At 35.3% G+C, this 59,288-nt stretch overlaps 5 protein-coding genes, 1 long non-coding RNA gene and 1 other non-coding gene across 27 annotated transcripts; 3 read left to right on the top strand and 4 right to left on the bottom strand.

The window, feature by feature from the left end:
* Window positions 1-4,149: 4,149 nt before the first annotated feature.
* On the bottom strand, window positions 4,150-20,567 carry LOC122532205 (paired amphipathic helix protein Sin3a). Of its 5 annotated transcripts, none has more exons than XM_043660765.1 (19): window positions 20,351-20,567; window positions 18,021-18,304; window positions 17,227-17,400; window positions 16,874-17,026; window positions 16,447-16,784; window positions 16,155-16,350; window positions 15,791-16,045; window positions 15,306-15,704; window positions 14,764-15,215; window positions 14,208-14,682; window positions 13,884-14,130; window positions 13,431-13,802; window positions 13,177-13,346; window positions 12,885-13,079; window positions 12,340-12,618; window positions 11,295-11,304; window positions 6,870-7,011; window positions 6,581-6,791; window positions 4,150-6,494 (listed from the first exon to the last, which is right to left on the bottom strand). In XM_043660765.1, the coding sequence occupies exons 2-19, from the start codon at window positions 18,282-18,284 to the stop codon at window positions 6,243-6,245; spliced, it is 4,584 nt and encodes a 1,527-aa protein (XP_043516700.1). In that variant the 5' UTR covers window positions 18,285-18,304; window positions 20,351-20,567; the 3' UTR covers window positions 4,150-6,242. The 5 variants fall into 5 exon arrangements, with proteins under 5 accessions (XP_043516700.1, XP_043516701.1, XP_043516698.1 ...); XM_043660766.1 differs by having other exon boundaries at window positions 12,409-12,618; window positions 16,113-16,350; XM_043660763.1 differs by having other exon boundaries at window positions 16,113-16,350.
* A 1,213-nt stretch (window positions 20,568-21,780) lies between these two features.
* On the top strand, window positions 21,781-25,268 carry LOC122532210 (mitochondrial tRNA-specific 2-thiouridylase 1). 6 transcript variants are annotated; one of them, XM_043660786.1, is made up of 9 exons: window positions 22,976-23,116; window positions 23,374-23,440; window positions 23,508-23,624; window positions 23,705-23,870; window positions 23,935-24,119; window positions 24,196-24,422; window positions 24,488-24,655; window positions 24,755-24,979; window positions 25,070-25,268. In XM_043660786.1, exons 3-9 carry the CDS (start codon window positions 23,549-23,551, stop codon window positions 25,211-25,213), a joined length of 1,191 nt encoding a protein of 396 aa, XP_043516721.1. In that variant the 5' UTR covers window positions 22,976-23,116; window positions 23,374-23,440; window positions 23,508-23,548; the 3' UTR covers window positions 25,214-25,268. The 6 variants fall into 6 exon arrangements, with proteins under 6 accessions (XP_043516719.1, XP_043516720.1, XP_043516721.1 ...); XM_043660784.1 differs by lacking the exon at window positions 22,976-23,116 and adding an exon at window positions 21,781-21,860 and having other exon boundaries at window positions 23,374-23,624; XM_043660785.1 differs by lacking the exon at window positions 22,976-23,116 and adding an exon at window positions 22,890-22,971 and having other exon boundaries at window positions 23,374-23,624.
* A 346-nt stretch (window positions 25,269-25,614) lies between these two features.
* On the top strand, window positions 25,615-33,266 carry LOC122532207 (neprilysin-4-like). 6 transcript variants are annotated; one of them, XM_043660768.1, is made up of 17 exons: window positions 25,615-25,744; window positions 26,810-26,921; window positions 27,016-27,209; window positions 27,810-27,958; window positions 28,217-28,381; window positions 28,974-29,122; window positions 29,199-29,470; window positions 29,555-29,806; window positions 29,917-30,119; window positions 30,246-30,425; window positions 30,493-30,704; window positions 30,789-31,011; window positions 31,100-31,276; window positions 31,363-31,525; window positions 31,718-31,927; window positions 31,996-32,102; window positions 32,393-33,266. In XM_043660768.1, the coding sequence occupies exons 1-17, from the start codon at window positions 25,639-25,641 to the stop codon at window positions 32,666-32,668; spliced, it is 3,150 nt and encodes a 1,049-aa protein (XP_043516703.1). In that variant the 5' UTR covers window positions 25,615-25,638; the 3' UTR covers window positions 32,669-33,266. The 6 variants fall into 6 exon arrangements, with proteins under 6 accessions (XP_043516703.1, XP_043516705.1, XP_043516706.1 ...); XM_043660770.1 differs by having other exon boundaries at window positions 27,813-27,958; XM_043660771.1 differs by lacking the exon at window positions 31,996-32,102.
* LOC122532212 lies at window positions 25,730-31,422 on the bottom strand. The gene is made up of 3 exons (XR_006307469.1): window positions 31,340-31,422; window positions 27,482-27,683; window positions 25,730-26,591 (listed from the first exon to the last, which is right to left on the bottom strand). It is a non-coding gene; the product is annotated as an uncharacterized LOC122532212 (long non-coding RNA).
* On the bottom strand, window positions 33,248-43,821 carry LOC122532208 (segment polarity protein dishevelled homolog DVL-3). 3 transcript variants are annotated; one of them, XM_043660775.1, is made up of 11 exons: window positions 43,281-43,821; window positions 41,997-42,066; window positions 41,365-41,617; window positions 41,071-41,253; window positions 40,779-40,989; window positions 40,503-40,631; window positions 40,208-40,422; window positions 39,621-40,112; window positions 39,297-39,545; window positions 36,226-36,294; window positions 33,248-35,562 (listed from the first exon to the last, which is right to left on the bottom strand). In XM_043660775.1, the coding sequence occupies exons 1-11, from the start codon at window positions 43,439-43,441 to the stop codon at window positions 35,522-35,524; spliced, it is 2,073 nt and encodes a 690-aa protein (XP_043516710.1). In that variant the 5' UTR covers window positions 43,442-43,821; the 3' UTR covers window positions 33,248-35,521. The 3 variants fall into 3 exon arrangements, with proteins under 3 accessions (XP_043516710.1, XP_043516711.1, XP_043516712.1); XM_043660776.1 differs by lacking the exon at window positions 36,226-36,294 and having other exon boundaries at window positions 43,281-43,820; XM_043660777.1 differs by lacking the exons at window positions 33,248-35,562; window positions 36,226-36,294 and adding an exon at window positions 36,647-38,018 and having other exon boundaries at window positions 43,281-43,820.
* A 4,931-nt stretch (window positions 43,822-48,752) lies between these two features.
* On the bottom strand, window positions 48,753-48,824 carry Trnah-gug. The gene has a single exon. It is a non-coding gene; the product is annotated as a tRNA-His (tRNA).
* A 397-nt stretch (window positions 48,825-49,221) lies between these two features.
* On the top strand, window positions 49,222-56,498 carry LOC122532209 (serine/threonine-protein kinase GD17699-like). 5 transcript variants are annotated; one of them, XR_006307468.1, is made up of 7 exons: window positions 49,416-49,757; window positions 50,276-51,298; window positions 51,374-51,551; window positions 51,637-51,930; window positions 52,008-52,250; window positions 52,331-52,493; window positions 52,589-52,710. XR_006307468.1 is itself a non-coding variant. In XM_043660780.1 (6 exons), the coding sequence occupies exons 2-6, from the start codon at window positions 50,277-50,279 to the stop codon at window positions 52,844-52,846; spliced, it is 1,995 nt and encodes a 664-aa protein (XP_043516715.1). In that variant the 5' UTR covers window positions 49,222-49,352; window position 50,276; the 3' UTR covers window positions 52,847-56,498. The 5 variants fall into 5 exon arrangements, 4 of the variants coding, with proteins under 4 accessions (XP_043516715.1, XP_043516717.1, XP_043516713.1 ...); XM_043660780.1 differs by lacking the exons at window positions 49,416-49,757; window positions 52,331-52,493 and adding an exon at window positions 49,222-49,352 and having other exon boundaries at window positions 52,589-56,498; XM_043660782.1 differs by lacking the exons at window positions 52,331-52,493; window positions 52,589-52,710 and adding an exon at window positions 54,207-56,498 and having other exon boundaries at window positions 49,417-49,757.
* The last annotated feature ends 2,790 nt before the right edge of the window (window positions 56,499-59,288 follow it).

Here is a 59,288-nt window from a genome sequence, read left to right on the forward strand (position 1 = left end):
CTGGTGTTTCTCGAATTTGTCGGAAGCCTTGCTCTATTCTATTTCGTAGTATTTCAGCATTTTCAATTGATGTTGCGTATACAATAGATTTTAAATGTCCCCACAAATGAAAATCTAAATGGATTCAAATCCGGAGAACGAGCAGGCCATGTAATAGGATCCATTTATTTGCAAAGTGTTGATTTAAAAATTGTCTAGCCACTCGGTTAAAATGCGGCGGAGCTCCATCATGCATAAACCGCATACGAATAATCTAATATCGACTGGGAACTTCCTCTAATATTTCGTGTAAACGCGTGCTCAAAAAATCAACGTACTTTGTGTCTGTTAGTATCTCATCAAGAAAAAAGGTCCGATTAAAAATTTATCAATTATTTCTGCCCATACGTTTAAACTAAACTGGTGTTGATGTCTTGAATGCACAATAACATGTGGATCTTCTTCATCCCAATTATGATTATTATGAAAATTGAATGTACCATCCCTGGTAAAACTAGCTTACTAGAGTTTGCTCTGTTTATAAAATTCATTATATCTCATAAACGAGGACAGATAGGACATATATTTATATGACTTTTTTTTATTATTTTTAGGCGTACAATCAGCTCCCGAATTGGGTCCCACAAGTTACAAACACCCTGTATAATATAATACTGCCTTTTATCTGAAGAAATTAGTTTACATACCGAAAATGTTCGTTCAGCATCACAGAGCGTAATTCATGCATATCTATGTTATTAAAGTATTATTTTATTCAGGCTTCACTATAAGGTTCAATTTCATTCGATCCATCATTGACTGCATCATTGACTTTAAAAAGATTATTAATCAATCAAACATTGAGATCGATTTTAGCAAACATTGACACTGAATAGTATTCAATGAATATAAAAATAGAGTTTTAATTGAATGCTCTAAAATAACTTGTTTCCATGGAATACTTTTATTAGTAAAGTATCTTTCTAAAATATCTCTCTAAAATATTCCTTAGCCTCCAATATTGTTTCTAAGTGAATGTATAACACAAGTATTTGCAGTATTTCGTGAAAAACGAAAATATCTTGCTAATTTCGTTCCCTGCTTTCAATCATTTATGATGATTGTCGATGAGATCCCTCAATAATCTCAATAATCTCTATAATCAATCTCTGCGAAATACGTCGTGTAAGCGAGAAATTTTCTTTTTTTGAGCTTTTTATGAAGCGGTAGTTCAAAATTAACCACATGAACGATATTCGAATCGGCCAACAAAAGAAACGCAAATATAGCCCACCCACGTGTTGCTAGCTACTAGCTCGGTCTAGTATAAATCCACGGGCATCTCGCAAGTTTTGACTCTACAGACGTAAGTTCAAATATTAAGCCGAGAGTATCCGCGGTGTACAGAACAGTACACGGTAAACTATATTCACTCGTTACTCGAGCTCTTTGTCAAACTACTTTTAAATCTAAGCAGAATCAGAGGTTCATACATTTTTGCAGTTCTACATCGATTTAATAGAGACTTAAGGATTCACGCTCTCTTTTGTAATGATGAAAGTGCGTTCGTACTCACTTTACTTTTGTGTTATTCGTCTCTGATTATTTCTGGGCTGCAGCCAAAGCGTTTCTTTAACTAACCGCTATGCTGGACAGCACCTCCATCTGTAGCGGTGTTCCGCACTCTGCTTAACATCGAGATCGCTGGGACTTCAACGATAGGCGCACAGCCATTTGTATAATAGTCGGTGTTCGGATCTCGTACTTAAGGAATCATACGCCGCTACAAATTATATTAACTATATTATATCAATATATATATATATATATATATATATATATATATTATACATTAATTATTATTAATTGGTATTACTAATGATATTTAAATACTTTCAATAAATCCTTGTATAATGAAAATAAAAATAAATACAATGAAAATCGAACGAAATTGATTACTACCTAACCTACAGACGCGAGAGTTTTAGAATTTTTTATATAAAATAATACTTGTTTATGAAATGTTTTTACGTATGTTTTACATATGTACATAAATATAATTAAAATATTCACAGAACAAATATTATTTTATACTTTACTTTGCTACATACATTGCAAAATTTCTTCCACAACGAGGTCCACTACGGATTTAAAATTTGAAGTTTTCCTTTAACAATGATTTCATAATGTACTATTTCTTCAGGCCTCTTTTTTTTTATTTATAAATGTAAGATATCCCGCACGCTATTCCAACAATTGAAAGAGGTTACACGTTCGAAGTTGTACCTGAAGTGTGGTNACAAGTTTTCTCCCCTCCTTTTTTCTTTCTTTTCTTACTATTTTTGATTATATGAAATTAAGTAGCTTCGTAAAGCTGCAAAACAGTTGGCTAAAATTAAACAGGTGGACTTATGAGGATCAACAGACTTTAAATGTCTAATTATTGTTGTTAAATAAATGATCGTCAATATACCTTTCCACAAGTAACGCGAATGAAAGAGAAATAATAATAACTTCAACAGGCTTTTCTTCAGGAACTTTCAAAGTTCATTTGAATAAAAATGGCCGCTTGATCTCACTTGGTAATCACCTTAGATAAAGAAAAAAATGTACAGATCTAGTATTTTCTTTCATGTTAGCGGTAAGCGGTGCGAACGACAAATACAATAACGGTAAATATCGCAAATATCGATAGCCTGCGAATATCGCAGAACAATCGACTGCGCGCGCATACATAGTCGTGTCAGGTAATGGCGCCATATATAAATTCGGTTAACTCGTAGCACGCTGTAAATCTTCTCCTAATTGACTGTATTAAATTAAGTTATTAACAATGAATTGTAATAATTTGTAGAAAAATATTCGGCTTGTAAAAAAATTATTCAATTATTTACTATTTCGAGAATGAATAAGATTAGTCTAAAAACATTTGAATTTCTATTTCGAGAATGAATAAGATTAGTCTAAAAACATTTGAATTTCTAAAAAATAAGATTAAAAATTCATATTCATATTCGTATTCGCACAATACTTTGCAAGCATTTGAACTAGGTTAATTCTAGTTTGAAAATATCCGAAAATAATTTTACATCTTGTTATAGTTACGACAATACAGTTATTCATGTTCATTGTGAAAATACATCTTTCATTTATTGAAGAAACGGAATGAATAGGAGAAGCGGTTCATCAGTCGAGGATCGATATTTATAATCGAATACAATGTCGGTGAGCGCTTCGATATCGATATATCGATTTCTATTTAAATTTTAAAATACTAATTACGAATAAAAGCAAATTTTTATTGAAGTACATTAGCGATTTATAATTAACTATTTTTAAATTAACGTACTTTAGTATTAATATTAATATAAAATTAGTAAGGATAAATTACAGCATTTCGATAAGGCACGATCCACATTTGTACTTTACGAGAGAAATTTATTTGGAATTTTTTTTTTTTTTGCATATCATTATCAATTATTTTCGTGCAATAGAAATGCATAATGAAAGAAATAAGTTTGTGGTCTTGTTATATTTCTTACACCAGTTTCTTATCAATTAGTTATATCATTTGCTCATTATATGTGGTATTCGAATTTTTACTCAAGGACCAAAGAAGTTCTTTCAGGAATTAATTTAAAGCCGATCACATTTTATAAACATATTGCACTCTTACAACAATTTCAAACAATACAAAAGAAAACGAAAATGACGCTAGGTCATTTTGTTTTTTATTTCCAATTTGCACTGCCATAGATATTTGAAAGAATAAAGTAGAACAGTAATTACAGAGAAATTTTTCTATACATTTGCAGTATTAATTAGATTGTAAAATTCGTTCGAATGTTATACGTTTTTTTTGAACGAATTAATAATTTCAAATAACCTTATTAGTTTAGGAAAGTGTATAAAATATAACATGAAGTATACATATGTAATATTTCACTTACTATTTAATATACAGGTAGAGTAAATTATCTATAATTGTACAACAATTAGCAATGTTATCAAGTGATGTTAATATTGCTAAGAAATTTATTATCATTTCATATTCTTCTATTTTTCCCCAGTAATTATCACTTACCTCAATTTAGGGTCATTAAGAAATAAGAATGAATTAATTCTGGATTATGATCTGAAAATAACATGGTGAGTCAAATAAAACAATCATAATATTAATGGTTTATTAATATTAATAATGCTTTGTGCAAAATATATCAACATTAAATTATTATCTCGAGTAATAAAATTGCCTGTACATTCACTTTTGATACATGGACATACACTTTTAAAATTAGCAATTTCTTGATAAAATACACTATCATCATTCATTATAGTCACAAATAGTCGAGCATCGGAAGACCGCGTCTCTCTTTTCTTTGTTCATCTTTGATAAGATACATAGTTTAATATACAATTGCAGTATATTGCATAACTGAACAACACAGTGTGTCTGTGTTTATATATACGTGATTTCGTAAATATATGTAAAATGGCATTTTCAAAATTATTCACAAAAAACAGAGACGCCGAGACTTCAACTAAATTTGTAGAATTGGGATAAAAATGTATTCAATCAAAAATTTCTGCATACATTATTATCCATCCGTATACTTGATACATTACTTTTTATCTGAATGTTTGAAACGAAAACGATTATCTTTTTTCGATCATTATAAATAGTCTCACTCTTACAAAAAAATTGTGTGCTTTTTAATTTCACCACGCACGGATTTCTTCGTCCAATTATTATTCTTCCTCCCTTTTTGGTGAAAGTTCTGAACATTGAAAATTTGACACTGTAATTGATATCTACAGTAAAAAATGATTTCTAAATTATTAACATGTTTTGCATACCGATGTAGAAGTAAAAGAATTGGTAAAAAGATATGTAAAAATAACGTGAAATAATACCTATAGCTATAGTGTCTCGTGCGTGGTGCGTCAATACTTTTCAACGTCTTTCAATGAACACCGCACTCTAATGTTGTCAACAGCTTTGCACTGTACAGGAACACCGCCATATTTTAATATTTTACAATTTCTATCAAGTAGCCTAAAGATCAGGTAAAAAATAAGGCCTAGTTCTTTTTCGTTTCATATGTGTATATACGTACATATGTACTCAATTATCGCACATCCATACATACATGCACATACATCTGTACAAGCATGTATTTATACATACAATTATACGTATATTGAATTTACGAGAACGGAAACTTCGATCGCGATGTTCGTAAGAAAAAGAGAGTTCGTAAGAGAAGTAAGTTATTAAAAACTTCGAATGAAGGATATTTTACATACATATGTATAAAGTTGTTATTCGAAAAAAGTACACAGTTTTCTTCTAACTCAATTTTTTGTTACATTTTAGTTATAAATAGAACATCATATTTGAATAATACAACACACTGTGAATCGAAATTTTGACAGTTTCTTTTAATTGCTAACAATATTTAATATCTCAATGACAATCGTGTAAGTCTATAAAAATAAAATACTTAATAAAATAAAATTGGCTGAATCCGCAATATGCTTACAAACGACAATTACATTATAATAGAATATTTTTCCTAAATCTTTTTAAGATATTACATAAAGTATCAAAAGTTTTACCGTAACTTTATTCTCTATGTAAAATCTTATTTGGAAAATCTATATCTAATTTTATATCGGAAAGTACTCGATTTTCGGAAATGAAACATTACGTTTAAATATCTTATATTACCTGATCACAAGCTTGTCTTTAATACAACTAGAAATATCGCTCGTTACAACTGTTCCTCTTTCTAAATATTCGATATTTAATTTAGTAATTTATGTTGAAGAAACTTCTAACTTTAAATCCTTAGATAAACAACAACTTTAACAAGTCAGTGATATTTCCATTTGCATCAAATTTCTCATACCTGTACAGTTGAAGAACCAAATTTAGTTAAAAATTTAATGCAATAAGTATAGTGCACAATATATAGACGATTCATTATAGTCTTCGATACTTTCTTTTTTTTAATTACCACTTCTGCATCTTCTTTGTTCGCGATAAACTTCGTTGGCAAAATAAGACATTCTCTCGTTGTACGTACGCCCAATATAGTTCAAGAATCAGTCTCAATTTTGCCTTCAACTGTGATAACTTTCTCTTAACTATTAATTTTTTTTTGTAACAGAAAAAATGAATGTGAGATTATTGAAACGAGCTCTCAGTAATAATCAATATGTTCTCAAAGAATAATAAAGAAATTATAAAAGACGTATGATTATACACATGGTTCTGTTAGAAGATCGGATTGCAAGCGTTCGACTCGATAACGATTGTATTGTCGGTAAGGCGATCTCGTTTGATCATTATCCGTAATAACTCGTGTCTTATGAGGAATTAAGTTTTCATAACGTCCCATCAACCAATCCTGGCATAATCGGTGTTGAACGTCCGCGACATTTTTGGATGCCCAAGCTGCTAGCCATTGATGGAACTTCGAATTCAAGTGTTTTGTCACGTTTGGATGACACTGTTTAAGAAGTAAATAAATAAATACCATAAATTGAGAAATGTTATAAAAATAAGTTATAATAATCTTTTAACCGTGAAACATACCTCTCTGGCACGGCTGATAGAATGTTGTTTATACAGGAATGCTTCCTTACTAGCAATATAGAGCATTTGGTAACTATTAGGATTAAATCTGCATTGCGTTTCATCAGAATTGATAATGTCAGATGTATCTCCAGTATCTGCTAATCTTAAACCAGGAGGCCGTTTTAGAAGTGCATCCACAGAGTCTAACGATTTTTCTTTGTCTGTTGACCTAAATAAAAGTAAAGACATTGTAATATTATGAGCAAAATTATGATTAAAATTATACAGAAATTTAAATGATACTCACTCTGCAGCTTTCTCCGGATGATTGGTATTAGCCATAGATGCTGACATTATTCTTGCAGCTCTTTTCCTCCACTGTCTAACATTACGGTAAAGAAATACAGGCTTACGTCCTGCCAAGATTCTGCCTAAAGAACTCCAACCATCCATCTACAACAATCGTTTCAAGTTAAATTTTTTAAACAGTTTAATCTTTTATAATTTGACATGTGAATATAAAATTTTAATGATATTGTTTATTGTTACTATTTCGGGTATTAATACTAAGTTTCATATACTTAAGTTAAGAGTTACAGCACAATTGCAAAATAATTTATTATAATATTTTACAGATTGTACTAAGTTACAAATATTCCTCTCACATAGAATTCACTTTTTTAAAAATAATGATAACAATACAAAGATTTAAACAAAAACTACGATAAAACATAAAAACAAATGAAAAATATATGAAGAAATAATGGATTCTCTATACACAAAAAGGAAAACAGAATTTTTTTAAGAGGACTTGTTTAAGATGAAATTAAATTTTTTGATTCTATCTTCATTTTTTGTAAACAAATTATCTGTCATTATGTGATTGTCATTACAAATTGACACGTACTGAATCGCATACGTATCAATAAATACACTCTACGAAATTTATTAACAATCAAATTGGAAAAATATGGATAGATAAAAGAATATTCTTTGATGTAAATAACAAAAAGCGATAAACAAAAATAAGCTATATTTAAAATATTCTGCAATCTGTTGTTTTATCATTTTTTAGTATATTATTGGTACTGTATGAATAATTAGAAATAATTAACAATTCTTAACAATAATTCACAACCATTAATAAATTGCAATATGTGTAATTATAATAATTAATTCTTACTAATAATACTTGAAAATAATAAAACAAATTTGTCTAATAATTTTGTATAAGCAAAAGATGAAATAAAGAAGTTAAAAGTAATATTTTCAGTTCAATTATTAATCTATGTACATTCATAGACGAGAAATGAACTTTTCAAATCGAAAGCATAACAAAAAAGGCGAGATGTGAGATCATGATTTGAGCGAAATTGTTTGACATTTTTAACTTATGATGGCTTTACTATTTTAAAATACAAATGTGTTAGAAAAGAGATATATTACTCTTAATATACATGTATATATATATATATGTATATATATATATATATATACATGTACATATATATATATATACATATATTAATGATTATTTAACGTTTAACACTCATGATATAATATTGAAATAATAAAGCAGAACAAATCGAAGCTAAATGAGAGAAAATGTCTAAAACAAAAATCAGATAAAGACAAACATAAAAACTTCAATATCTGAATTAAATGTCTATAAGATTATCAAGTATTTAAATACTTGGTGCTAAAAATATTTGTTTTGTACTGTTTTTTTTTTTTATCTTATTTCAATCGTAAAAGCACAGGCAAAGAATTTTTTTATTTTTGTCGTTACAAAAAATTAATATTATCGGAGAATCAAAGTAATAAATTTAGTGGTACAAAATGATGTTAGACAATAATGTTTAAAAGCATTGTTCATGTATTTCAATATCTCTCTTCTATACAATATTATTGTTTATCTATTATTATATGTATATTCGTTTCATATACAGATTACAGTTACAAAATATATATATATATATATGTATATATATATGTATATATATGTATATATATATATATATGTCTTATATATATAGAGTTTAAAATTCACTGCATAAAGTGAAAACGGAGATATGAGCTTATAACAATCACATAAAATCTGTCTGCACATACGACTTCATAGTCTCAAGGAAACTATATTACAAATGTCACAGCAACGTTTAAATCAGATGATTTGTGGCAACAATTACATACATACATACATACATGTATACATACATATGTATATATAATATATATTATATATGTATATATACACATATATGTAAGTGTGTTTGTCTGTCTGCTGTGTGTCATGTGCGCGCGCGCGCGCTATTGTTTATATGCATATGTATGTATGTGTGTGTCTGTGTATTGTGTTGTTTAAATTAATTTAAATTTGTGCCACGTTATCTAATGAAAACGTATTGAACTGTAAATAAATGAAAAATATATAAATACACGTACGATATGATACGTGTAGATTCTTCTCTCTTTTTCTATATATAATAGCGCTTAAAATTTTATGATGCAGAGCCTTGTCAGGAAATGCATGTTTTACATTTTATACAAAATACGAAGATATTATTCAATGAGGAAACAACGTTGCGAACACTGCATCTGAAAATCTGTTATATAATTGTGTTACAAACGTATTTGTATAACTGTACCGAACACTATGGCAAAGAAAACAAAGAAATAATACCTACACCTTTCTATAAATTATGACGACGTAGTTTTTTCTTTTATCTCGACAACAAACAATAAAACTAACAACATATTTCTTAGCGTTCAGGTTTTTTAAAAAACCTGAACATAACGAAAGATTAAAAGCACATTTTAAAATAACGAAATTAGTCGACTCGTTGAAATTTGAAAAATAACGAAAAGAAGAAGAAAAAAAAACGATTCGATAAAACTCTTTTCACAACATTAAAACCAATGCTTAACGCGAGTTTTGTCGTTTAGTAGCTGATAATAGTCTGCACCGTGAAAAAATGATTTCAGAATTATACCTTTTCCATGGGAAGAACGTAGCTACACGAATAAAAGGTCGCTCAAGTACCGAAAAAATAAAAGAACGGAAAAAGAAGTACTTTTCAATACAAAAAGCAGTAAGAAAAGAGAGAATACTAAACACTGTGAAACCTTTGGCAAATGTTCGAAACTAATTTGTCGGATATCAACGTTCGTACTGTTACGTTTCCTTCAATTAGAGCTACGAATTAAAAGATACAACTGATTTTCTATTTACATGCTACACCACATAACCTTTGCCTCACTACTTATATATTAATATGTACACAGCAAAGAATTATCATACATCGGTATTTCACAGAGGCGCAACAGTTAAGCCAGGAACACACTTGGTCCACGCCAATGATAACGCTACTTCCAGTTTCTTTTCTTTTCTTTTTTTTTTTCTGTTTTCAAAGTTCAAGCTCTAACCAATTCATACTATAATTTTACATATCACACTACACCCTTTAAATCAAACAAATCTGATTCGAAGAATGTAACGTAACCATGTGGTATTCGCGTAATTCAAAATCTTCTAAAAAAGCTGGTACCCTATGTCTAATGGCTAAAAAATACATAATTTTATCATTTCATTAACATACCCTAATTTGATAGTACGGACGAAAAATTTGCCGAGCTTCTTTCGTTAATATCCATAAGGAACCATAACACACAACCTTTGGAAGTGTATGAAAAATATCCAAAACGTTATTTTATCATATAATGTATTTTCTTCCAGCATGTGTTTCTTTTTTTTTTCTTTCTTTCTTTCTTTCTTTGTCTATCTTTTGAAAACGATAATTACTGCGGGAAAGTTGGAGTTATCAGAAGACAGAAAAAGCCACGATTACCCTGCACAACGTAATGTGGCGTGGAAGCAATGTGTTCATGAGTTAATATCCACATTTCCTTTCCAAAGGCTTCACTATATTCGAATGTACGATGACGAAATGGTGGAATTTTACAAGTTAGTAGATGCACACTACCAGTCGACCTAAGTTGCGTATCAAAACATATGTACAAATTTATATCAAATATTTACATATTTCTTTTTAGAGTCTATGTCGTTAATAAATTCTAGAAATTATGATCTTATCTAATTTATAACAATGGTAAGATGAAAATGAATTAAACATTAAGAATTGACCGATATCAAATGTTATGTTCTCTTTTTCTTTTCCTAAAATGCTAACATTTTACATTCATTTATGGCACTGCTCGGATTTGTGTATGCCGTGTCCCCTTGATGTTTCGTTTTTGTCATTTTTGTACATTTGTAAAATGCGTTCAGATGCTTGCAAATATCTTTCATCTCGTAACTACACTTCTGCTCTAACCAGTTAACTTTACTTTTTCTTTCTTTAAAGAAACTTGAAGTAGGCAATTACGGAGACAGTACGATGAAGCACAGTACATTTTAAGTTTTAACTGTACATATGAAAATTTTCCTTGTTCGTTTCGTTGAACCGATTATTTTCAAGTGAAAAATCCACGGAAAATGCACGTGTTTTCAATATGAAAGCAAATTAACGAATTTAGTACGTATGTCTTACTTTTCCATAAGCTTTTAAAGCTTCATACAATCATCATTATTAAAATTTTTATCTTTACATAACAAACAAAAACAGAAAACAAATAAAAGTTCATTAGATAACCATTGGATAAAATATAAAAAATAATAATAATAATAATCGAAATTTAGAAGTTTTCGTACAGGAGTCCAAATGCCACGCATTTCCTTCCATCTTATCAAACACACAAACGTCTTTTTAACTCTAAATAAAAAATTTGATTTAAAAAACGTATCACCGAATGAAAGAATAAATCCTTTGCATAGATGATTGCATCGACAAACAAAACTTACTTTTACGCCGTAAAAAACGAGGAAGCAAAGCACAGTAAATCGTGTGGAGTAGTATTCTTCTGAATGCCATCGATAAATATTTGCGTTTGAAAATTTGGAAAAATTTCTATTGAAATATCTCGTTGTTTTGCTATAAATCGATATTTAAAATATAGAAATATAATTTATAGTTTATGGTTATCGCGTAATATGTAACGGTGTTGCAACACACCGAATATATAGAGTAAAGAATGGGGATTCGTAGTGCAATACACTATTTTTCTTTCCTATTTTTTTTCTTATTTTTCTCTTTACTTAATATACAGCACCACAATGGACGCACTGAGATGAAAATCATATCTCTCTTATCTCTTTAAACGTTACGAAAATAAATATATGACTTTCCATTCTTTTTCTTTTCTTTTTTTTTTAAGCATTTAAAAGAATATTAGTTCATTCTGCTTATATGTATAGAAAATTCTGCAACTTTTATATAATGACAAGCATGAACCAGTGCTCTGACCCTATTCGCATGATAAAGCATTGGTGACAGCAGACCTATATGGCTACATAGCTTCCTCGTATGCTGTTTGTATAATGTTTTTCGTTCCTAAAATACTTTCTACTTCTGTTTTGGTATTTTTGTTTAAGGAAATCAACAAAGATTCTCTTGGAGACCGAATTTTTTTTTTTTTTTTGAAAGGCATCCGACTGCTAGATCAAACGTTTCACACACGAATACCTCTCTGGCATGTTTAAATAGTACGATCACACGAAATAATTAAAAGAAAGTTTCCTTTTAGCAAACTTTCGTTCTTTGGGACACTAGTTGTACACTGAATGGCAACAGTACAACTTCCAATCACAGACATCAAATACGAATGAATGTAAACTTCAACGTTGGCAATGATTATGAAAAGGGATGTGGATCCTATACCTTCTTGCTAATGTCAGTGTTCTTGCGCTTTCTGCCCCTCCCCCCCCTTGCTGCCTGGTCGTTACTCACAGGATGATTGGTTGTTGGCTCATTGTCTGTTAAGGTAGGGGTGTCTTTCGGGCTAGTCTGACCAGCTGGAGCAGAAAACCTCTCAACATATGTAGACCATTTTTCAGATACCGTAACTCCTTCCCTTTCTCTTTCCCTACAACTGTTGTCCATCGCCTCATCACCTTCCGTATCCAACAATTCCATTGTCATTTTACAGTCTTTCTTATACTGCAACAATAAAATGTTTCACATTGTATAAAATATCCTTCATTTAACTTACAAAAAAATTACATACACTTTTAGCCATAATTTTCATAGAAATTAATTACGATATAAAATGTAATCTCCATGTTGTGTGGAATAAAAACTCAATTGTTAGCATCTATATTATTAGAGTATTAGAAATATATAATCAGCTTCCAAAAAGAAATAGTAGTAATAGCTATATCATTTGCGAAACAATAGAATTTTTTTAAATTATAATGTATACTTACAATGTATACTTTAAAACAATTTTCATCCGCCATAGCTTTCTCAGCTTTACGTTGATACGACATTTCTGCACCAAGTCTCATATACGCCGTAGCACATAAACCACCTGCACCACTAGTTTCTTTTGGTTGTCGTTGCTCTCGTTGGAATAACTCCATACACTGCTGGCATATAGGATCTGAGACTAAATGCTGTAACTAAGAATTTCATGTTTTTACTTTAAAATTCTGTTGCAATTTTGAAATTATATTTTAAATTTAAAAAATGTAAAGATACTGATATGTGTGTACTTACTTGTCTTACAGCGTATGTTACAACCTTATCTAACGTAAAAGCAATATATGCATGAATACCAAACATTTCTCTTAAGGTATCCTCGTACGCGGTACTTTCCATATTACCGTCTAGGACATTCTTAACCATATCCAAAAATGCTGGATAGTAATCTTCAATTTCAATTTCATCTATATCAAACAATTTCATCAAGGACATTAAATTATAATGAAATACATTTGTTTCGTAGAAACAAACTCACGATTTATACTTACTTTTGGGCTTTAATCGTAACGCAACAGCTGTACTCTCCTTACGCTGTTGTTTGTACCGTGATTCTTCTTCGGCAAGGGCTACCGCCCGATCGTACATTTTTGTTAATCTTTCACATAAAATATGATGTAACCTTAAAAAAAGGTACCAATTGTTGCTGCCCATGAAGAGCGTATACGCTTCTTCAGGATCGTTCGACATGGCATGAATTGGTACTTTGATATCAGGTTCAATTTTAATCGACGTGGAAGACGGAATCGGAGATACCGGTGCCTTGTTCCTATTCGCTTGGAGGCCACCACCCAATGATGAGGTATTCATCGTTACTGACTGAGAATTACTACACGCTGCTACATTGAGGTCCTCCTTTTCATCTATAACCGAAATACTAATTGTGTAAAATAATTTATTTTGACTATAAAGGAGCAATGTATCCATCAAATTTGATACATTACCATCTTCATCTCTTTCGTCATCACTTAGTTCTTGGCGTGGATGGAAGAAAAGATCAGGTATAAAATGCTTCAACAAAAGTTTTATTCGTTGCTTGTCTTCCTTATGGATGGCCGTTTGACGTTTTACATGATGGATAAGAAGATTAGCTGCATCGTCTAGGACAGATTTATCTTTGTAAGGTAATACAAGATGTGGACCGGTATTGTTTTGGCCATCTCCGCTGCCATCGTCTACTTGCTCATGTCTCTGCAAGATCAGTTATACTTAAATAATGAAATATACATAAGAAAATTCCTACTTAGAGAAAAAGTAAAGTTACAAACCTCATCATATAATGTTTCAATTTCGTTAAATAGGCTCTTTGACCTTAGAGCCTTCACATCATTTTGCTTGAAATTAATACCTTGATGATCCAGAGACTTTAAGTAATACTTTTCGTTCTGTTCTCTCCAGATTTTATTGAAACCTTTTTGCGCCTCCCGCCATTCTTCTTCCTTACTCTTTAGTCGACGAAGAACTACCGGTACAGCTACCACAGGATTTTTCTTAAGGCCATCAATAATGTCGGCCGCCTTATCACCGTATATCCTTTTCAAAGCTCTCTGATGAATTGTAGGGGAACAGCCACCAAGACAATCGTCGAGTTTGAATTTTTGAAGTTCTTCTTGACTCATTCTACTCATTTTCTTATGGACACCTTCGAGAACTCGGATCGTTGACGCATTAGTTTCTATTACGCCATCCAGCTCAAATCGTTCATCCTCACAGCGGTAAATAAATTCCTCGTACTGAGTTTTCCTAAATGTTCCAATCCAATAAAAAATATTTTCATTGTTCAACGCCGCGTGTTATATAAATGCAATTTACAAAACCACAAACCTGGATGTTACGAATGTACTATCTTCTGACCAAGTTGGAAATGAAACCCACGTGTCATTGAGAACTTCCTTACACAACTGCGTTCTTCCTGTACACTTTGGTTGAACGTAAGACTTTGGTAACGCACAGTATGATGCCCCTAGACGTTTGCACGCTGTATAGTCAATCTCCATTGCCAGATCACCTTGCGGTCTTTCTTGATGACTTCGTACCACATTATTTGGTAGCGCCTCAACATTTAAATTGCTACTTGCATTTGTTGCGTTGGCATTAGAAGACTCAGGCAAGTGGCCCAAAAAATCTTTAAACCACCGCAAAAGTTCAGGAAAACGACCAAGAAATGGCGTTACTAACTGCACTAACTCAGATTTAGATACTATTTCTTGATTAAATAGAACTAAACATCTGAGAAAGTTCTCGTATACTTCTTGCGACCTCAGCGCTTTACGAACCTAAAAGAATATAATAATACATATTTTTTATCATTATATACCAATTCCACTTTTTCTTTTAATAACATTATGAAAATTAAAAATACTAACCTTGTCAAAGAAAGCATAATCATTGAGACTGCCATATTTTCCAGCTTCCGCTATTGTAACACATTCACGCATAGATGATACTTTAGGCTTTTTAAGAGGTGGTCCATGCTGTATATGATGGGAATTTCCAGCCGTTACGGAAGGGGAAAATGACGGACTTCTCTTCAATTGTCCCGTATTGTGACCAAGTTTTTGTAAACTATTAATATCTCGTATACCAGATCTATCTCGCTCCCGTTCACGATCTCTATGATCGCGACTTTCGCGCTCTATTGTACTAGTACCGCTCGATTCTCGGAGATCTCTCGAAATATTTCCCGAATTATTATAAGGTGCTTTAGGTCCCAATGGTTTTTTAACAATTGTTGTGTGATCATTAACCGTAGCAGTCTTGTTACTCTGAAACATAGCGAAGAAATAAACACTAGAATAAAAAAAAACAACAAAACTTTGTTTAACAGTAATTTTAACAACACGTAGCTTACCAACGAACTTTGTTGATTAGTGGCATCCGGCAAAAATTGTCCAAACTCAGCCAGCAGATCATCTTGATTTTCGAATAGTTTAGCAACCTGACTGTAAACTTCTGCTTCCGTTAGGTGTTTCGCACCACCAGATGCACCAGATCCGCTTGTGCTACCCATATGTCCAGATTCTTTTAGATTTCGCTGTTCTTTCTGATAAGTGTGTAGAATTTCTAAAAATCTTTTATACTTGTCCGGTTGACCTTGGAATCGATTCTGAAATTATTAAAAAATTAGATGAATACTTTAAATTTCTTATTGTATTTTTTCATTCAATACAAACCTTAATTTTATTAACGTAATTAATCGCATGGTTAAACTCAACTGGTTGGCTCTGTTGAGCTTGCCCACTGGTCGGTATACCATCTTGCGCTTGACTTAACGCTTGACTCACAGCCTGCGCTTGAGCTGCACTAACATGTGAATTATTGTATGCCTGTACTGGTGGTGGTGAGGGTGCATGTACTGCCAAACTGTTATTCGAAATATTATTTGCCAACGAATGGTGTATGTTCCCAGGACTAATTTCAAATAGCATGTAAAATACAAATTGTCAATTTATTTCACAAAAATAATATGAAAAATACTACATATAATATTAATTAGCAATATCCTACCCTGGCATTATCTGCAAAACTGGAGGAGGAGCTTTCGCTGGTTGTGTTGGTGGACTTGCAACAGGGGGTGAACCAACATTCACAGTGCAATGATGTTGTGACAAGCTAGTGCAAGTATGTGTTGCTGTCGGACTTGGCATACTAACTGACACTTGAAATGCATAACCTTGCTCATTTGCTTGCACTTCTATTTTGTATCCAGGTGGAAGAAATGTATTGAAACCAACAATAAGCTCAGGATGTCCTTTAAACAAATGGCTGACTCTTGTTATGACTCCTGGTGTATCTATACTTTGAGACTTAAATTCTTTCATAATATCCAAAAAATCATTATACACCTGAAATTAAACACGATTGTAAAATAAAATATTCATCACTGGAACTTCAAGCTCAAACAGCATTAAGACCAATGATCATAGAGATTTACCTGAGGCTGATCGCTAAATTTGTACTTTACTTGATCTAAATAAGATAATGCATCTTCGACCTTTAATCTCTGAAATTGTTGGGATCCACTACCACCACCTAGGCTTGTACCTGGTGGGGTAGAAGCTAATGGTGTTACATTGGTAGAATGAACCTATAAGAGATACAATAACATTGTTAGTGAAAAACACAACATAATACTTCAATAAGAATTCTTATTCTTATGTTTTATCCAAAGTACATGACTTGGATTCATATTTTTACATAATTATAGGGATATTATATACAATCTTCAATAAATCTTGACATCTGTAATTTGTTACAAGCTATAAATATACATTATATGATATGAACCTTATGCCTTATCGTTGGCTGCTGTTGGCTATGAACCTGACTTTGTGTTCCAGGTGTAGGCTGTTGGGAACCCATATTGTGGTTACTACCACCACCTATTCCAGCATGTAAACCTCCAGCAGCATTTACACTGCTACTGCTACATGTAGAAGTAAGTCCTGCAGATCCACTTCCCTATAAATACAATTCATAACAATTTCTTATAATCTCCAAACAATTTCAACTTATAATCTCCAGAAACTTGATTATAGATTATAAATATACAAGTTTAAAATGCAATAAAATTGAAATAAAATGTGTACATAGAGACATACAAAATGAATCAGTTATCTACATAAATTGTATTTAGGAAAAATTGAGTGAAACTTCAATGATTATATCTTCATCATCAAATATATATATACAAAAATGATTAATACTATATATTTATTTTGTAAATAAAGGTATTCCATAATACCGTATGCATTATATCACAAATTTATTAACACGATAATTTAAAAACGCTTAATTCGATAGACGGCTTTTAAGCGGATTAATTTCACTCGCTCCCGCACCATTCTGTTATATCTGATATCTGAAAGACGATTACGGATGACAACATCGCAAGAAAAGAAATTATTAAAATACAAAGTTACACTTTAACAAAAGGAAAAATGATAAAAGAGATGAAATTGGGAAGAAAGAATGAGATTACAAAATAGTAAAAGAGAGAAAAAAAAATGGAAAAATAAAAAAATGATGCTGTTGTTTTTGTTGCTCGTTACTGTTGTTATTACAATGTAGATAACACAAACCTTAATGGGGGACGGAGCCGCGGTCGGCACTACAATTGCTCCAGTATATTGCTGTTGAGCTTGGGCAGTTCCAAATTGTATGCTTCCCGGCATTTCTTTCGAAGCAACTGATCGAACTGCTTGGCCAGGTACAACAACGCCTATTCCACTGCTTGAATGGTACTCCAAACCACCTCCTCCGCCACTTCCTGCACTCACCGACGAGTGCTTTAATGTTGCTGCTGCTGGTGATGCTACCTCGTCCAGCCCGCGAACACGTTTCATCGCAGATCACATTGGAAATGCTACGGATCAAAAAATCTTATTCAGAGACTATTAATCACACGTTGCTCAATCCTTAAAAGCTACCGTCAAAGAAAATCACGTTAAATATTTCATTCATAATTCAATAGGAGGTAGAATTAATTATTAACCTTCCGTGGCTGTAGACAGCATTATATTATACGACATTATTATAGGACATATAGTTGAAATGAAATTTTGTTTGTGACAGCTTTTAACGTCGAATCTACGCGAAGGGGAGAAACATGTTCATTCGTTAAAGCTCGACGATGAAACACGACGCAGCAACTCTTTCGCGGGCATCGTACGTTTAGCGCGCCACGAGCAGAAGACGGAAAAGGTGTAGCAGAGTTCGAAAGTGTTCGGTGGTGGTATTGTTTCATTTAAGGTTATAAAGTGACGTGATCGACGTTGCATCCGCACTGCCGCTCGCCAACGTAGAACGTAAATACACGTAGTGCCGCCGCGTGGAAAAAAAAGCATCCGATAAATCCGCCGCTTTCTTTCAGGATCGATTTCAATTTACGCGACTCGATATTCGGGAATTTTGAAAGCACCGCGTGCTCGGTCATCGTGTGACAGAACTTCCGTGAAATCTAAAACACCGCCAGCACTTTCCCGTAACTTCGAACAGTGCTCTGAACATTTCTTTATATTTCTCGTAAAATAATAGCGTAATACAGTGAAATTCGACGAAAGGACGAAGATTTTTTTTTTTTCGATCGAAAGCAACGGATTTGGAACGATCGTAACGATATATTTCGCTGATATTTACGTCGATCTCGATGTGGACACGAAATTATTTTTGTACGGAACATACGTGACGATTCGTTGAAAATATATCATTCGATTCTTTTAATTGATTTTTCGAATAATACAAAATCGTGATCGTGACTTCATATTCTCGCTCGGTTTAAGTTAAAAATAATTGAATTACTCATGCATACAACTGTTACATATATTGCATAATATCAAATAATTGAAATACACGTGGTTTATATTTCCATTATATTATTACTGACGATAAGAATATAGGAAAGAAATTGTATAATAAATATCAGCCTCTATGAAAATATAACCTCTACGAAATCTACTCAAAGATATGTTTAGGTAATATAACCTCTCCAAGAGAAGTGTAATAAATCATTTGGAATTAAACTTCTTCAAAAATTTAGGATAAGATATTTCTTTTTCGTAATAGCTACTGACACTTACTATTAAAAAACAGTATTCTTTTATTTGTTAGACTGATTATTAATTACATGTTATTGCTGCTACATTTTGATCTGCCATACTGTCACATATACTGTCTTTTGTACCTTATGCTTGCAATCATGGTAGAAATTTAACAAATAAAAAGTAAATAATGAGAAGGAATTAAATATTTTAAGAATGTATTTTATGAATCTATCTGAGTAATGTTTAAATCCTTTCATAAGAAGAAATATTTCTGCAAGATTATTCACAGTTTCACAAAAATGTTTTGGCATGTTGGCATCATTTGAATCTGTGAATATATCAATTAGTTTATTATCATTAACCAAATGTAACTACAAAGGATAAATGTACCCTGTATATTGTATTTGAAATTCCAAAAGCACAATTACTTTTACGCTCCTGTGTTCATTTCAGCCTTATTCGACACGCCTGAATCATTTTTGTTCCTTTTTGCAACCTTTATCTCTCTGAAGTAAAGGCAAAAGCAATAGCACAGTGATAAACAAAGAAACAAGAAAATTCTAATTCACAATGGCTAATGTAACACGTCGCAGTATGTGTTCCTATAAATCTCTCTTAGTAAAACTTTAATGTGGGTCTAATCTTATTGATATTAGGTTACAAAGTAAGATGTAAATTGTCTGATCAGGCAAGAAAGTTGCACTGAAACACAAAAGTGCGTTGTAAAAATAATTATAACCTAGTGCTTCTGTAGGACACAGTCTTCTACATCCACATAGTTTATAATGACCTTGCATGGATATAGAAATGTCAGTGACTTAGAGTATGGTAAAAATCTCGTGGTGAAGTATATCAAAAATAGTACGTACCAATTTCCATTTGAAAAGAAGTCGAACGTCCTTGCACCAGAAAGAATTTCGAGAGAAGTTGTCCAGTGGAAGCAAGTGGTCGAGGGTTTGAGGCAGAGTTGCGACCTGCGGAGAGGAAAGTTTTGTGCCGTTCCACGAGGAGATACGAGCGTCGGTGGAGTTTCTTCGTTAGGAAAATTTCGATCGCAGTATCGAGCCTCGGTTGGGGAATTTCGCTGGGACACAGAGGAGACGAAATAGAGCCGGTAAAGCCAGCTGCACGGACGCGTACGAGGCCCGTACGGCTACGAAGTCGTCGAAGCGAGGTTTGTCAGTGTTGCACGTTTCCAAACACTTCCCGGCCCTCGACGTTACGCAATATTCCACGTAAATACATAACACATTTTCCCGAGAGCTCCAGTGAGAAAATATTCGTCCTGCGGTGCTCCTTTTACAAAGGAGTCACCTCGAGTTTGGGTAAAATCACTTTGGATACACTTAGATCCCTCGTTGATATATCGGTTCGCAGTACAGCCGTCTGAACTGATTTTCTGCACAAAAGCTTCGGCTCCGTTGTTTTTTCACGACCAAAAAATCGACGAAGCCTTAACGGGCCGGTCGGTCTGGTCTTTCAGACAGGAATTCACTATGCTTTCTTGGGCCTCCCTTTCAAAACCATCGAAATCTTGTCGTGTGTGTGAAGAAACTCAGTAAAATGCACATTTTTGCGAGTACTTCGACAAATTACCGCACTTTTTAAAAAAAAACCCAAATGCAAAAGACATACTCGCACTCTCTCGAGGTACAAGGCAAACTATTGGATTTTGTATGGCAAACAAGGAACTGACTGGTCGTATAGCGGGATGAGGAAGGTGGAGGGGATCGTGCAGGACCGTATTCATCCACTAAGCGTCTCTGTTACCAACCACTCGGGTACCTCCTGCAAAGCGTACGTGTACGCCGCAGGCCTCACGAGACTTCTCTCTTGCAACTTTCATTAATTGTGCATTGATTGATTATTCTCCGGCTTTACTTTTTTCTCCCCGCTGTTCTCCACGACGAACATATCAACAGTCGCTCGTCGACAACTATTCTACTACGTTACAACATGGAATCACATGGAATGTAATCGCTACGAAATAATCGTTTTTCGTCGTGATTAACAATGCCAATTGCCGATCGTACGTTTCTTGAAATCGTGTTCTCTCCCTACGCTTGTCGTTTCGGCCCGCACTTTCTAGTCCCGAGCACACTGACAGTTTCAGTTTCATATTCCAAACATTTCCAATTTCTGTCCCTGCTTCGTGCTTTTACGTCCGTTTACACTGTCGACAGTGATCATATCGGGAATACTCTTGTAACAAGTGGATAACGCGTAATAAGTTAATATTTAAGATATAAAGTGCATCTTAAAAAACAACTAATATCTATAGATATAAATACATTGGAGGAAAGAGCACACGAATACTCTCGAACAGCATACCGCCAAAGTTTCATTCGAGCACTTCACGATCGTATCAACTTCTCGCATGTAAGTCACATTAATAATTACCAAAATATTTCTAACAGCGATGAAACTTTGCACTTCCGAACTTGCCTCCGCTCGAGTATTGTTGTTGGTGCTTCTTAAAGCATATGGAATTTTAATTGCACCGTGCGTACGACGATTTGATAGAAAATTGACGGGACACGCGTAATTCCTTGTAAACTAGAATAACAGCATGGGGCATTTTATGCGAATAGTACAAGTACGTAAAAAAAAATACATAATGTACATATATATATATATACATATATATATATATATATATATATACATATATGTATGTATACGTAGCAACCAGATAGGATGATATATATAAAAACACGTACACGTTATATTTTGTTTAGCAAATTGTTGCTCGCGATAATTTCATTCCTTTGGTTTCCGGTTGATAAATACTTTCGTTACGCGGGAACTCGCCTGTCGCGATAAATCACGGCAAAGTTTCGATGCGTCCCGACGAAAATTGAAAAATCGCCTAGGCGCCTAATCTGTCACGGGTAGGTACAGCCCTGAAAATTGTGGCGGCGAAGCCGCCAAGAGGCGCGCGCAGTCCACAAAATATCCAAGCGTTTCCCCGCGGCCGACATCTTCGTGCGGCCAACAGCTGTTCCGAAAGGCGAGCGAACTCCCCATCGTAATCTGGGTCATGGAAACTGCGCAAAATGGGTTGCACTTGCACCGAAATCGCGCATTTCTTCGAAAACCGGCCTATCGTCTCGAGAATTTCGTCTAATCCAATAGACTGAACCAACACGCGATACGTTGCTATCCACACAATAAAATGCCATTCGAAATATGCAAGCTCCCACGACCAGCCGTTGCATATCTGTCAACGTGCTTGACTGGTCCCCGACGAGAGAGCCGCGCGTCGATTGGCGGACGATTTTCGGGCATCGACCTACGCGCGAGCCTCGAAACGTGCTAACGATACTCCTTCAATATACACCGTGTGCACGTGAAAAAATCACGTTCTACCGTCCAGCCCTTTATTAGAAATCCAGCCTCGTCGATGATCTCTTTTCTCAGATTGTTCGATATTGTTTCCAACGCGTCAAGCTGAGCCCAGCCGCTCGTTCCTGCGTTGCGCACGTAAAACGTAATCGAAATCCATTCAATATATATACGTATACCACGTGATTGATTCGGTATCTCTTTAACCTTTATTATTTGTAAATTTCCGAAAATTTATTTTCCAAATTGCGTGTTATCGCACGGTTGTGCACGCATTGTGATCGACACACGTACGTGATTAAAATTGAATAAGTATTCCGGTTAGAATAAATTCGAACATCCAGTTAATTTTGATCTGCAATCATCATCATCTTGGAGCATGTCTTTAACAGGTTGACTGAACATGGTTGTTCGTTTAGAAGCTGTTTTCTTTCATCATTTTAAAAAGTCTAAGAAAATCTATTTTGAATGATTGTTGGTCCAAAAATATTTTTGATATACAGTAAATTTAATGTGCACTAAAAATATATACTAAATTTGTTTTCAGTGTATATTCAGAATTATTTTGAATGTATCTTGCACAATGTTATTTTGTATCAACGTAATACATCTCTTAATGATACCAATATGTATCAATAAAGATGATATAAAACTGGAAAGAAACACATTTAGGATATTAAAAGTTTAATATTTAATAAAAGAAAGTAGGAGACATTTAAACAATGTTTAAGAAAGTAATTGTGGGTATATCTGGTGGAGTTGATAGTGCTGTATCAGCATTACTCCTAAAAAATAAAGGTAATTCATGTGAATGCAACATTTAGTATCGTATGTTAGTTTAATAACACAAAAGTATTAAAATTAAAAGGTTGTTGAAGGATTTAATGTCACTGGCGTATTCATGAAAAATTGGGACATTAAAGATGAGACTGGGATTTGTAAAGTCGAGGAGGATTATGAAGATGCACAATGGGTGTGCAAGAAATTAGAAATTCCTCTTGTTGAAGTCAACTTTGTAAAAGAATATTGGCACAATATCTTTTGGTACGTATGCGAATGTACGTTTGTACATTTTTCTTGAAAATTAATATATTACTTGTACTAATAGCTATTTAACAGAACAATATGAGAACGGATATACACCAAATCCTGATATTCTGTGTAACAAGTACATCAAATTTGATTATTTTTTCAACTTTGCTTGCACCAAGCTTCAGGCAGATGCTATTGCAACTGGACACTATGTGAAAACTAGTTTTGGTCCTTATCTGGAATATTTTAAGCCGGATACAAGTAAATATAATTTTTTGTTTTTATTGATTTTCTCTTTAAATGTATTAAAATCCTCTTATTCTAACCATTTTGTTAGATGTCAGCCTATTTGAAGCTATAGATAAAGGGAAAGATCAAACATTTTTCTTGTGTCAAGCACCTCAGCAAGCATTAAGATATTCTATGTTTCCCCTTGGAGATTATTTGAAAAAAGATGTTAAACAAATTGCTCGAGAAGCTGGATTAGATAAAGTTGTTTCAAAAAAGGAAAGCACAGGAATATGTTTTGTGGGGAAACGAAATTTTCAAAATTTTATATCTGAGGTAGAACATGATAAATTCAGTGTATGCTAAATAATTTTCTATTAACGACCAAATAATGATTATAGTACATACCTGACAAACCTGGAGACTTTGTAAACTTGGATGATGGTCAAGTATTGGGAAAACATAGGGGCTTTCATCATTGGACTGTTGGACAAAACATAAGAGTTGAAGGTTTACCAGCTCCATATTATGTGTACAAGAAGGATGTTGACACAAATAATATTATTGTAGTATGTAGAAAAAAATGTTAATTAATTAAAATTATAATTATTTTTTTTATTTGAATTGAATGTTTATATGTCTGTTAATGATGATGTTTATGTCATTAGGTAAGAGGAACACATCATCCTGCACTGTATTCAAATTTTATAATAACAAAAAATCCAAACTGGATATCATCAGAGCCAGAATTTAACAGCGTCTCTAGAATATTAAATTGCAATTTTCGCTTTCAACATAGAGATCCCTTGGTGCCTTGTACAGTTCACAAAAATTTAACGAATCAATTGTTAATTCATCTTAGTCGACCATTAAGAGCACTTACAGAAGGACAGGTAAAGCTTCTTGCATGTTGCTCTTTTTAGGTTTGGGTTAGGTTATATAAAATATCTAATAGTATTTAACATTTATTTTATTTATTTTAGTTTGCTGTCTTATATAATGGCGAAGAGTGTCTAGGTAGCGCTGTAATCTCATTTCGTGGACCATCGTACTACAGTCTAAAACAAGAAGTAGAAATGCATCATCAACAAAGCGATGAGATGCGAAAACAAGTTGCGAGTATATAATATTATATATAGTGTACTTTATTAGAAAAAAGTAAATTATATTTGAATATTTTAACATGGTTTTATTCATTGAATACTTTTATTTTTATACTATATTAGTTATTACTATCTCTTAATTAAAATAAACATCGTTTCAAATTTCTTTTAAGATTTCTTTTTGTCTTTATGTTAATCGATCAATCATTAATAAGTACAACAAAATCATCTTCCGTGAAATCATCAAACAAAGAAGGATCAGTGAAATCAACCTGAAGTCAGAAGTAAAAGAAATTTTTTTCCACTTATACTCGGAATCTTTGGTTAATGTGTCTCGTTATCGAAAAAATGACGAAATAACATCATTCTAGTGATTCAATTGCAGACTTTATCAATCATATCTCCTCTTTCAAACTTTATACATTCGTCAACGCCCGCGAGCAAGCGCGATGATGACCGCCGAAGAAAACGAAATTTATGGCTGTAACATAGTATATTGGAATTTTACGTCAAACCACGAAGATTGTATCAATAGAAGGAAGCCACAAATTTACAGTGAGTTCATTTACAGCAAGAAAAATCTTCTACAATGTAATTTCTTTTCTAAAATAATCGATATCAATCGGATCGGTGCTACGTTAAATATTCCTTGGGTCATAAGTCCATGGAAATTGAATTTTAAATTGGAAAAAGAACGAACTAACGGAAAAGCAAAGAAAAGCTTAGCAGCTGACGATTGACTTTCAACATTTGCATCGAAAAATACTCTTTTTTACCGGACAAAGACTCAGCGTCTTCTCTACCATGCTTGAACAAATCTCGGAACTATTTTCGCAAAAAGGAGCTTGAAAATGCGTTTGACGCGGTGGAACGACAATTGGCGCGGTGTGCAACGAAGGAAAAATCGGAACTACCGGTCGCTCCGTTCGTCTTTTGAAGTTCCTACGTTCATCTTAAAATGGCAATCAGTGCTGGCGATGAGAAAAGACTTAATAACGGCCAGGTCACGTGTAGAATGTAAAACAGCGCGACGCGTTATTGAACGATAACTGCAAGTTATTAGGGTCGATTGACGAGTAACTGGACGTAAGGAGCGCGTAAAATGCCTCTCGCGGTGTGCGTGCACGTACAGAGCTCCGCCTCGATTGTTGTTCCCATCGCCATTGGCGTTGACCGCCGACGTTACATATGAAAATTACTCCCCGTACAAATGTCGCTAGGACTAATTTGACCGTACGCGCGATATTACATTAACATTCGTGCCGAGATCGGAGCTTCACAATAGCTTCAGTCGGTCCTCTTCTTCACGGGCGCACGGTGCGCGCACCATCGTTGAAAACGGTGCTCCCGATTTCGATCGAAGCTCTGTCCTTGATCCGAGTGTTATCGCCATTCGACCAAACTACAAAGTACCAAAAAAAAAACACAAAGTCAAAGAAATGTAAAATCGCAAGGGAACTGGAAAGGAGTCGCAGCGAGTCAAGGACAAAGTAGATTTAATCTTGCCTGCGAAACGAGCGATACGCGAGTGTGATTTGTGACTGCGCAACGTGTTACGATGAAATAGAATAGAATAGGTAAACTGACTGGACTGAGAAGAAGGGGTCGGCTTGCTTTCAGACAAGATGAGGAGCGCAAGTAGCTTGGATCAGTACAACGACGATGACTTCTTCAGCGGTGGCCCTTGTCCTTCGTGTCGGTTAGCCATCAACAAGGAAACCGGTCGACTCAAGTTCGTAAGACGTCCAAACTTAGCTAGTGATTATCTCAAAGCATCGGCCAATCAGTTAGTATCGGAAATTGGAAATTACTGTTTGGGACCGCAGGTGGTGCATGGGAGGAAACGACACTTGGCGCTTCCGAGTGAAACTGATGCTCCTGATCCCAGCCGTGTTGCTGCCGATTACTATCATTTTCATCGCTTTGTCCCGGTCGCAGGTGATCGGCAAGACTCCTTATCACCGTACGTATTTGGTCCAGACGAGAAGGCAAGACGAGAGAACCGAGGAGACCTTACCGCGTAAGTCTATTGCCACAGAACATACAACGACACACCCGTGAAACGAACTTGATATTAACGACGTCCGGTTCGTTGGCTGCTCGCTTTGAAGAGAGATTTGAATAGCGGAATAAAGTGACAGATGCATGGCTCGTGATTTATCGATTATTGTACGGGGAAAAATAATTCGAACGATGTCTTGCAATGAGGATCGTAACGGTGTAGTTGAGACTTCTTGCAAGTCGTTACTGTAACTTGTTCCAAGGCTGCTCGCGTACAGGAAGGATATTTACATTTAATCGTTTTCCTGTCCTGTCATTACGGACGTCTCAGTCGGTCCGTTCTAAGATTTCAAACATGTACATATATTGGTAATGAACTCTTGTCACAGTAGACGATGGACATAGGCTTATAATAGTTGAATATAGGTCACGATGACAGGCAGACGATTGGACTTTTGCAAATTAAAGGCCCCGGTGTCTTGTCCGACGATGCCTAAATAAACAGAGAGAGAAAAAAAAAAGATCCTTAGAAATATTATAAAAGTTTCGAGAATATAAGTAAAAAATAAGAATATGAAATGAAAGAAAGGAGAAGCGTGTTATTTGTAGAAATTGTTAGCAGCGACCAGTCGCAGCGAGACTGAGCGGGCCGGTGAAGAAGAGGAAGAAGACAGAATCTTAGTACCTGGAATGAAAACTAGCTACGTGCCAGTGGATGATCTACACTCGTCACGACAGCTCGAACGACGCAAGAGAGACCTGGACGGGGTATTTTATCCAAAACAAGCAAATTCAAAGCGACTCTAACCGACACCGTATTTCCTTCTCGGCTTCTTGTTTCTTCTTCTTTGTCCTTTTATTATTATTTTTTTTCCCCCATCTTTAACACACACGCGCGCGCACACGAGAAAAGACAAAAATCGATCCGTCCGCCTTTTTTTGAATCTACGATCATTGGCTTCGAACGAACAATACGACCAATTGGCGAAAAATAGTCCCGAAGAGAGTGCGAACAATCGTTTTCAGGATAGTCGGGCGTCCTCCTCACCTGACACAGCCGCGTCCTCTACGACATTATGTTCGAATCGGCGCGATACGAGGATAGCAGATTGGGAAACGGGCAACGATCTGCTCAGATCTGATGCTGATATCGAGAATCGCGAGGCGCTGGACGAGCGAAAACGAACACGTGTGAGCGATGATCTGAGTCTTTTTAGTAACAATGGTCCTTTCTCGTATCCTTTCGCCCGGATTTGCAATCCTTTGCAATAGAAAAAAAGAAAGAGACATATGTGAAATGGAAAAAGACTGCAAAGGGGTTGTTCCATTGTAAAAGGACCAATGAGAATTAGTAGTCAGACGATTGTGTATAATATTGCTGAATTATGAAATTCTCGCGAGCCTTGCAACGAATTGTAGCAAAGGTATCTTTCGATAATAACTTAAGCGAGAAACGTTCCAGAAGAGAACGAGCCAAACTCGGATAACGAGTGTCGTGTGCAGCGACGTTAATTAGAGTTAATCAACATTAAATTAGCGTTACTGTTGTACTGTATAAATATCGATCGTCTCACTGCCAATCATCTCGTTCCGTGCAAGGTCAATTAAATTTGACGTGTCTTTACTTCATGGCCGAAACAACTCTGAAATAAAAAAAAGAAAAAAAGCCACGATGCCTATTATGTACACGAATATTGATTAACCTCTTAGCTGTTAGGATATTGCCCTGTCTTCTCAAAAAAAAAAACAAAACCCTCATTTTTGCATGAATGTTCCGATGCAGGATCAATGGATAAACTATAACGTCGAGAAAGTAGACGATCAGAATTCCGACGAAGATCTGTACAACTACTTGGACGATTACTACACCGAGGTGGACGCTGACGAGGTGAAAGAGAACTCTGAAACAATACAGAGCAACGACCATCAAGAGTAATTGTTGAAAGAAAAATGTCGGCGAACTGCGAGAATTGTGAAGATACGAAGATTTCCTCCGTTTCTTCCTCAGATACGGCGAGGAGCGCGCTCGCGACACGCGTAAGAACGAGGAACTCCGCGCCAAGTACGACAACATCGAGGAACCACCTCAGGACGAATCGGACGAGGGTGAACAGGGTGGAAGACACTCGATCTCCATCGACGATACCGACACCAGTTTGCCAATTGCCGACGACGACGACGACGACGACAACGACGACAACGACGACGACGACGCTGGCGCCGATTTCCACGCGTTTTGGAAAGGCGAGGGGAACGCGCGGGCCATCAGAGAGGCTCAAGGTACACTTTTGCGACGTTCTCCCTTTAATCACCTCTGCGTAATTGCCGCTCATACGCTTTTTAAGAAACAGATATTCGCCGCAGCAAAAATCATGCTCAAGTACATGGACAGGGGCGCTGATCCCTGCGAGGACTTCTATCAGTTTGCCTGTGGCAATTGGGCGAGGCACAACCCTATCCCGAAAGACAAGGCTGCCTACGATACCTTCGAAATGATCAGGGAATCGTTGGACTCTGTGCTGAAAGAGCTACTCGAAGATCCTATACCGAAGGGGCTGGACACGGACGACGCGACAGTCAAGGCCAAATATCTGTTTCAAAGTTGCATGAACTACGGTGAATTGTGTTTTTTTATTTTTCTTTTCTCTTTTTCGAATTTCGCTCTGTTGCACGGAGATGGCCGCGAGTTGGTTGTCAATTTTTTTTAACACGATACATGTGGCTAGAGATCTTGGAGCAACGCATGGAACGACCGCTCATACAGCTTCTGGACGAGCTCGGTGGATGGCCTATATTGAGACCCGACTGGGACCCAGAGAAGTTCGACTGGCTCCTTCTGGTTGCGCAATTGAGGCTTTACAACAATGATATTCTTATTTCGGAGTGGGTCGCACCGGACATCAAGAACAGCGATCAGTACGTAATACAGGTGGGAATTCTGAATTTCTCAAGGTCTCGTGAAACTATCGTCTACTATCCCGAGAATCCCTTTGCAATTTTGCAAAAATAAAAAAAAGAAAAAATGTTAAATTTAAGGAGAGTTCATTCATTACAGTTTGATCAGACGTCGCTGGGTCTACCAACGAGAGACTATTTCCTCCAGCCGTCGAATACGATTTATCTTAAGGCTTACAAGAATTACTTGATAAAGATTTCCACTCTCTTGGGCGCGTCCCTGCAAAACGCCACCACAGACGCTGACGAACTGATCGAATTCGAAACGAAACTCGCCAAGGTAAGCCGATACTAATTTCACAGTGATCTTCTCCGCTGCTCGATGACCGATTTTCGCATTCCCGCAGATCACGTCTTCCCCGGACGAGAGAAGAAACGTTTCAGAACTATATCAAAGAATGAGTATCGGAGAACTGAGGGCTCTGGTGCCGCAAATTAATTGGCACCGGTATTTAACGATCGTTCTGGCGCGACCGACGAACGTTTCCGAGCCGGTCGTTGTCTACGCGTTGCAGTATATTCAAGATTTAGTGAACTTGCTTTCGAAGACTAGTCCACGGTAGAGTATTTCAATGACAAAGGACGGACGCTGTTTTCGCAAATTTAACGTTCAAATGATTTTTCGTGCGTGTCTTGTTTGCAGGACTGTCGCGAATTATCTTCTCTGGCGATTCGTCAGGCACAGAGTGAACAACCTAGACGATCGGTTTCAAGAAGCGAAGCAAAAGTTTTATTACATTCTGTTCGGAAGGGAACAAGCGCCGTCCAGATGGAAAAATTGCGTGGCACAAGTGAACTCCAACATGGGCATGGCTGTGGGCTCCATGTTCGTGAAGAAATACTTCGACGAAAAAAGCAAAAACGACGTAAAAAAGTTCTTTCTCTCTTTCCCTCGTTTGTAGTCAGTAAACATTCAACAATTTCCAAAATTCAGCTTTCTATAACGCATCGTAGACACTGGCTATGACTCGCGAGATACAACGATCCTTCAGGGAGCTTCTGAATCAAACAATCTGGATCGACGACGAAACGAAAGAATTGGCTACGGAGAAAGTGAACGCGATGCTGTTGAGGATCGGCTATCCCGATTTCATTCTACAACCTCAACTGCTGAACGAACGTTACAAGGATGTAAGAATCGCCCAGCTACCTCTTCCCCTTTGAGACCAAACGACGTAATGGAGACAAACATACCTAAATTCTGGTGACACTCGCAGGTCGTGATCCGTCCAGATAAGTACTTCGAGAACACGTTGAACATCTTGCAACATTTGACCAGGGTAGAGCAGGATCGACTTGGCAGCCCTGTCAACAAGACCCTCTGGAACACTGCGCCTGCAGTGGTCAATGCTTATTATAGTCGCAGCAAGAATAGGATAAGTCAGTATCGTTTCTTTTATATCGGGCTAAAAAAAGAAAGAGAGAAAAAGAAGAAAGAAAAAAAAAAAAAAAAACGAAACGAAATAGAATCTAGAAACTTTGCTAGAAACGTTGTACTTAATTTTTCTTCTCTTCTGCGTCAGATAGAAAGGAAAATTGACGACTGATCGTTGAATTACTTTCCATCCTCAGTGTTTCCAGCCGGAATACTACAGCCGCCCTTTTATCACAGATACTTTCCTCGGAGTCTGAATTACGGCGGGATCGGCGTTGTGATCGGCCACGAGATCACCCACGGCTTCGACGATAAAGGTCGACTGTTCGATAAGGATGGAAATCTACATAGATGGTGGAAAGACGAGGCTATTTACGGCTTTCACGAACGAGCTCAGTGCCTTATCGGTAATCGACGAGACATAGACTCCCTTTCAACTTTTGTTCACCGACACGAAAACTGTTTAATGTTTCAGACCAGTACAGTCATTATATCGTGAGCGAGGTTGGAATGCAGATTGATGGAATGAATACACAGGGCGAGAATATCGCGGACAATGGCGGCATTAAACAGGCTTTCCGAGTGAGCAATTTCATAAACTGCTAAATTTCTTTTTTTAACACGTCCTTCTTTTTCCTCCGTCGTTTCTGGTTTTCATCCTCCATTCTCCGTTTCTTATTTCAACAACGCGGGAAGAAGACTTTTAACGTTTCAGTAGTTCGACCTGGAAAATACGGTAATGTTAATGACGGCGAGAAACATTTTGCTTCCTATTCTTTTTTTCTAATCGATCACTGATCGAAAGATTGTCAACAATTGTAAGTGATATTGAAGAGTCTCTCGTAAACTATTCGATCTTTTTTGGTTTTCAGGCTTACGAAAGATGGTTACGAACGAACGGAGACGCCGACGAAACTCTGCCGGGCTTGAACGCGAGCGGAAAGCAATTGTTCTTTCTCAATTTCGCGCAGGTGTGGTGCGGCTCGATGAGGCCGGAAGCTACCAGGAACAAGCTGAAAACCGCCGTCCATTCACCTGGCAAGTTTCGTGTGATCGGCACATTGTCGAATTCGGAAGACTTTGCAGAAGTATTTCATTGCCCGCTAGGTGCACCTATGAACCCAGTTAACAAATGCTCCGTTTGGTGATCGAATAGTGTGCTTGTTCTCTTCTGCCAAATTCACCGTCGTCGTCGTCGTGTCGATCGTTGTGATCGAGTAAATCAATCGAAGCCAACGTGATCGAGAAAACGGGAAAAACGAAACGAGTGGTTTCGTTGCTCGATTAAGCGAAGCAACGCGATGCTTAAAATGACGTAGACGCAATCGTTGAAATTAATCTTTGCATTTCGAAGGATAATCGTCAAATTTCGTTAAAATTCTAACGAAAACCATAGTTCTATGCTTTCGATGATAGGTGACGCTGTAGACTGTAAGATTTACTTTGAGATTAGCATATCAAAGAGATAGGATGAAAGAAATGATGAAAACAGTCATCATTTCGAGTAGTTGTAAGTTATTTGTTTTAACGATTTACGGGCATGCAGCTAGACTAACTAAAAATATTTCGTGTAGCAATAAACAAGAGGATTCTTTCGCGTGATACTGCGACTTGACGATCCATAAGTATCGCATAAGAGAAGTATCCTCCGTAGATGTTTCAAACAGCTGCGCTGTTCAGTCGCGTTAAGAACGAAATTGTAAGACAAAAACCAAAGACAATAATAATTTCAGACAGTCATAAAAATCTTTACAATCTATTTCCCTGTATATCCACACACTACTACATGTATTGAATTCTTTCGTCGTTCTATTTTAGCTTACGCTTCTTGTAGATCTTTACCCGATCTTACGGAATAATCTGAGCCGCTGTAATCATTCGTTACATCCACGTGATCGTACATACTATGGGATATAAACTCGTTCACGTTACATCTTTTATTCTTCCTTCTTTCTTTCCTTTTCTTTTCTTTTCTTTCCTCGCAACAAATTCTTCGCGAAAGAAAAAACGGGAGCGTTGAGAGAAGATAATCTCGTCTCAACGTTCATAGTCTGTCACACCAGTCTCGCAACGTTTCCACGAAACACACACATTGAAGAGGTCGTTTATTATTTTGTCGATCTGGCGAATGCGCCGCTTCCTTTTCCTCCGTTCTCTAGCTTTTTTTTCTTTCTTTCTTTCTTTTTTACAAATCTCTTAGTCTCACGTAATATAATAAATAGTGTAAAAATCGTTGAACATCGCAAATAGGGTATCGATGACACGCCGTGTACACGGCCGTAGTCTTAATAAGAAAGTCCGCAGATATTTGTCTCGCAAAGGGATAAAAAATACAAGGAATCAACTATCTGTCTGTAAATGCAATATCGATTGACTATCTTGTTGCCTTGTACTATGGTACTCTAAATGACATTGAAATACCTCAATCGGAATAACATGTTCGAACGTGTCTGAATAAATAAACTTTCATTCGATTCTTATTGACTGGTCGAGGCATACTTCCTTCCCTTCCATTTCCCTGTCGCCATGTTCATTTTTATTCGTGATTCTTACAGTGAGAGGGGAGAAGATCCGTGCTAGCACACGACAGTGCAGTTATCATCATCGTCATCACACTTACTCGTACAAACTTGCACGCAGAACCGGGGAATGAGAGAATGTTCCATCAATTATACAATCCTATCTTTACAATTTATTTACGTATTGCCTTTCCCTTAACGAGTAATTGGTTGAAGTGGCATGGAAAAATAAAATTGTACATACATCGAGTTCTCAATTATTTAGTATAAAGCAAATTCAACAAAGTACGGCATTCGTTTGAATTAGAAGGACAATTTCTGAAATTACGGTCGCCTATGTTTGAAATAACTTGCAGGCTGTTCGATTGAATCAACACGAAAACTGGAATGGAATATTTTTTTTCATTCACAAAGATCGATAAAAAGTGTTATCGGTGTTGTTTATAGTTCAAGCGTTACAATTTTTCCTTTTTCTTCTTTTTTTCGTCTAAGCGTAAAATTCAAGAGTGAAACGATAATACAATTACAACAACTGTATAATATGCTTCATACTAATTAATTTTCATTGCATGAATTAACACTTGATTACAGACGTATTTGCAGTCATAAGTTGTACTAATAAATCAGGAATTTTGCGAATATCATCTCGTATTTTACTGACACATTTTGCTCCTCTCTTCTTTTCTTCTTTTCGATACACGCAAAATCTTCGTTTCGATTTCGCATTTCGTAAATTTGATGTTCATATACCCGTATAATTAAAAATACAGCCATATCATAACATTATAATCATTATTTGGGAAAAAAAGAAGAAGCAAAAAAGCAGATCAGTTTAAAAAAAAATATGAAACTTCTACTTTTTAAAGACTAAAATGTTTTTACAGTCCAATCTAGGAAATCTTTTAAACTGATAGTCGAGATAAAAAGATATATAGTGAAAATAATAGATAAAAGAATCGTCGCGATTATTTATCCGAGATAAAAAAAGAAAAATAAAAAACGAAACATAGGAATATTATCGATAAAACATATATATATATATAGATTTAACGAGGATTATTTTTTTTTTTTTTTTTTTCAATCTACATGCACCCTGCGTTAAAAAAGCACGCTTTTTCGCCATCGTTTCTTTTTCTTCTCTCGAAATTTATATATAGTGTCGCGTTATACACATTCTCGGGTGATATTAAATACCACATGGAAATTCGATGGCCTTAAATCTATCTTCTCCTTTTATGTATAGCCATTACAAATTATATATATATATATATTTATATACGATAGTTTAGATTCTTTATTTTCTATGACGCTTTATCAAAATTCGTCTATTAAATATATATATATATATATATAAATATATATATGTCTCGCGTTCGCTATTTCCGTCCACCTAATTCAAGGTCAAGTGGAAATACACCTGAATTTCCATTTTTCAACTCCTATTACCACCATTACGTATACGTATTGCATTAACAAGTATCTTCACTTGTGCAGAAACTGGTACTCCAAAATATCTTCCTCATCTGCAAAACAGAAACGTGCGTCTTATGTCATAAGCTTCGTGGAGAATCGTTTTTTTCAGCTGCACTAAAAGGACATACTATTGGCGTGTCTGGGAATATTTAGACGAATAATCTAAACGAAAGAACGATGAAAATAAGAAATATGTAAGATATGTACAGACACAAGAAAAGATTACCAATGTCTGCCCTGCATTTGCATGTAATTTATATGCAAGAGTAATTTGTTGCAAACTACATGACAATATATACGAGACAAGTGTTCTACTACTAGATAGGTGGTGGTAGACGCATTTTTGTTATAAATACTCGTACGATGCTAAATATATTCGAACAAGCATTGGAGTGCAAGAATCATCAAGACAAGATCGAAGATGCACGGTCATTGTATTTTTATTATAGAAGAGCGAGCAAAGAGTTCCTTTAACGTAGCTGTAAAAGTAAGGGAGTACTTTTGCCGAAACGAAATGAAACGAAGCGAGAAAGGAAAAAAAAGGGGGAGGGGGGAGGACTCGATGATAAAAGTTAAGTAAAAACGGAGGATTAATTTTCAAATATGGATTACTTTCTAACGTTTTGAAATTCAAATGAAGAAGCGAAGATATACGGAAAGAAAGGAATCAACGGTGGGTCACTCGACAAGTGACAAAATAAAATCACACTCACAGATATTGTCTCTGCTATTGTTGTCCAAATCGCTAGTCAGTGTACGAGTTTCCTCGTGCATACGCCGCTCTGCATCAATCGCCAGCGCAGCACAAGGCACAAAAATGACTCGATTACGTCTTTGACATGGTGTAATCCACATGCGCGCAACATTAAGTTGCAAAGGGGAATTGAGTCGTTTTGTTAGACAGAAAGCAGCACGTCCTTTTAGAGCGGCACAATAAATAGAAAATAAAATAAACCAAGTTTGAAGTATGCCCGCGAGTCGCAAAATTTGTATTTTCACGGATTTTTTTTTTTTTCTTTCTTTCTTTTTCCCCACTCCTGGCATGGACTTTAAATTACAGAAGTAATAAACGGAGCTTATCGTGACACTGCAAATACTAATTTTGCGCTTCTCAAACATACTGTACAACCTGTCTGCAACATAAAATATGTATATATTTTACAGAATAATATATAATGATTGGTATCATAATGATATTGATAAATCAGTTTTCGTAAGCTACCTTCTTAAATATCGAATTACATAATCATTTGCAGTAAAATGAAAACGTCCGTTGAAATTAATGATTAAATGCCAGTGCGCAATTTTCCAATGAAATCTTTGCATTGTACAATCTATGCGTTATATGTTTATCAAACCGGTAGAAAAATTTCTTGCAATGCGTAATAACGTTATAGTATTCTCTACGAGAGACAGTATAAAAGATGCCTATTTGTCGATAATTGATAAGAAAAGGGGCGCAAATGAAAAAGGCTTTTGTTCGTTATTTTTGGAAAATTGCACGATTAGACAATGAAGTTTTCAAACATGGTTGCATGTTATGTAAAAAGATATCGATAATATTCTCTACAATATATGTTTTAATATTTTATAAATATTAAGGGAGCAATGTAAATATAAAAAGTAGTAAAATCGATAGAAAAGAAATTATTAGAAAAAAATTGCTTCTTTCTTCGTTTCATTATGAAATGTTTGTTAGGAAGAAACACTACACCATATTTGAAATCATTCTCATAGTGTCACGACGCCAATGCATTTATGTGCGTCGAATGCATGTATTTTCTAGCGGCATTTTATAAAAAGAACGTTATTTAGATACAAAGTGATATGCTAAATAAAAATTTATATAATAATAACGCAACGGCAAGACGCAATTAAATGTAACGAACATCTGTTGAAATTAAATAAGCTTGTGTGCGCGTGTACGTGTACGTGTGTGTATGTGTGTGCGCGCGAGATGCAAAGGATAATTCGTAATAATTCGTAAGATAAGATGACATCAATGAACATAAACATTAAAGAAATGCATACATCTGGAAAGCTCGTATATATAAATTATATGTCGCAGTCTCCTCAGTACTTGCTAACATTGATAAGATGGCACATTTAATATGAGCATAATTCGATCTATTTACATATTGTCGAACCTGTGATTGAATACCACATAACATAATTTTAAACAATTTTTTTTCTCTTGTTCATCATCAGATAACTCGAATTAATAGGAATACAATAAAAATTTGTCCTTCACGCACGGACAATGTTAATTTAAATGATTCACCAATAATTGCCCAAATATACAATAACGATCGTACTGCATTTTTTTTTTTTTTTGTACATGCATATACATATGCCTTTCTCTCATTTTTGTTTCGTTTTTATTTTTAAGCGGATTAGTCATAAAGAACGTGTTTGCAAAGCAATAATTAGTGAACCTTTAAACATTTATACGAAACAATATCCTCTCGATTTTAAAGAAATAGCTGCCCCATTGTCGTAGACAATCCTAGAACGCAAGCAATGGAAAAATATTAATAAAAAAATACGTACCTTTTCTTTTTTTTTTTTTAATAAAATAAGTATAATTTACATGCATTACGTAGCGAATTATTGCAATGTTCATTACGTAAATTCTTCGACATAAACTGTGTTATTTACATAACCATGCTTGTGCTCTACTTCATGTGCGATCGTGCTTTACATCAACAAATACACCGTAATATATTTATAGTAAAGCGTGCAGTATAGTGTATGTATAATAATAATAATAATAATCATAATAATAATAATAATAATAATAAAAAATTATCGGTATTAAATACTGAATTCTCGTACACAATAATTGTACTAGTTTCGTTATTGCTATAGTTATATGTATGCTAAATTTCAACACAGCAGTTGCATATCTCATGCACAAAATTGGAAATGTACTTGTTTTTTCTCTCTCTTTTAGCAAAGCTTAATAACACGATTTCATTTTTATTTCGTATATACGATTTGTCTTATATAAAAATTAAGTTATATCTGACGGGGATTTTATTACAGATATAATTATTTATAACGTAAATGTAAATCTTTTAATTCGTACTGACCCAATAATAAAAATAAAAAGGAATAGTAAATGAATTATAATCAACGACTACCATATCTAACAAAAATTCTAAACATGATTCAAACTTGAAGAAATTGTATTATTGTTATGACATAAAAAATACCTGTTTTACTCTTTGTTGAATTTAAATCTTACATTCTGATGTAACTTATTTGAAGCACATTAGTGTATATAGATTTACACATGTTACATGCAAATATTTCAATGAATATAAAGTACATTTAATAGAGATGAACTTTCAGAAATATCATTACTGTCAAGTACATAATATGAAGTGGAATGCAAAGTTGAGATGACACATACGAACAAATTGTTAAAAACTTCAAATACGAATTATATAAACCTGGAAATAAATTGAATAGGGCAGCGAATAAATACTTTGAAATATAATATAAGATTGATAGCGTACGTGAATTACTTAGAATGTGTAGTTTTTGTTAGTGTTATTATAAAGAAATATTTAAAAATGCATCTAACATTCCTGTGAATTTGTAGGATTTTATTTAATCAGGTGAATAAAATGTTTCAAAGTATTCATTCGGAAATATTCAATTATATATTGCTCTTTTCTCTAAATTTATAACTCATCTATTTACAACACCGGCATCTACATAACATCAACAAAGAATTCACAAGGATTTCCCATCGCAATGCGAAATGACTGTCTACTACCAGATAAGTCTTGCTGGTTCTGTTGATTTCCTGAACCAGTTCCTGTCTGCACAGATTGTTCAGAACCACTGGAACGACTGCGACTACCGTTAGATCTCTTTCCATTTGAACCATTCCCATTGCCAGAATTCTTACTTGGCATAGTTGGCACTGATGGAATATGCAATTCAGATTCAGATGCTGAAGAACAGGACTTCAAATCATGTATAGGTTCTTTGCAAATGTGTTCACTACCTGCGCTACTGCCGCCTGATAAAATATATTACTTTGAAATACATACTGTATACATATTACGCTAATCGTTCATATAACTGCGATCCTCACCTGAACCACTATGAACACTTTCTTCTCGATGGTAACCATATACAGTTGGTTCGTTAGTGAAATTAAATGGCATTGGACTGTAACCAGTTGCAGAATGAGGTGCATATGTTCCTGAATAAGGCATATCCCAGGCATTCGGCGGAGGTAATGGTCCGACTGTATCGCAATCTAGTTTCATGCTACTCATAGCTGAACACAAGTCACCAAATATATAATAACATTGTTCAGAAAATGTTATCTTGTTCACCGTATGCCTAATGAAGCCGGCCTTTAGCATAAGAGATGCGTATTTTCTTGCATCGCGTCGATCAATAAATCCCTCTACGTGATTATTAAGCCAATCCACAACATCTGCTCCAATAAATGCACTTGGTATTATTATTTTAAGCCACATACGATCACGGATTTCCAACCCTGAGTCAGGTCGAGCCATTGCTCGTACTACTGTCGGCATATCGGTATTCACCGTAAGATGAAGTTCTTCCAATGGTCCTAATCAAAATGAATTTTTTTAAATGACTCGAGTATTTGAGCTTCTTCAAGTCGATCTAAATATAAAATTCATTTAACTCTTTTTTTAAACTCACGTTCCGTATCTGGCAGTGTGCTTGCAAGACTGCTCGATGTTGAAGTTAATGTTGTGGCGCTTGGCGGACGCGGAGGAAAACCTTCACCTCTTATAGCAGCTGTATGGGCTACCCAAGCGCCGGGATCTATAGGCCGTACAGGTTCTGTACGCGGTATTGTGAAATAACCTTTTGGATTTGGATCCCAGCATTTTGCAACAACTAATTTGATTGGTCTAAAAATTACATTCATAGTCGCGTTATAAATTTGTAATTCGTTTATTAAAAGTTTCATATACTGCTATTTTAAACATACCCTGGTTTTTGAACTACTTCACGCAATACTTTAACTGCCTCATCATTAGACATATTTTCAAAATTAATGTCATTTACTTGAAGAATCATGTCACCAGGTTCTATTCGGCCATCTAGAGCAACTGCTCCCCTGTACAATTAAAATTGTGACTACTAAGCGAAAAAAAACTATTACAAAAATACTAACTTTATTTTGTTGAACACTCTGTTCTAACAATTCATTGTACAGAGCCATATGTGCTATATAATCTAAAATTCATTCAAATTGGACATATACCCTTTCATTATTGAACCAACATAGATTCCACCATCTCCACCTTTGTTACTTTGACCAACAATACTAATCCCAAGGAAATTGACAGTATCCATATTCAATGAAACTGTTATGATGTTCAAGGACATTGTGCTGTCTGTGATACTGCTAAAGGATGATGTTCTAGACATAGGTGGCAATCTATGACGCCTTCTTCTTTGTGGTCTACGCCGCTCTAACATTCAAATACATCAAATTTACATTTTGGCCTAAATCTTAGATTTATCTCATTTTTCTCCTTGCAAGGTATATTTACCTAAAGTTGCTCTGTCAACTGTACTACTCATATTGGTATGTCTGCCAGTTGTTGATGTTATACGGCTACTAGCATCATCGTCTGACTCTAAAAATGTTGTTGTTTCTAAATCTGAACTTAAAATAGAGGCAGTCTCATAACCATGGCCTGATCTATGTTTTGAATGGCCATTTATACGAAGTCCTGAATTGTAAAACACATAATGATAATATATGAATCTTTACTATTTCTACAAAGGCATTACTGAATAATGTCAGAAACTAGAGATAAATTCTCACACAATTAATAACCTACCATTGTATTTATTGTATTTCTCATATTTATCTGAATGATGTCTTGAACTTTTGTGCAAATGATGCCCTTGTCGACTACTTGTAATACTTTCGGTTTCAGTTAGAGTGTCATCATGTGACAATGGGGGTGGGCCACGATTTGTGTGACCAGGTGTCACATGATCAACACGATCATGTTTTGCCTCACTGTGTGCTACTGAATCTGTGCACTGTGATGCACCATCTGATACATTGCTGCCTTCAGCAGATACCAGCTATTAATAAATTGATTTTCTCATTAAAAACTTTATATTCCATTAAACTTTGAGATAGACAAATGAAAAATTTCTTCTTACTACAATCCTATAAATATTTCTCTACTTTTATAGTGTATTAAATTAAAGTACACATGCTTTCAGAATAAAATTTTGTTCATACTCTGTGAATATAGAAATGACTACACAAAACATACATCAATAATCTTTTAACTATTAATAATTCTAGAAATTAATATTTACAGCTAAAGTATGTATTTCAACATACATTATAAAGATGAATTATTTTTTGCTCGAAATAGATCCTTGCTCATTATAAATCTTAAAAAAAATTGAAGTATAAACTTTACTAATTATAGAATTCATATGACAATCTTACCCATGAAACAACACGTCCATTAAAACAGGGAAGATGGGCATCATCATCTACAATTTCTTCTTTCACCACACTATTAAGGAAACAAGATGTTTTAATACGATTATTTGTTTTATAAAAGAAACATAGTTATAAAATTATAAACAATTATAAAAATTTATTAAAAAAGCTAACTATTACAAATGTTATAAATGAAATAAAACGAAAATAATAATGTAATAAATACTAAACGATAAATTGTGAAAAGTAATAACAATATAAAAATATATACATATTTGCGTTAATTAATACATGTCATTTAAAATAAAAATATAATATATCAATTCGTATATATATTTCGATTAAACTTCAGCATTGATATTCGGCGGCGCTATTCTTTATTAAACTTCTTTTGCGCGATATTTATTACATAATAGTAATTGATAAATATAAACGATTTTAAGTATTGGAATCCATTGGTTCAGAAGTTATATGATTATACAAAGTTTGATAACAAAGACTGATGATAAGACAGATAAATTTTATGATTTGTAGAAATAAATAAATAAATCATTTGCCAAATTTCGCTTCGTCAATCTTACAAATAATGTAAAAGTGCGAATTAATTTATAAAATATTTGCAGCTTTCCGACGGCCGGAGAAATATATATAAGCCAGCCAATACTATCTGCATTTTTCTATTTCTTGCAATAAATTAGATAGAACAATAATTTGAGAACCAGATTTTGAAATGCTAGAACGATCCATCTTCAATGCGTGAGACACTATCCAGTCTCGCATTGACAACATAGCACACATAAGCCAAAGAAAAGTCTTATTGTTAGGGCAGTCGAGTATTTACACACAATATTTCAATATTACCAAAACTTAACAATGTACAACTCAACGAATGAATTCCAACAATGTATAACTTAACAAATAAACACTCAGAACTGTTATATTTTCGTTCCTATTTATCGAGCATCATCACACGCAAGTTTAGAAAAAAAAAAGAAAAAAAAAGAAAAAGAAAAAAGGAAAAAACGTTGCTGTAAAACGGAGTTTAGTTCGTAATTCTGAGAAGAAAAAAATACGAATCGGCTATCAAAGTTAAATATAAAGCAAAACTAACGCTGTCGAAGTGTAACTCAATCTTCGAAGCGGATACTGTTTAAATCGTAGGGCATTGACTCGAGTCGAAGATGAAAGGTAATGTCTCGCCAATCTCTGTGACAATCGTCGATCTCGTCGTTCACGATATGAATTAAAGCGTAACATTCGATGGGCATGCGTGTCGCTGATACTTACCCAAAATCATCATCCATTGATTTGAAGAAATACTTGTAATTCGGCCGATTCAAGACATTTTTGAAGTCGGCTAGAGTGACCCTTTCCGGCGAGATGGTGAGCTTCACCAGGTAAGGGGTCTCCTCGTCGTCGATGTGATATATGATCTTAGTCTCTTCCATCGTCGTGGCCTAATTAATCTACCTGCATTTATGCAATGAAACTGATTCACACCTAAAACCCACAGTGTTAACAATTCTCTTAAAACCAATATGGCGCATCACAGTTCGAGCCAAAGCCCTCGCGCGAACGACGATCGTTCGTTCATGAAGATTACAGATTTATGTGAACTCCACGGTGCGTAACATTATCACGACTGTGTGCAGCAAGTTACGAGGAATCCATTGACGTTATTCACGAGGCTCGCGCGACGCGTATTCGTTGCTTCCGACGAGCTGAATTAAACGTCAACATTCTTGTCGACATTACACACACTCACGGCGGTCGGCTCGTCACTCGACAGTACGCTCGAAGATTGGAAACGAATGAAGGTAGAAAGACAATCTCGGCTCATTTTTACACCCTTTCGTCTACTTGCTAGCTTGATCGTCAGATGGCATTGCTGCGCCATCGTCGAAAATGGCAGAAAACTTTGAAATCCATTGTATTTGCGTAGCGCTTCTACTTTTGAAATTATCGTATCTGAATTTTGATTGCTATGGTGCATAAATTTTTTTACAGATGAAAAGTTACCTAATTTTCTTCGTAAAATATTCTATAAAGAGAAAGTACGCAACTTACTAATATTTTTTATAAAAATTCAATTTGCAGGTTCGACTCGGGCATTTGTATAATTTTTGTTCTAATAAAAATTTGAATCATTATTATATTTTGTTTATTTAATAAACGATCTTTCATTCTTTCATTGTGGAAGAGTCAGTTATAGATTCTTTTGTATTTATTTTCTCGATTAAATAAGATTAATTAATTCTCCCTTACTATAATTATTTAATTATAAATTAGTTAATGCACCCCGATATGTATATTCTAACACCTTCGTTAATTCTTAAATGCTTGGCGATTCTATCGATCTTGATGAAGATTACACAACGATTACAAACGAACGATTGTTCCATTTCATTATACCAGTATAGTATGCGATCCTTGTCAACAATGTTCGCATTCGATATTCGTGCGTACAACACGATCGCGTCTTTTTAATTGCTGGGTAATTTCCACGTACGTTCACACCGCGTCATTAAACGGAATTCTATTCATTACTTTTTTGCCGGAAAACAACAAAAAGAAGATACAGCGCGACAGGCTTGGCTTTCAATTCTGTAATGCGAAGCGCCGACTTAATTATACGGTCGCGCGAGCGAAGAAAAAAAGGAATTTTAAATGAAATTAAATCGTGAATTCAAGCAAAGGATCCATAGAAACGTCCGCGTCGTGTAAACCTTGTTGTTTCAACCTTGGGATAAAGCAAATTATGCTGGGAACTGATTTCATCACGATTCAACAGTAGTTTATATTACAGACATGCAAAAAAAAAAAAAAAAAAAAAAAAAAAGAAAAAAAAAAAAAAAACAAAAAAAAAAAAAAAAAAAAAAAAAAAAAAAAAAAAAAAAAAAAAAAAAACGAAGAAGAAATGGCGAAACTATTGTCAACACAGCGATTACCATCTGAAAGGAATCTTACAAATGTTAAAACGAAAATTGAAAGTCGAAAAGTTAAAAACGTAAAATCGCACGTACATCGCGTGACGCGTTTGTGATTTGCATTAGCGTACACTCGCGTGTGTCGGACAATAGTCAAAGATGTGTATACGAAACGAGCATGGGCAGAGAGCCGCGTTCTCTCTGCTCGTTGCGCTTCGATGGCTCCGAAAAAATGCAATCTTCTGGAATGTTGAAGTTGGCACATTCGACGAATGCGCGCAACGCCAAAGAAGGCGCCGAATAACGCACGTATCGAATCGGCTAATTTGAATGATCGTACGGTACCTCGGCTCGGAAATGTCTCCCACCTTTGCGATACCGCGAATTATAAATTCACCGATGCTCGTTGAATTTCAATATCACGAGATATTGAAACTCGAACGATAAATTGTGTCATCTCTGGCCGATAGAACAGCTTTGCACGTTTTTTTTTTTGGTACTTGAAAGAATCGCAATCTGTCGATTATTCTAACCTAGATCGTATCATTAATTCCCGACTAATGGGGAAAATGTTTGAATACTCCAAGTGAAATCTGACGATACCTAAACATAACGACAGTGTCTATCTGTGATTGTGAGCCTGTCGTTAAAATGTATTTATTATCTGACGTGCAGTCTGGATAGAACGCACAGGTAATAGCACCGTTCCAACGCGCTTCAAAGTCCACTCTTGTTTTTATTGATCCTACGAAAAACAATGATTAACATCGTAAAGAGGAATTTCTTGCTTCGACTGTATACGCCACTGTCATTTCCAATCACGACGAAATTAAACGACCTGTAAGTCGTAATAAGAGAAGCCGAGCGTGCCACATATTTTTCAAAGAATCAGCATTTTTTTTTTTTTCTTTTTCTTTTTTTTTCTTTTCTTCTCTTACGAGGAATACGTTTTATTTTTCTCTGAACTGTCGGACGATCCACGGCGAGAAGAAGAAGCGCATCGCGGTAAAATTTCCTCGACGTCGAATAAAACGACGCACCTGTTACGGAATCTGCTCGACTCTTTTTACGCTGACGATAAGAGGAATGGAAAAAAAAAAGAAAAAAAAAGAAGAAAACGATCATGGCCAGCATCGTCCGACAATGTATAACGAATGTGGAACCTTCTGCGCGGTAGATTCGTGTGCATGGAACGCGCGCGCGTGTCGTTTGAGGCACGCACCTGAGCGTGAAGAAGCGAGGGACCAACGTTAATGCACCGACGTGGCTTCCACCTGCGCTAGACGAGTCGAAATACGCTTTTCCTTCTCGGAAATCCATAGGCATAGCCCCGGGAGACCTTTCTCAGGTCGTATCCCTCGAAAAGCACGATTTCTCAATGAACGAAACGAGACTCGAAATTTTCCCACCGGAAAGAGAAGTTTCTGTTACCTGACCTTTTGGTCGATTCTCGTCGATCGTCGAACGATCGTTGAAACTTGATCGTTGGCGCGGATTCGGAACGCTGTTTCTGCGTCAAACGAAGGAAGAACTTTTAAAAGCTCTCGCGAATGAAATTATCGCGGTACGAGAGACGACATGAAGGGAAAGTGGCGTGGACATACTTGGCGACTAATTATTAATAACCGTGATGAAATTTTTCACGTCGGGCGAATAGCGCGGCGGTTCTTTTGCCCGTGAAGTTTGGTAGTAGGAAAGAGGGGCGTCGTTGAACAACGCGAGATATCGCGTTGAGATTGTTCGACGATCGATATTCCGTCGGTCTGTTTTTACGGGACATAACCATCGTACGTGTGGTGGTGGTGCACGGACTTTTTCATTGTTCCACGCGCATTATCTTTCACGTATGCGGATAATTACGCCTATGCCCAACATTCCCATCCTTGGATTAATAGGTCTCGTTTCTATAACAGAAATAGCGTCTTACGTGTTCCTTTGCGATTACTCCGGTTGTTAAGAGGCTACCTGGTCATTGCACCAGCATTATCGATCAGAGCTTCGTAATTCCGCTGTTTCGTCCCCTTTGCCCGTCATGCGAGGCACTATACACTCTGGCAATAAGATCGAGTAAATCGAAACGATGTTACGTACTCGAGGCGGCTCGAGCACTGTTCCGGAGACGCGCGCGGAGACTTCAACACGCCGAGCAAACGCATCGAGCGATCGAGTTGTTTTACGCGTCGATAATGAATATGTACACAACTGTACACATTTGTAGGAACGCGTCGTCTTCTGGAAAAAAAAAATGTTACAACGCGGAGCATCTGAACGATTATAAGAGAAAGGCGCAAAAAAAAAAATCGGTAAAATTCAGAGATGGGAATGTCTCTCAAAGTTCGTGGAATTTACACGGAAAAAAAAAAAAAAAAAAAAAAAAGAAAAGGAAAACACTCGAGCGCGTTTATTTGTAGTCTATCCTAGTGTACACGGAGGATGTAACAGTACTTCAGGTAGACGATCAGGTGTGCGGAACGGTTTGGCAGGACGGCCTCCTCCCCACCTGTCACGAATTCAATGCTACTGAGTTCATCGTTTGCGTTGATCCACGTATAAATTTGAACGAGCGACGCAGCGAGGATTACCCGCCAGAACGAACGAACGAACGAACGAACGAACGGATGGATGGATGGAAAGCCAGTGCACGTCGATCGACGAGCGTTTTATTTGCTCGCGTAGCGTAGCGTGTAACGATTGTATTTAATTGGATAAAAGTTAAAAGGATTGTTGCCCCTCCCCCGCCGCGTCTTTGGATCGCGGATTTGTAGAAATCGAGTTGGCCAAGGGCCGCGAGGCAAAAAGAGAGAGAAAAGAGAGAGAAGAGAGAGAAGAGAGTAGTAGGAAAACGACGCGCGAGAATGGCGAACATGCCCGGGGCCTTACTCACCTGCCACGACGTATCGCGCCCGCATTGTCGTTGACCGGTCGAAAGATCTGCAATCGAACTCGAGGACACCCGCACTCACGGCGTCTCTTGTTGCACATTCACTCGCGAGACATCCTCGGTCACCGCACTCTCGTCGTCTCTCGTTCCTTCGCTGGATTTTACTACCTTGATCTCAGGAGAAACGCGCACGCCTTTTGCTTTTCCACGCACTGTAGAGCGGGCACTGGTCGCTTCGCTCCTTCAGGTAAAAACCATCCACCCGCACCGAACGACGATCAACCGCCGAGAAACACACACCGAGCGAGACTGCGTCTCTTCTGGAGAACGGCCGGTTGCTATTGTGAAATCTCCCTCCACTGGATTCAAAGCACCGGCGCGCTACGGCCCTGCGTCGTTACCAACACCAGCTGGATCGCTTCTACGTCTATCTTTCTCTCGATCCCACGGCCCAGGTGCGGATCAACCGATCGTTGCTCCGTATATATTTTGAACATTGTCCCTCTACAGTTTTCTTTCGACTCAATTTCGGCATTTGATTAGTGAAAATTCGTTTCCGCGAATTTCGAATCGTTGCGATTAATACCGATGTGTAAGGATAGAGTTTTAAGTTTCTTCTCTCTTTGTTAGCACCGACAGTTGTATAAAGTATTCGTATCGAGTACGTTGTACGAGATATTCAAACGAAAATTGGAAATTTCCATAAAATGGAAAGGATCTATTTGAAAAAAATGTTCGTTCGTATTAGTACAATTATTTGTCTTGAAAAATATACAGATATTAATCTGTTCAAAGTAAAAGTATGCAGCATGATTTTTTTTTTTTTTTTATCTCGTTTGGGACATTTTCAATAGTTATGAATAAGTAGAATGGTACAGCGTGTTAATTTCTTCGTTCTTGAGAATGGAATTTAAAAAAAAATCCCTCTGCCGTGACAATGTACAAAGACACTGCCGTGACCAGGATTCGAACCTGGGTTACTACGGCCACAACGTAGGGTCCTAACCACTAGACGATCACGGCTACCAGAGGACTTGAAAAATATTTTTTTTTTATATAGTTTTGTAGAACATACAGCACTTTAATCTAAAATTTTTCTGATATATTTTGTATTATTACTTACTCTATGATCTTTAGATCATTATACAACGTATAATAATAAAAATAGAAGCAATAAATAAATAATGATGACAGTAACCAAATGTCTTTCAAAGATTATGTTGCCCTCTATGTATACAGTTCATAGTTATTATATCTTACCGACTGATGTTTTTTTAAAATTTTTATTATCTTTATTATACATTATATAATTAAAAAATAGCATTATAAAAGATTGAATGCAATTACATCTTTGCCTCTTATGATATCGTAATTTAAATAATTTAGATAATAAAGTTACAATTCTACTGTCAACGTTATAATAATTGTCAACGCGTTTGTAAGATCAAATATTATGCATTGATTTTTCAACTATAATGTGCAATATAATTCATTATTTAATATAACTATTTGTCAGAGTGTACAACGAAGAACCTGTTTTGTAACTCGTACGTTACGCAGTGGTATAATAATTAATTGTAATTACGTTGATAAGGGATAACCTGTTCGGTTATTTATTTTTGTCCCACCCTTTTGATTTCTTTACACTTCCGGTTCCGGTCTTCCGGTTTCTCTTTGACAAGTCACTTTACTTTTAAAGTTTGGCAGGTCAGTCAATTTTGCGCGCAGAAAACAAATTCGGTGTGTGTAACGAGAGAAACGGAAAGCATAAATATCGTATGGGACTCGGACGTAACGGAAAATTCTGTTAGCGTAATACGAAAGCGAGATTTCTCGCTTTTATTATCTAGTATACACGTCATGGTTGCTATGAAAATGTCAGTTCACTGGTGATTCATTTGTTCGTTAGCTGGCTTTTCTTCTGTTTTTCAGTAGAACATTCTGCTCGTTGGGCAGGTAAGCTTGTACAGATCGTTTGATTGTTAGCGGATTTGAATTATGAATAACTAACATTATTACGTTAGTGTTTATTCGTATATTTGTATACAGAGTGATGTAAAGAAGGTTATGTAGGTTAGAAAGGAGAATAAATATTCCCATTGTCAGAATGTCACGTTTATAAAAAACTCACGTGTAATGAAAATTGAAAGTGTTTTCAAATATTTAAATTTATGTTTAGGTTTATTCCTGTATTATCAAATATATATCGAACTTTTGTCGTAACGTTCAACATGATAAAGTAGTAGGAAATCATTACTTACGATCTTGTCGAAAATATTTTTCGTTCATTCATAATTAGTAACGGCAAACATGCCTTTTCTTTAATGTGCACCATATGAAAGAATAATGTTTGTAATTTATAAAAATTTTATAATTATGTAAACGCAAACTTTTGTCATTCAATGTGTTACATTTGTTATAACAGTAACAATATTGAGATTAATAACAGTGACTGGAAACATTTTTGTATTTAGAATGATGGAAGAACCATTGAGTCAAGGTGCTTCACCATCTGGCGACAGTAATTTCTCTGGAAATGGAGAGTTAAATTCCACTACTATAATGAGTATAGATGAAAGAATTTTGGATGTTAATTCAAGGCATTCTTTAAATGTTCTTAGAACACCACCAACTAAAAAAGCAAAAAGAGTGAGGTTTTTTAGAAATGGGGACAAGTTTTATACTGGTATTGTGATGGCTGTGACTCCAGAAAGATACCGCAGTTTTGATAGTTTAGCATCAGATTTAACAAGAGCTTTGATATCAAATGTGACTTTACCTAATGGTGTTCGAGCAATATATACCATGGATGGAAAGAAAGTTCAAAGTATTAACGATTTAGAGGATGGTAAATGTTATGTGGTTTCTGGACAAGGAGAAATTTTCAAGAAAGTGGAATATTCATCTACCAAAGTAAGAAGAGGCAGTTCATTGTCTGGATTACCCCAATCTCCAGCGGGTACTGGCAGGCAAATAAGTGCAATACCATTGTGTGTGAAAGCAAAAATAATCACTTTAATAAGACACGGTACGAAACCTCGTAAAGTTGTGCGTCTTTTGTTGAATAAAAGAAATGCTCCGAGCTTGGAACATGCGATGGAAGCAATTACAGATGCTGTCAAGCTAGATTCTGGAGCAGTAAGAAAGGTTTATACACTCTCAGGGCAACAAGTTACCTCGTTGGAACAATTTTTTGAAAGTGATGACATTTTTGTGGCTTATGGTCCTGAGAAATCAAATCAGGAAGATTTTGAATTAGATTTTGAAGAATCTAAGAGTGTGCAAAGCTTTAGAAGATGTCCGTGGACGTCAAAAAGACAAATTGGTCCGATGCCAAGAATGCCACGGAAATCAGGAAAAAAAGTGCTTACTACACCTCAGGTGAGGACACCAAGTCCTTCTTCATTAATATTACCACAACCACTACGTTTACACTATACAGTAGGACATGTAATCGGAGAAGGTAACTTTGCAGTTGTTAGGCACTGTTCTCATAAGTAAGTACTACAAATGATTATAAAATACCAATGGCCAAAAATAACTTAAATAATCTATCTAAAAATATGTTATAGGTCTACGGGTGCAGAATATGCAATGAAAATTGTAGATAAGTATAAATGTCAAGGTAAAGAAACAATGTGGGCAAGTGAGGTATCAATTTTACGACAAGTTTGTCACCCAAATATTATTAATTTAATCGCGGAACAAGAGACTACTGATCAACTGTTTTTAGTCATGGAGCTCGTAAAAGTATATTTGCTTACATATATTTCTGTGTTCATCTCTCAGAAATTAAAATTAAATGATAGAATATACTAAGATGCCATTATTTTAGGGTGGTGATTTGTTTGATGCTATTGCTGCAGCGACAAAATTTCCTGAGAGTAAAGCTAGTGTAATGATTCAACATTTAATATCTGCATTAGCTTATTTGCATTCACATCAAATAGTACACCGTGATGTTAAGCCTGAAAACCTATTAGTTGAAATGGATAGAAATCATGTTAGGTGTTTAAAATTATGTGACTTTGGACTTGCTCAAGTTGTAAGGGAACCTTTATACACTGTTTGCGGTACACCTACATATGTAGCACCAGAGATACTTGCAGAAACAGGATACGGTTTAAAAGTAAATGTATTTTCTAATTTAATTTATTAATTTAATTCCAGAAACATGGAAGAAGAAATAAATTCATATTATTTTAGATTGATGTATGGGCAGCTGGCGTAATACTATACATCTTACTCTGTGGTTTTCCACCATTTGCTTCACCCGACAATAAGCAGGAAGAATTATTTGAACGTATTTTAAGTGGCCAGTATGATTTTAGATCTCCATTTTGGGATACAATTTCAGACTCCGCTAAGCAATTAATCTCAAATATGCTGCAAACACAACCTGAATTGAGATTTAGTGCAGAAGACGTACTTGACCATCCATGGCTAGCGGTAAATGTCATTATATTTTATACTAGATAATTTACTTATCTTGCATGGCTTACTATTTCGTTTCTTTTTTTTAATTGAAGGTAATAAAAGAAGATCATACTAGTAGTAGCAGCGCGGTGAATTCTTCTTTTGACTATATAAATATTCAATTTTAATTATTTATAGTTCGTTGTTACTTTGCTTATTAATTATAAATTCACTGCCACGCAAAATATGCTCATCTACTATATGGCTTCGTTCTTGGTTATTTAAAAACAATGCTAGGAAGGCTTCTGTAGTGGTTTGTTGTATCTGTAGCGTGCTTTTGTTTTTTCTTTTGTCCCGCCTCTGTATATCAGCAGAGCTTTCTAGGCGATCAGACCACAGCATCAACACCTACCAACACGTCGGAGCAACAGTGGTGTGACCGTGAGCTAAAGTTTGCAATTTTTGAATTCGAGTTCTTCAAAAATCCAGTTCGAGGTGATAATTCGCAAGATGAAGTTGATGATGCCTCTAATAGTAGGACAAATGTTAGAAACAACCAGAGTGAAGTTTTATCACCAATCGAATCAAAAAGCATTGATTTATTTTATAACAAATTTCAGAAAAATTAAGTTTGCAATGAAACTGACTTTAATAACGAAAACCCAAATGATGGAGGATCTGTGTCTTGTAGTGGAGACTGTTTACAAGACGTTTATAATTTTAGTTGATCATTGAACAATCTTATAAATAATTTAAATAAAAACCAAGTTTGCTCTACCGTTTAAAACTCATTGCATGGTAAAACTTGTTTCAACAGTATTCACGAAATTGTTAATTGTCAGTGCAAATGAATAATTCAGTGTTGCTAGATAATTATTAAGATATTTCTAGAATTCAAGTCGACTGAATCTACAGATAATTCAGTTCAAAGAAGTATATCTGCTTTTAATAGAAAATGAAATTTGTTTTTATAAGAATTAATAATACTTCACGTTTATGTTAATCACTAGCATAATTTTAGAAAACATAGTTCAATAAATATAAGTAGAAACATTCATCAAAATTTAATAGTTTGTAAAAAATATTGCCTCGAGTCTTGAGAGCCAAAATATGAAAAGATTGTCAGTTTTTTAATTAATCAATAGTTTAATTAGTAATACAAGTCACGATAATAAAATATTAGATAGGTTTGCAAGTATTCAATATTACATAAGATCAAATACAAAGTTCTAAACTACAAAATCAATTAGAAATTTTGGAAATATAAGTTTTTACCATGATCAAGAACTAGACAATGACAGCGTACACGACCTACATAAAAATAGTTATGTAAATGAAATTTCACAGTAGAATCATATAGAATGTTCTTTTGTAATTAAAAAAAAGTGAGCAATAGAAATATCGTTTGAGACATTTTTAAATCACATATGGTGGTTTCCGAAAGAATTTTAATGCTTATATATTTGCAACTTTTAACAAGTGAAATGTATGTGTTAAACTGAAACATTTAAGACAATATTGAATTTCTTCTAATCTTAAGATTATAGTGATAAAATTAGGAAATGTTTTAACGATATATAGAATGCATTTATTATGAGTACAAAGTGTCGGTGGATCGTAAAAGTATTTACACGCACAAACGCATGCATATATTACTATTTTACTATGTATCATCTTACATTGATATTCAGTTTTTCTATCTTTGGCTACAGTAATATCTTTCATTTCATTTTCTATATTATCAAGTAATTCTTGACTATGTCAATAGAATTTCACATTTTTGTAAATTTGTAAATGTTAGGATTATAATATTTGGTTTTTACGATGGAATATTTAGGATGCAGGATATATATATATTCGTATGCTTCAAAAGTAAAAGTGTGTTAATAAGCCCAATTTTTCTGTACTTTGTTTTAGATTCTTTCTTAATATATGTATATAGTTATGTATATTTCTTTAAAATTCCATCGATAAATAATAAATTTCCAGTACCATTGGCTGCCACACGACCTCACGCCATGACAGAATCATCTTCTTACTGTTCGACGTAAGTTTTGTATTTCTATATACGTTCACCAGCTAGAAATGTTAAATTTTACATTCATTCATTCTCACTTCTGTGATTTTTATTCGTAATCGTAAACCGATTAAACACTTGATGTCTCACTTTCGTCGTAAGGAATTTATTGTGAACACTTTTTAAGTTGTAAACACGTTCAAACACTTTTGTGACCTATCAATGGACATCAAACTGCGCTTTATTGTAATTAAGACATTGTAAATATTGTGTATATATCATTAAATTAAATTCTAATTTTATTGATACAATCTGGAGAACTTCCCCTTTGCTTCAGTTCGACATACATATTCTGCTGATTAAAAGTTGCATTAAAAGTATATATTCGAATGTTCTCGCGAGCCAAATTGTATTTCGAGTTGCGGAGGCAGTTTACGAAAAATTAGTGAAACCTAGAAGTGACAATTACGCATGCGAGAAATATGACGTAAAGCCAACAATATGCTCCAAAATGAAATAAAAAGCTTTTCATTGTATCTCATAGTAGAGGCTTTGGAATCTCTGTTGTAACTAACGGACGATCTCTTATTTGCTTAGAAAAATCTTTTTCTACGCGCGTGTAAAACGGTAAGAGAAAGAAACGTACACGTAAGGTTAATTGGAAATCTAATGAAATCGTCGTCGTCGAACGTTGCAACATAGAGTTCAATTGCAGGAAAGATGTATAAGAAAAGAAAAGAAAAAGAAAAAAAAATCGAAGGTCAGTTGTAGATAGTATTAGCAGCTGCCAGTAGAAACAAGTTGAACAAGCAGTGTGTTCACGTTCTAAGAGATCTAACATTGTAAATTGAATTTTAAACGACATAGAAGAAAATGACGGTAATTGCATATATTTATACGAGTAAATATAAATTATACGTTATACGTGAAAAGTATCGCGGGGCTAACTCCGCTGAAGTGTCCAAAGTTCTAAGTATAATAATAATAATTATTATTATTTTAACGTAAGTGCACAAAGTCGATTTAACCAAGGACGTGATGTCATTTGTTCGTACATCTCGAGGGGCATTGATCTCGAATTTATTGCGAATCAGTAATTCAGATTTAGAACAGGTGAGCCTCACACACAAACAAGACATGCCAAATGCATTTAACTTAGTTTATTTTATATCTATTGTTACGTGTATGTAGCTCGAGTACTGAATGAAACTTATAAGCGTAGAGTATTGCTTTGTCCTTTATCAAGATGTAAGTAATTAGAGGAACACGAGATACTGTATCTGTATGATAATGCAAGGATCCTTACGACAAGTGACAGAGGGCGACGGTGCGAGATATTTGCGTAGTTTGTTGCATACGCTTGCTCAAAGTAAAGATAAATTCAACTGTTGCTAGAACTAGAAATATTTTTATAAAATATTGTCGCGCGTGGTATCGTTAAGAGCAATAAAAAAAAAGGCAAACGTGGTGATAATAATTAGAGATGAAGAAAGAGAAGGAAAAAACCTTAGGGAAACACAAATGATCGATAGAAGAGTCAGCAGAGAATTGATTCGATACGTAACGCTTTTCATACGAAATTATTTTTATAGACGAATCACGTACTGCGTGCAAACGTTTACGTGCATCTTTCTCCCTTTGTCGCTTGATGAACGTTTTAGTAGTTACCCCCCTGCAATTTCCATATTTTTTAATGGAATTATTACAATATTTACTACAACGTTGTACATGTATATATATATATATATTAAGTAAGAAGTTTATAAAATATTATTTATACATAAGTATTACTATCGCTATTCATTTCCGTAATTTGTAATTTACGCATAAAACGGATTAATTTATCAGGAGGTTTCGTACGTAGGATCGAAATTTGTATGTAAACGTAACGATCGTACTTTTCTATCATCACAATCGTAAATGTATACGCGGTATTATATAAATTATATGAATCAGCGCTGTCCACGATCGAATCTGTCCGCGTGGTTAAATTAGACAAAAAAAAAAAAAAAAAAAGAAAGAAAGAAATTGACAAATTTTAATTTTTTTCGGGAAATATTCGTATAATCGAGGTTTGTATGTTGCTTATAGTAATATCGGCTAGCATCACTGTGTACTCGTAGTGATAAATCAACCCCGCTGTGGACAGCACTGACTAGTAGGTTATAGAAATTCAAAAGTGATTTATGCCAAATATGAAATCGATTATTTATATATTATCATGTACGTGTATTTACACAGGACACACATAAACACACGATAAATCTCGTATCGATTTATCGACATCTTCGCATCTTTCATTTTCATCTTTATACATCCACGCGGCTGTAAATTGTACTCTTCTTGTTTCTGTCAGGAAAAAAAGTGAATTAAAACAGCGAACATGATAAGAAGTCTTGGAGGAATTTTGTCTCGTAGTTACCCTGAACAAAAAAAAAAAAAAAAAAAAAAAAAAAAAAAACACCACCAAGTATATTGCGAGGTGTTTGTCGGGAACTTGTCGTCGACAAATGAAATTGTGAGGTTGCAGAAGATTTCGCGTCGACGATCGCCGCGAGTGCTCCGTATCTGATGCCTCGCGGAGAGACGAGTCACTGCCGAGCGGACGTGCCGGTACGCGACGCTGACAATCAGTATAGCGAGTTCAGTAGTAGGCTCGCGCGCCTGCCGTGAGGGTGGCTGCTCGCCACCGCAGCTCTCTCTCTTTCTCTCTCTCTCTTTCTCGCCTACTTTCGCGTCTCCTCTCCAGTTTCATCCCTGACACGCTGGTTCATTTCTTTTTCACCTCAACGCGAAAACCGTCCTTTTTTACGTTCTTTGGCCATCGTCGTATTTTTTTTTTCAATGGCCAAACGAAACGAAACGAAACATATCGTAACAAGGTGTGAAATGTGAATCGGTAACAAGTGCTTGGCGGAGAGAAAAATTGATACATATCGACGACATTGTTGACAAGAGAGGAGAGTTCGTTGTTTCGTAGCGCAAATAAAGCACCGATGCTGGTGTAATCAGGTGAGATATGAAACGTGTGTGTTTTGCCAGTGTTTTCACTGATATATTTCCATTTTTTTTTTATCTCCTCAGTCAGTTTGTTGGAAGAAGCTTCTGCACAATTTTAAAGTTGTTTCGTATTGTACGTATGTACTGAAGATTTAATAACAATTGCCATCAATGTTTAAATTAAACTTTAATGCGTTTGATAAGTTTAATTCACTGTGCTTTAATTCATTGTTCCGTGGTTCTACGCTGCAAGTCGAAGTTCGATCGTAAAAACACTGTTACGCTCCGATTAGCATGCAATATCGATTAACGTTGACGCTCGCAGTATGAAATCCACCATCAGAATAACAGCGTGTACATTTTCGAACGTAAATTTCTTCGAATTTTTTATATATTATATCACAGTTTGGCAGATCAGAGATTTTTCCATGTAAGAAACAATAATTTTCGGCCAACTTCAGAGAAACGAAAGACAATATTGAGAACACTATCGTGTGAATTAACTAAATTTTCTAAATTTTTTCAATTATCCGTAGCCGATCGTTCGTTTCTTTTCTTCGTCGTTCGAAAGCGACGCAGCGTGGCATTCGGCGATGTTATCATTTCGTCGTCACTGAACACGAAGAGGGCGATTGATCTGACCAAATTTGGAGAATTCTCAGCTCGCGACGTGCAACTTGTTTCGTGTCAGCGACGCTTTCGCACGAGATGATCGCACGCACACTTACGTACACGTATACGAAAAATACAGTGCGGCAAACGACGTGTTACGTGTTCTTTCTCTCTCCTCGATACTCTCGTTTCATAATCCTGTCCCTATTCGACCGATTTTATAATAAATTATGCAAGACGAGAGGCATTCCGGGCACGTTTCGGGAATTTAACGACACACGCGACGAAAATTCTTTCGAGCCACTCTTCGTTTCACTTTTCGCGAGAGTCTGAATATCAATGATTGGACTGGTTTCTATGGTTTTTTTTTTCACGCTCGGCGGCAAAGTTTGATCCACGAGCAAGCCTCTCACAAATAATCCTGCGAGCTTATCGTTTGTTAATGTACACAGGAACGTGTAGATGCGGGTCACGTTTGTTTTTGCACGTTCGCCGAACGTAAATACGATGCCGACATGGCCTTGCCTCTGCTGCTCTCGTTCCGCGTTTGAGAATGCGAGTGATGTAATCGGTTGGCCAATCAAACCGTTTGTTGGCATTTCGTAGACTTTCATTTGTGTTAAAAGAAATTATCCGAATTGTTGTTGTAATTCGAAATGAAATAAGTCAAATATATTCATCTTTTTTATTGTATTATCGTGTATCGACGAGTAATAGTTTCAACTAGTACGTGTAATAGTGAATGAGAACTTTTGCAAAGAAAAAATAACTCGAAATAAATAAATGTGTCTGATGTTCGTTATTACGAAGATTCAAAGGTACAATTTTTGCAAAAATCAGTTGTATTTTCACACATTCATCTGTAATTTATATTGCAGCATCCTGACGTCATATATTCATCTCTTATCGTGTTATAATCCACAAGTAGTACCTAATTATCTAATTTTCTGCTGAATTTACGAAAAAAAATAATTCGAAATAAATAAATGTGTCTGATGTTCGTTATTACGAAGATTCAAAGGTACAATTTTTGCAAAAATCAATCCTATTTTTTCACATTCATCTGTAATTTATATTGCAGCATCCTGACGTCATATATTCATCTCTTATCGTGTTATCATCCACGAGTAGTACCTAATTATCTAATTTCCTCCTGAATGAGAACTTTTACGAAAGGAAATAATTCGAAATAAATAAATGTGTCTGACGTTCGTTATCACGAAAATACAAAGATAAAATTTTTGCAAAAATCAGTCCGTCTTTTTCATATTTATCTGTAATTTACATTGCAGCATCCTGACGTCATATATTCATTATCATCCACGAGTAATAGTTTCAAATAGTGCCTAATTTCCTCCTGAATGAGAACTTTTACGAAAGGAAATAATTCGAAATAAATAAATAAATGCATCTGACATTCGTTATCACGAAAATACAAAGAT

Source organism: Frieseomelitta varia, unplaced genomic scaffold, assembly GCF_011392965.1.
Source record: "Frieseomelitta varia isolate USP_RPSP 00005682 unplaced genomic scaffold, Fvar_1.2 scaffold_442, whole genome shotgun sequence".
Classification (NCBI taxonomy): domain Eukaryota; kingdom Metazoa; phylum Arthropoda; class Insecta; order Hymenoptera; family Apidae; genus Frieseomelitta; species Frieseomelitta varia.

Bases quoted from the DNA above. Each gene is read 5' to 3' on its own strand.
- LOC122532209 (XM_043660780.1), top strand. From the start codon at position 50,277: ATGATGGAAGAACCATTGAGTCAAGGTGCTTCACCATCTGGCGACAGT. The intron at 51,931-52,007 runs GTAAATGTATTT...ATATTATTTTAG, and splicing joins AAACAGGATACGGTTTAAAA to ATTGATGTATGGGCAGCTGG. The intron at 52,251-52,588 runs GTAAATGTCATT...TCTGTATATCAG, and splicing joins TTGACCATCCATGGCTAGCG to CAGAGCTTTCTAGGCGATCA.
- LOC122532205 (XM_043660763.1), bottom strand. From the start codon at position 18,284: ATGAAACGTGTTCGCGGGCTGGACGAGGTAGCATCACCAGCAGCAGCA. The intron at 17,027-17,226 runs GTTCATATCATA...TATCTCTTATAG, and splicing joins AGCCAACGATAAGGCATAAG to GTTCATTCTACCAATGTAAC. The intron at 15,705-15,790 runs GTAAGCTACGTG...GCTATGTTTCAG, and splicing joins CTAATCAACAAAGTTCGTTG to AGTAACAAGACTGCTACGGT.
- LOC122532207 (XM_043660768.1), top strand. From the start codon at position 25,639: ATGATGACCGCCGAAGAAAACGAAATTTATGGCTGTAACATAGTATAT. The intron at 30,426-30,492 runs GTAAGCCGATAC...GCATTCCCGCAG, and splicing joins TCGAAACGAAACTCGCCAAG to ATCACGTCTTCCCCGGACGA. The intron at 31,526-31,717 runs GTCAGTATCGTT...TTCCATCCTCAG, and splicing joins TCGCAGCAAGAATAGGATAA to TGTTTCCAGCCGGAATACTA.
- LOC122532208 (XM_043660775.1), bottom strand. From the start codon at position 43,441: ATGGAAGAGACTAAGATCATATATCACATCGACGACGAGGAGACCCCT. The intron at 40,423-40,502 runs GTATGTTTAAAA...TGTAATTTTTAG, and splicing joins GAAGTAGTTCAAAAACCAGG to ACCAATCAAATTAGTTGTTG. The intron at 35,563-36,225 runs GTGAGTGTGATT...TCTGTTTTGCAG, and splicing joins CAATAGCAGAGACAATATCT to ATGAGGAAGATATTTTGGAG.
- LOC122532210 (XM_043660784.1), top strand. From the start codon at position 23,549: ATGTTTAAGAAAGTAATTGTGGGTATATCTGGTGGAGTTGATAGTGCT. The intron at 23,871-23,934 runs GTACGTATGCGA...TTGTACTAATAG, and splicing joins TATTGGCACAATATCTTTTG to CTATTTAACAGAACAATATG. The intron at 24,656-24,754 runs GTATGTAGAAAA...TTATGTCATTAG, and splicing joins ACACAAATAATATTATTGTA to GTAAGAGGAACACATCATCC.